The sequence below is a fragment of the Myxocyprinus asiaticus genome, chromosome 23, assembly GCF_019703515.2.
Source record: "Myxocyprinus asiaticus isolate MX2 ecotype Aquarium Trade chromosome 23, UBuf_Myxa_2, whole genome shotgun sequence".
Taxonomy (NCBI): Eukaryota; Metazoa; Chordata; class Actinopteri; order Cypriniformes; family Catostomidae; genus Myxocyprinus; species Myxocyprinus asiaticus.
In genome coordinates this window covers 18,320,080-18,384,206 of record NC_059366.1, presented here as the reverse complement: position 1 = coordinate 18,384,206, position 64,127 = coordinate 18,320,080, and the positions used below count along the sequence as shown (strand labels likewise).

At 38.8% G+C, this 64,127-nt stretch overlaps 3 protein-coding genes and 1 pseudogene across 5 annotated transcripts; 1 reads left to right on the top strand and 3 right to left on the bottom strand.

Moving 5' to 3' along the window:
* Positions 1-5,104: 5,104 nt before the first annotated feature.
* Positions 5,105-6,786, bottom strand: LOC127414278 (ragulator complex protein LAMTOR3-like). Of its 3 annotated transcripts, none has more exons than XM_051652198.1 (7): positions 6,702-6,786; positions 6,447-6,488; positions 6,302-6,336; positions 5,914-5,972; positions 5,692-5,825; positions 5,529-5,592; positions 5,105-5,421 (listed from the first exon to the last, which is right to left on the bottom strand). In XM_051652198.1, exons 2-7 carry the CDS (start codon positions 6,453-6,455, stop codon positions 5,348-5,350), a joined length of 375 nt encoding a protein of 124 aa, XP_051508158.1. In that variant the 5' UTR covers positions 6,456-6,488; positions 6,702-6,786; the 3' UTR covers positions 5,105-5,347. The 3 variants fall into 3 exon arrangements, with proteins under 3 accessions (XP_051508158.1, XP_051508160.1, XP_051508161.1); XM_051652200.1 differs by lacking the exon at positions 6,702-6,786 and adding an exon at positions 6,622-6,700; XM_051652201.1 differs by lacking the exon at positions 6,702-6,786 and adding an exon at positions 6,618-6,665.
* Positions 6,787-16,038: 9,252 nt separating this feature from the next.
* On the top strand, positions 16,039-21,524 carry LOC127414282 (visual pigment-like receptor peropsin). Its single transcript, XM_051652207.1, has 7 exons — positions 16,039-16,168; positions 16,883-17,073; positions 18,774-18,873; positions 18,995-19,148; positions 19,385-19,553; positions 20,806-20,984; positions 21,071-21,524. Exons 1-7 carry the CDS (start codon positions 16,039-16,041, stop codon positions 21,174-21,176), a joined length of 1,029 nt encoding a protein of 342 aa, XP_051508167.1. The 3' UTR covers positions 21,177-21,524.
* Positions 21,525-27,369: 5,845 nt separating this feature from the next.
* On the bottom strand, positions 27,370-38,225 carry LOC127414326 (glutamyl aminopeptidase-like; annotated as a pseudogene).
* An 11,745-nt stretch (positions 38,226-49,970) lies between these two features.
* LOC127414325 (leucine-rich repeat, immunoglobulin-like domain and transmembrane domain-containing protein 3) lies at positions 49,971-55,014 on the bottom strand. The gene is made up of 4 exons (XM_051652260.1): positions 54,896-55,014; positions 53,487-53,950; positions 51,950-52,255; positions 49,971-50,466 (listed from the first exon to the last, which is right to left on the bottom strand). Exons 1-4 carry the CDS (start codon positions 55,012-55,014, stop codon positions 50,168-50,170), a joined length of 1,188 nt encoding a protein of 395 aa, XP_051508220.1. The 3' UTR covers positions 49,971-50,167.
* Between the last annotated feature and the right edge of the window lie 9,113 nt (positions 55,015-64,127).

Below are 64,127 nucleotides of genomic sequence, written 5' to 3'. Positions count from 1 at the left end.
AAACTCTCTTGATTCTGAGATAACCTTGGAGGAGCTTGATGAGGTAATTAAGGCCTTACCTACAGGCAAAGCTCTGGAGCCTGACGGCTTTTCCTCTGAGTTTTTCAAATCTTATGCTACAGAACTGGCGCCACTTTTGTTAGAAGTTTATACTGATTCATTAAAGATAAAGAATTTTATTCCCAGCAAATTTGTCTGATTTAGTCAGAGTTAATTTTGATCCCTTAATAAAAAGGTTTTCGAATGATGTGGACAAGTGGGCTTCATTACACTTATTGATGATTGGGAAGGTTAATGTCATTAAAATGAATTGCATTCCAAAATTTAACTATCTGCTACAATCTCTCCCTGTAGATGTCCCTCTCTCTTATTTTAAGCAATTTGATAGCATAGTGAAGTCCTTCATTTGGAATGGTAAGCATCCCAGGTTAAATTTCAGTAAATTACATAGGCTGATTGACAAAGGTGGGTTAGGCCTACCCAAGATTTTATTTTATTATTATGCATTCAGTCTTAGACATTTGGTTCACTGGTCGCTTCCACCTGAGAGAGCCCCTCCCTGGTTTTGTATTGAAAAGGAAGTTCTTGCCCCTATCTCGCCACTGCAAAGCCTTTCGATCAAACTAGCTGGAGAGGTTAAGTCGCACCCTGTTATTTTGCATTTACACTCGATATGGACAAAAGTGTCCAGAGTGTTTAATTCTGATATTTATTTAAATGTTGCCTTGAGCAGATGGCAGAACCCTTAACTATGCATTAATAAGTCCCCTTTCTGTTGGTCAGATTGGATTGTGAGGGGGGTTAATGCACTTGGTGACCTATATGAGGGTGGAGTATTGAGATCTTTTGAAAATTTGGTTCAACATTTTGGGATCCCAGATCTCAGTTTTATAAGTATTTACAGCTGTGCCACCTGCTTTGCTCTGTTTTTGGGAGTAGCATACACCCCCCTAGAGCGGCAGATACTCTGGAAGTGGTGATTGCTGCTTTTGGGAAGGGTCATGAGGCATCAGTGTATTACTCCTTGTTAAGAGTCTGGGGGACCGAGCTTTAAATTCTCTTAAAAGATTATGGGAGAAAGATTTAAACTTGGTATTGGAGGAGGGAGTGTGGGCAAGGATTCTAAAAACATAAAGTCTGCATCTAGAGATGCAAGGGTTCGCCTTATGCAATTTAAGATTTTACATAGATTTTATTGGACACCATCTAGATTGTATAGGCTTGGTCTTAAGGACACACCCATCTGCTGGCGATGCCATACTGAAGATGGAAACACCATCCATGTTTTTTGGGGGTGCCTTAAGATCCAAGAATTTTGGCTGAAGGTGCAAAGTTTTGTGTGCGATGTGTTGGGCACTCAGGTCTTGTTCTGCCCCAGACTCTGTATTTTGGGTGATAGGGAGGTCATGGATTTGGTAGATAAGCACATGAAGGACTGGGTTTTGACCGGTGTGATGATTGGTAGACAGGTTATTTTGAGGAGTTGAAAGTCGGATGGAGCACCCTCGTTCCCGGAGATGGGGAGGGTGGCTGCCTTCGAGGAGGGGTCGAGTATTAGGATGGGGGTTAGGGAAACTTACAATAAGAAATGGGGCAATTATTTAGCATTTTTGAGGGAATCTCGTGGTGGGGCGGTGGAGGGAGTAATTTAAAGTTTTTATTTTTATTTTTTTTTTTATTTGTATTATTATTATACTTGATTATTGTATGTTATTTTATGTTGTTGTTTTAGTTTTCTGTGTGTGTGTGTCTATATTCTATTGACCACAGGGGTGTTCGTGGGGGGGTCAGGGTGGTTTGAGAGTTTGGTAGGGGGAGGGGATATAGTGGGGGTTTAATGTAAAAAGTTTTTGATTCATTATATAGATGTTGTATTTCTTGTGTTAAATTATGAATCAATAAAAAAATTTTAATAACAAAAAAAAATAATAATAATATCTGATATAGTTACAATTACATATATTGCGATCTTCTTTTGACTTTTCACTGAAATTCTTTGGCATTTAGAAGCTGCTAGTTTAGGACCTGTGAGGAGTCTGTTTCTCAAACTAGAGACTGTGATTTACTTGTCTTTTTGTTGTGCAGTTGGGCCGTCCACTTCCCTCTCTATCCTGGTTGGAGATTCTTTTTTCAAAACCATAATGCATGGAATAACCTTCATCTCTCTAAAAGAATAGACTTTAGGAGAAAATAGAATTTCAGGAGAAATGTGTTTCTTTTTGCTTATTTTTAAAACCAAAATTTGCCTTGCAAGTGTTGAGCAACTTGTAAGAACTCAATACTTCAGCAAATGGGAAAAACCCCAACTATATTGTGATTTCCACATGGTAGCACAACCATTTTCAATTGTTCTAATTATAAGAACATTTTCTTGAGTACCAAATTAGCACTTTAGAATGCTTTTATAAGGAACAAGTGACACAGTATATGTTTGCCATCACGGGTAAAGAAAAAAAGGAATAAATACCACTTAAAACAATTATTTCAAACTGTAATAATAATTTGCAATTAATGATTTTGGCAGTATTTTTGATCAGTTGAATGCATCCTTGGTGAAAGGAAGGATCGGTTTCTTTCAAGAACAAAAATATCTTTATTTTCTAAAAATGGAAGCATATATACAATATATAATATAATTTTCATGAAGTAACTTGTAACATAATTACTTGAGTAGTTTTTTGCAAACTACTTATTTACTCCTACTTGAGTCACAATATTTCTCAGTACTTCTACTTGTACTCAAGTGAATTATTTCTTCAGTAGCAGTACTTTTTCCACCACTGATTAAATATATGCTCAAATATGGTAATAAAAAAGTTTAACATATAACATATAGGGAAGAGCATAGAAGTTTATGAAGACCAAACTCCTCCTGCATTTTATTTGTGGTGTTCACTTGATATGTCTGTTCCAGGGATTAATAAGGCAGCTGCAGTTCAATTATGAGGAAATTCTTCTTTAATTTCACAGATTTCTGTGCACTGGGGGGTGTTAGAAGAAAACAGATCATTGATTGATTGTGTAAGCTGGTGAAACCACTATGTTATTTAATTTTTTATGGGGTTTTTGTGAAAAGGAAGTCTCTACACTGCCAGAATACAGTAAAAATGCTACAATAAAAAATAAATAAATAAATAAATAAAAAGAATGTAAAAGTAATTTTACGGTGAAATATTATAATAGTTTTTTAAAACATGATTTTTACCATAGCATTAACAGTAAAAATATATACTATGTATATTTTGTTTAACTGGAGAATACATGCACTTTTTACTGTAAACTATTTGTAAAAAAATATGGTGAAAAACAATAATCGGGCATTCTCAGAAGTCCCTGTGTGACCCATTACATTTAATTATATTTTATGGGAATAGTTATGTTTCCTCTTATTTTTTATATCAGATTTGTACATTGAGTGTTCTATGTTATATTTATGTAGTTTAGTTAATGTTTATTGCATTATTTTAGTGCCACATGTGTTATCCTGATGGTGTTTTGTGTTTGTGTGAGTGAGCACTGTCTCTACATGTACAATAATTATTGCTCCTGGAAAGTCATCATGTGGCCTTTTGTAGTTATTATGATGATTTAACAATACATTTTAAAGTGAAAAGTAGACTTTTATAGTCAGGTTTACAGGCCTCCTTGCTCACACATGCTTTTTCAGTTCTGCCCACAGATTTTCTATCAGGGCTTTGTGATGGCCACTCCAATACCTTGACTTTGTTGTCCTTAAGCCATTTTGCCACAACTTTGGAGGTATGCTTGGGGTCATTGTCCATTTGGAAAGCCCATTTGCAACCGAGCTTTAACTTCCTGGCTGATGTCTTAAGATGTTGCTTCAATATATCCACATCATTTTCCTTCCTCATGATGCCATCTATTTTGTGAAGTGCACCAGTTCCTCCTGCAGCAAAGCACCCCCACAACATGATGCTGCCACCCCCATGCTTTACAGTTAGGATGGTGTTCTTCGGCTTGCAAGCATCCACCTTTTTCCTCCAAACATAACGATGGTCATTATGGCCAAACAGTTCAATTTTGTTTCATCAGCCCAGAGGACATTTCTCCAAAAAGTAAGATCTTTGTCCCCATGGGCAGTTTTGGAGCAGTGGCTTCTTCCTTGCTGAGCAGCCTTTCAGGTTATGTCGACATAGGACTCGTTTTACTGTGGATATAGATACTTGTCTACCTGTTTCCTCCAGAATCTTCACAAGGTCCTTTGCAGTTGTTCTGGGATTGATTTGCACTTTTCGCACCAAACTACATTCATCTCTAGGAGACAGAATGTGTCTCCTTCCTGAGCGGTATGATGGTTGCGTGGTCCCATGGTGTTTATACTTGTGTACTATTGTTTGTACAGATGAACGTGGCACCTTCAGGCATTTGGAAATTACTCCCAAGGATGAACCAGACTTGTGGAGGTCCACAGTTTTTGGCTGATTTATTTTGATTTTCCCATGATGTCAAGCAAAGAGGCACTGAGTTTGAAGGTAGGCCTTAAAATACATCCACAGGTACACCTCCAGTTCAGTACACCTCCTATCAGAAGCTAATTGGCTAATTGCCCAGAGTCTTGACATCATTTTCTGAAATTTTCCAAGCTGCTTAAAAGGCACAGTTAACTTAGTATATGTAAACTTCTGACCCAGAAGTCAATTAAAAGTGTCTGTATACAATTGTTGGAAAGATTACTCATGTCATGCACAAAGTAGATGTCCTAAACGACTTGCCAAAACTATAGTTTGCTAATATTAAATCTGTGGAGTGGTTAAAAAATTATTTTTAATGACGTCAACCTTAGTGTGTGTAAACTCCTGACTTCAACTGTATGTATTTCTGCTACTATAATAAAGTGAGCCTATAAAATATAATGAAGTTTGTTTTCTGTAAGAGTTTCAGATTCAGTATTCTTTGTTTCCCCCCAGAACATATCACTAAAATAAAAGTTATACAAGTATGAATTCTCAACTTACCAAAAGCAATTTCTAATATGACTGACAATGAATATGCTTGTGATATTCAGGAGTGTGTACACTGTATCTGTCTTCCTAACACAGTTTCCCTTTTGTAAAAATGTACAATGTACAATAAATAAAATATATTTTTGTTAACCAAAGCTTTACACAAATTTATTAATTACAAGGAGACAACAGGCACGGGTTACATTCGTAAGAGACATACAGCATCAAGACAAAACAACAGTCAGCCAACATTATGTATCTACATTTGTATGCGTGTGTGAGCTAGTTCAACAAGGAAAAGTGAGACATCAAAGATGCATGGGTGTGTGTCTCTTTTGTCCTCATTCAAATGTCTAATTTCCCATGTCTGAGTTGACTAGCTGCTAAGCAACTTCAACCACCTGCCTTAGTTCTTCAATCAACGGGACTAGCTCCTTCTCGAGACTGAAGATCAAACCTGAATATGACAAAAGAGCATTTATGGAAGATTAATCACTGTTAATCATTCTATTATCAGATCAATGTAATGTTATTTTTATGCCCAGTACAATCAAAGTGACTCACCTGTGTTGGCATTACTACTTGCGATGAAACTGATCACTAAGGGTAATCTGTTAAACTGCACAATCTGCCAAAGAAATCCATAATAGATCATATTTTAAAACAAGAAATACTTAAAAAGTAGCAAATCAAAAGCGTTTTGAGTTAACTGTTTTATAAAGAGTACCTGGTATGTGTTATAGTAGCAAATGATGCTCTTATTTTTGGATAAGCCCAGTTTGCTACCCTGGTCTGTTGCCAAGGCAAAGGTCGATAGGAAAGCCGGCCGCTGTGCATATTCAGGGGCATTGTCATTGGCAACTAAGAGTGATAGCAGAAATAAAAACACAGACTTAGATGGACATAAGCAGACAACAGATAACTCAATTTACTGTACTGAGGCTGTTACCTTTGATTACAGGGACTCCATCTCTATCTGTTACCACTATTGCATGGAGGCCTTCAACACTGATGTGATGGAGAAAAATAAAACCATATGAAAACAATTTTTGTGCTATACTAGCATAATATTCCACCTTAAAGGAACAGTTCATCCAAAAATAAAAATTCTCTCAACATTTACTCTAAAAAGATACCAAAAATCTTAGTTTGTGTTCTGCAGAAGAAAAAAGTAATACACATCTTAGATGGCATGAGGGTGAGTAAATGATGAGAGAATTTTCATTTTTGGGTGAATAATCCCTTTAATGCTTCATTCATTACATCTTACATGCATAATGATACATTACTCATATAAGAATGAAGGTTTTTGCTTAAACCAAACTAATTCTACTTACCTTGGCAGTTGTTTATACAAATAACTCCTCAGGCTCTGTAATAAGTGAATCTAACACGTTAGACAATCTGAATAATATTCACCATTTCAGCAAATGCATTACACATTTCAGTAACATCACATAAGATGTTACAGTGTATACTCACATCTGCCATATTCAATAGCTAGGCTGTGTAGTTTGCTGCACCCTGAAACAAAAGGTGCAAAGACATGACATTTAATGATTCGAAATTCTGACAATATCTGTCACTATCTCATTGACTTGTCTAGCAGTAATTTCTAAATATCTACTAACGTTAACATTTAACGTATGTTACCTACAGATTTAAGGAATTTAATAACCGTTTAAGGGAGATTACATATTTATAGAACACGTAATGCCTCAAATGTGCTAGTATTACCTTTAACTTCTGATTTTATAGTTTATGCGCGTTCATCACATGACAGAAAAAGCCTTTCCGTATACGTAATATCCGTGAGAGTTCCTGCACATGCCCTCTAGTGGCTTTTTTGTTTATATATCTGTTTATTCTCTTCTTTCTTTCTTCTTTCTTGTTAGTTGTATGCGCATTGTGTTATCAATTATAAAAGCCGTTGTTTACGTTAGAGGGGTGATGTTAGTTGAGGGAACATGAATTGTTTTTTTTTGCCTTTAATTCTTGCAATTATATCCTATTATTTACTTTTCTTTCATTTCTTATTCTTGTGTAAAGCTTTGAATGATCACAACCACTATGACATGTGATATAAAATTAATAGAGCTACCTTTATTTCAAGGTGTCTCTTATCATTTGCTATTTTAAAAATGAGTCTGTGACAGAAAGCTACAAACAACTGGCCTTTAAAAAAAAAATATGATCCATTGGGTCAATTTGCCCCAGGTTGCTCCTGGTCATTGGGTAATGTGAGCCATCTGGGGGTAAGTTGACCAACTGAATTTTTCCAGTGATATAATGAAGAAAATTCCACAAGTACATTTTTTATCTATAATTTCTCATCTAAAATCTATTCATTTATTAAAAAAAAAAAAAAAAAAAAAAATGTATGTCGACTTTTAATTGCAAACATTATAAACAGAACAATTAGTTATTAGAACTATTTTATTTTATTTTATTTTTTCAGTAAAAACCAGTGGCTCAACTTCCCCCAGACTGTTCAGTTCATTTTGCCCTGTAGGTCCATAACGACCATTTAAAAAAAATAAAATAAAATAAAATAAATAAAAAAAAACTAGCTTAGTGCTCCAGGGCTAATATTGTGCTATTCAAATCATGGGTATTTATACACTGGATATGCACCATTATGCATGATATATCATTTTGTACCTGAATAAATTATCTGTGGCACAACAATAAATAAACCTCAAATGTAAAAACATTACTTTGGCCAGCAAAAAAACAAAACATATATATATATATATATATATATATATATATATATATATATATATATATATATATATATAAACATACTTAGGTCTTTTCTCATGTGCTTCTCCTCAGCCTGATTGAAATTATGTGTACTTCCTGCTTACAAGGTTATACACTGGCAGCCAAAAGTTTGGAATAATGTACACGTTTTGCTTTTTCGAAGGAAATTGGTACTTTAATTCACCAAAGTGGCATTCAACTGATCACTGATATATATATATATATATAGTTACTGATGTAAAAAACAGCACCATCACTATTTGAAAAAAGTTATTTTTGATCAAATCTAGACAGGCCCCATTTCCAGCAACTATCACTCCAACACCTTATCCTTGAGTAATCATGCTAAATTGCTAATTTGGTACTAGAAAATCACTTACCATTATATCGAACAGTTGAAAGCTATTTGTTTCGTTAAATGAAGCTTAATGTTGTCTTTGTGTTTGTTTTTGAGTTGCCACAGTTTGCAATAGACTGGCATGTCTTAAGGTCAATATTAGGTCAAAAATGAAAAAAAGAAAGAAAAAAAGAAAAAAAAAAGAAACAGCTTTCTCTAGAAACTCGTCAGTCAATCATTGTTTTGAGGAATGAATTCACAAAAAACTGAAGATTTCATACAAAGGTGTACACTACAGTCTTCAAAGACAAAGGACAACTGGCTCTAACAAGGACAGAAAGAGATGTGGAAGGCCAGATGTACAACTAAACAAGAGGATAAGTACATCAGAGTCTCTAGTTTGAGAAATAGACGCCTCACATGTCCTCGGCTGACAGCTTCATTGAATTCTACCAGTTTCATGTACAACAGTAAAGAGAAGACTCAGGTAGACTGTAAGGTGCGTGAGAAGTGCCCGACAAGTGCTACAGGAAGCGTGGGGTGAAATGTCACCTGAGTATCTGGACAAACTGACAGCTAGAATGCCAAGGATATACAAAGCTGTCATTGCTGCACATGGAGGATATTTTGATGAGAACTCTTTAAAATAGTTTAATTTTTAATTTTTTTTTTCTTTGCAATTCTTCCCATAAGGCCTGCACCCCTGAGTCTTCTCTTTACTGTTGTACATGAAACTGGTAGAATTCAATGAAGCTGTCAGTTGAGGACATGTGAGGTGTCTATTTCTTAATTTTTTTTCAAATTGTAATAGTAATTTTTCACGTTATTAATGTCCTGACTATACATTGTGATCAGTTGAATGCCACTTTGGTGAATAAAAGTACCAATTTCTTTCCATAAGAGCAAAATCTGTACATTATTCCAAACTTTTGGCCGCCAATGTGTATGACAAAAAATATGTACAGCTGCCAAAATACAGGGGGTGGGTCAACTTACCTACAGGCTCATCATACCCCACACTCCCCTACATCTAAAGATTCTGTTTCTGCTAAATGACATATACCCCATATTATGCTGAACTCTCCTCGTACAGCAGCACAGTTCTGTTTTACTTCAGCAAGGTGACATGCTGATCAAACTTTTGTGTTGTATGAATTGCACAGACAGAGTAATACAACACAGTAGATTAAACACAAGGAGATGAAAAGATTAGCTTTGTTAAACCTGCTTCTATTGAAGCATTAAAGATTGTTCTGGTCTAACAATCCTCTCTTCATAGACAACACTATGAAATATATTGATAGAAATACATTTCTTGATTGTCACTTAAATAGAGATCAAGTTATACACCACATCATATTTTTATTTTTTTTAAATACTTTTGTAAAGTTTGTCTAAAAAAAGCCATTTTGGGTAACTAGCTCATATTAAGCTGTTTAATCCAGAATTAAAAATTATTTTAACCCCTTGTAGCTAAATATTTTAACTACTGAACTTAAAATAAAAATTTTAAATAAAAACATGAAAAAATATATACTTTCAAAAAACTACAAGAATGCACATACACATCAAACTAGAAATCAAAACACGAATGTTGCCACCCCGCCCATCTCCCCGCACCACTCCCAAAACGAGGGTGCTCCAGCCGACTTCCACCCCCTGAGGATGATTTGTCTGCCAACCATGACTCCGGCTAGGACCCAACTTTTAAATAACTATCCCCAATATTAATGACTGCCCCATCGCCTAAGATGCAGAGTCTGGGGCAAAATGAAAATTGAGTGTCCAATACTTCACACATAAAGCTCTGAACCCTCAACCAAAATTCTTGAATCTTAACACATCCTCAATAAACATGGGTTGTGTCCCCGTATGGCATCGCCAGCAGGTGGGTGTGTCTTAAAGACCAAGCAATCTAGAGGGGGTCCAACAGAATCGATGCAAAATTTTAAATTCCATCAAACGCACCTTTGCATCTCTAGATGTAGACTTGACCTTTTTTTGAATCCTAACCCACACTCCCTCCTCCAATACCAAGTTTAAGTCCTTCTCCCATAATCTCTTGAGAGAAGTTAAAGCTCCGTCCCCCAGACTCTGAATTAATTGGGAGTAATACACTGATGAGTAATACACTGAATACACCTCATGACCTTTTCCAAAAGCAGTAATCACCACTTCCTGCCACTTTAGGGGGGGCATATGCTACTCCCAAAAATAGTACAGAGCAGGTGGCACAGCTGTAAATACTTAAAAGAACTGAGATCCGGGAATCCTAAAATGTTGAACCATATTTTCAAAAGATCTCATCACGCCACTCTCATATAGGTCACAGAGCGTACTAACCTCCCTCACAATCCACTCTGACCAGCAGAAAAGGGACTTATTAATATGTAATTTTCGGTTCAGCAATATGCTCGAGGCAACATTTAAATAAAAGTTTGAATTAAACACTCTGGACACTTTTGTCCGTACTGCGTGCAAATGCGAGGTAACGGGGCGTGACTTAACTTCTCCAGTTAGTTTAATAGAAAGGCTTTGCAATGGCAAAACAGGGGCAAGAACTTCCTGTCCAATACAAAAACCAGGGAGGGGCTCTCTCAGGTGGAAGCGACCAACGAGTCAAATATCTGAGACCGAATGCATAATAATAAAACAAAATCTTGGGTAGGCCTAGCCCACCTTTGTCAATCAGCCTATGTAACTTATTTAAATGTAATCTGGGATGCTTACCATTCCCAATCAAGGACTTCGCTATGCCATCAAATTGCTTGAAATAAGAGAGGGGGACATCTACAGGGAAAGACTGTAGCAGGTAGTTGAATTTTGGAATACAATTCATTTTAATAACATTAACCTTCCCAATCATAGACAAATGTAATAAAGCACACCTGCCCACATCACTCAAAAACTTTTTTTTTAAGGGGTCAAAATTAACTCTAACTAAATCACACAAATTTGCTGGGAATAAAATGCCCAAACACTTAATGCCCTGTTTGGACCACTGGAAGGCACCTGGCTGAAAAGCCGTTGCTGGGCAGTACGCTTTCAGAGCCAAAGCTTCGGATTTAGACCAATTGACTCTGTATCCTGAGAACTTAGAAAAGGAATTTATAATTCTGTGGAGGCAAGGCACAGATCTAGTGTGGTCGGAGACAAATAATAAAATATTATCTGTGTACAGCAAAAGCTTATGCGCCATACCTCCCGCCACCACCCCTGGAAAATCATCTTCCTTTCTTATCACAGCTGCTAATGGTTCCAGGGCAAGACAGAACAATAATGGGAAAAGAGGGCAACCCTGCCGGGTGCCCCTACCCAGAGTAAAACAATCTTGTGACAACGGAGGTGTGGTCAAGCATCCGTCCGGAGAGAGAGAAAGTGGTAAGGGCGCTTGCACCTGAGCTAGATTATGTTTAACACCTATTTCTATTTCCAGTGAGCATGGAGAGAGCGGCATATTAGCAGCCACGCCACCAGCAGAGGAGAAAGAGAGTCTGGCACAAGGAAGGTCACGGTGCTCCTGAAGCTGATGCGTTTAAGTAACTATGTGCCTGTGAAACTGATGTGTTTGAGTGACTACATGTTTGCGAAGCTGATGAGTTTGTGAAGTTGTAAAGCATTCAGGTGGCCAATTAAAAGTCTTACCTGAACCTGGAAAACCCACTTCCCTGTGTTCTCCTTCCCTTCTGCTGTGAAGCTGTGTTGCAAATCTGAAATTAATCCATTTGTTTGTACCGCCGCTACTGGGTGTCTATAAAGTAACTTAATCCATCCAATAAAAGTACTCCTGAACCTGTACTTTTCCAAAATCTTAAAAAGATAATCCCATTCTACCATATCAAACAGCTTTTAAGCATCAAGTGAGATGGCAGCGACCGGAGTCTGATCATTCGCTACTGACCACATGATATTGATGAAACGCCTAATGTTATCAGAAGAGCTGCGGCCCCGAATAAACCCCACCTGATCTATATGTGTAAGAGGTGTCATAACTTTACTTAATCGGTTAGCCAAAATTTTTGACAATATTTTTACGTCTAGCTGGATCAGGGAAATTGGACCGTAACTCTTACACTCGCTTGGATCTTTGTCCTTTTTAAGAATCAGACTGATCTGGGCTTGTGTCATGGTTGGCAGAAGCTTTCCATTCTTTAAAGATTCCATATAAATGTCTAGCAAAAGTGGAGCCAGTTCTGTAGCATAAGATCTAAAAAATTCAGCGGCACAGCCATCTGGCCCCAGAGCCTTGCCTATACGCAAGGCCTTAATTACCTCGCCAAGCTCCTCCAAGGTTATCTCAGAATCAACAGGATTTTTTTGCTCGGTCGTCAGTTTAGGGAGTTCTAATGGCTCCACAAAGTTTCTAATATCTTCATCAGTAGATGAAGACGTGGAACTATAGAGATCAAGATAGAATTCATTAAAAGCATTATTAATATCAATGGCCGAGGTAAATATTTCACCACCAGCAGATTTCACTAAGGGAATGGTAGAAAAAGACTCTCTCTGCTTTATATATCTAGCCAAAAGCTTCCCTGTTTTGTCCCCTGACTCAAAGTATGACTGCCTTGCCCTGAATAGCCAAAACTCCACCTTCCATGACAAAATAGTATTATATCTGTATTTCAAGCGGGTCAATTCTCTGAGGCCATCAGACGACATTAAGCGCTTCAACTCTGCCTCGGCACTTTTAATATTCCCTTCCAATTCCACGAGTACTCGTGCTTTGGATTTTTTGGTGAATGAGGCATAATGTATGATCCGACCCCTAAGAACTGCCTTAAGTGCCTCCCAAGCCACGCCCACAGAGGATACTGAGGACAAATTGGTCTCCAAATAAACACTGATTTCAGCCTTTAACATTTGATGGAATTCAGGATTTTGCAAAAGGGATACATTAAAGTGGCAACTAAATGATTTATTTTTCTCCGTATGTGGCAACACCTCTAAACACACCAGGGCGTGATCTGAGATTAAGATGTTTCCAATTGAGCAAACAACAACAGATGAAATGAGGGACTTAGATATAAAAAAAAATCTATTCTAGAATAAATCTTATGAACTGATGAAAAGAATATATAGTCCCTACCAGATGGGTTCAAAAGTCTCCAAATATCTGTAAGACCAAGATTTTACACATCCTGTGAAGCGTCAATGTTGTTCTAGGGGGCTTACACACATTTGCTTCACTATGATCAAGGACTGAGTCCATCAATAGATTAAAGTCTCCTCCCAATATTATATCATGAGGGGTGCCAGCGACTTGCAACATCCTTTCAAGATCTACAAAAAAGCCCTGATCATCAGCGTTAGGTGCATAAATATTAGCCAAAATCAGACTTTGCCCCGGAATTTCTGCTAAAACAATAATGACTCTTCCTAATTTATCTTTAATCTGTTTGAGACATTTGAATTGTAGATATTTACTTATCAATATAATGACTCCCCTGCTCTTACTTGAGCCAGCACTAAAGAAAACATGTCCACCCCAATTTTTCAGCTTCCTGTGGGGAAAGATGTGTTTCTTAAAGAAACACTATATCATATTTCTTACATTTAAGAAAAGAAATAACTTTCCTTCTTTTTATGGGGTGCCCCAACCCATTCACATTCCACATGGAGAGAGAGACAATCCACTCATATTAACATTTGACATTTTGACATATTAGAAAAAATAGTTTGTGTGTCAAAAACAAAATTATAAAGACCACATTCCAAAATTAGTGCAACAATAAAACTCCGAACCTCCCCCCGAACCAAACAAACAGAAAAAAGAAAAACGAGCACATTAACCCCGCACACGACAGCGCCAACTGGCGTCCATCCCTCTAAACTCAAACAGTCCATGTACGCCTACGAGATCCCCTGCGACAACTTTGCCATTGGATTGCTCAAGTCCAGTGTTTCTATACAAATTTTGCGAGACAGAATTACATAACAGAAGAAAATCTATTAAACAAACTCCAGCCAATAGGCAGGATAAACACAAAGAACATGTAGATTCATCCACATAACTGTCCCGAAGGTGAGTTCCTCCACAAAACAAGCTTCAGCCGCTAGTGGAACCAGCAAAAAAAAAAAAAAAAAGTTCAGTTTCCTCAGGCAGTCAAACGAATGTTCAGTGAGCCAGTCCACTTGACTGTTACATAAGTGCAACAGATGACCCAATCACTACAATGTCCTGCAAGAAATACTCCACAAAACAAACTCCAACCAGTAGGAGGCATAAGTACAAAGAACGTGCAGATTCATCCACACTGTCCCGAAGGAGTGTTACTACACAAAACAAACTCCAGCCGCTAAGTGGAACCAGCACAAAAAGAAACGAAAAAGGTGCCAAGTTTCCTTGGACGGTCAAGTGAATGTTCAGTGAGTCAGGCCCACTCAGCTGCAACGCGAGAACCACACAATGACCCACTCACTCCATTGACTCCATGAAGGACATCGCCCGTTGGGGACATGTAAATACTTTGTGGCCATCCTTAGCATCTATTCTCAACCTGGCTGGGAACATCAGTGCAAAAGCGACCTTCCGTTGATGTAAGAGTTTCTTGAAGGAGTGTTACTACACAAAACAAACTCCAGCCGCTAGGCGGAACCAGCACAAAAAGAAAAAAAATTCGCTCATCTTCCTTGGATGGTCAAGTGAATGTTCAGTGAGTCAGGCCCACTCGGCTGCAAGTGAGAATCACACAATGTCTTACTCACTCCATTGACTTTATGAAGGACAATTCTTGCTGGGGACATGTAAATACTTTGCGGCCATTCTTAGCATCTATTCTCAATTTGACCGGGAACATCAGTGCAAAAGTGACCTTCTGTTGATGTAAGAGTTTCTTGCATTCCTAGAATCGATCACGTTTCACTTTTGTCGAATTCGCAAAGTCTGGGAACAAGATAATGTTGTGGTTCTTCCAAGAAAGCTTTCCTTTACTCCTCGCCTCTCATAACACAAGATCTTTATCGGATGATCTCAGAAATTTGGCCAGAATTGATTGGGGCCTGTCTCCCTCAGCGGATAGCCGAGCCAGAACTTTGTGAGCTTGCTCGATTTCCAGCTTATGGCCTGTTATGTGGAGCAGACTCAGAAAGACCCGTCCAGAAATTTCACCATATTCTGACCCTCTGCTCGCTCAGGAATTCCAACAATTCGGACATTGTTCCGCTGACTACGATTTTCCATATCCTCCAACTTTTCCCAGATATGCTCCAAGTCTGCTTTGGTCGCTAGCGGATTAGCAGCTAATTCCCTCTCCGATGACTCCAGATAATCAATCCGACATCTGCTACCACCTCAGTGAATTTCATCTCTATGGCAGTGATCGATCGACGTATTGCAGCAAGATCCTCCAAGTCTGCAATGACCTTCGTCAGCATTGTCGACACATTCAGCAATTCACGGCTAATCTCTTTCACCTCTCCGGTCAAATTTACTCCCTGGTCCGAAGCCTCCAGAGGGGCGTCAGCTTGAGCACATAAGTGTCTTTTAATGTCTCCAGAGCCCGAGGATTTTGAATTCTTTGACATGTTGTCTTTCTAGAACAGTTGTGGATCAGGGTGTATCAAATCTCACCGGTTTATATCTTTAAAAGTATCAAAACTAGCAAAATGCGCAGAGCTCGCCGTTCACACGTCCGAACCTCGTATGGTGTCATGTGACCCCCAAGTATTTATTGTTTTTAATGTGAAACATGTCAATGACTTGTACTCACTGTTCCAAGAAAGCTTTTCTAATGATTGGAATGAAAGGCCTTCATGTGTGGATTAGTACTGAAACAATGGTTTCTTTTGTACTGATCAGAGAATTTTAATCCAGCCCATTGTTTTTCCAGCCTTTCATTTATGCACATGCATGCTACTTTCATAAGGTAGGACAGTGGGGGTCTGGACTTAAAATTCCTTTGATTTGCATGATTTTGTTTGAACATATGTGAATGTTAGAGACAGGACTGAAATCTGAGTGGTGTGTAAATGACTATTTGTGACAAAACGATGGCATCTGGATTTCTTAATTCTTCAACTGAGACTGTTCCCTATGGTGAAAAGAGTGCCTTCTCACAAACAGAACACAATGTTGTTGCGACATACCTCATCATAGCAGGTAAAGAGCTTTTTATTTATTTATTTATTTATTTGAATCTAGCAGTTAAGCAGCAAGCGAGCAGAAAATTTTAACAGTTTTAAGTTCTTGAGATTTCCCAAATTGGCAATGGACCTGTATTTCCTCATTAGGTAAGAGTTTTCCAGACAACACATCTCTGAGATGTCTGTTTAAGAGCATTTCATCAGGAAAGCATCACATACTAATTAACATCTGCTAAACATTTTAAAAACATCATATTTACAAACATTCTAAACCATAAACGTCTCAAAGACATCTGCTGAATGTCTTATTGACATCTGAGAGGAAACGTCTAGAGGTTTTGCAGATGAGCAAACATCCCAAAAAATGCGTCTTCCAGACGTAAACACACTAAAATTATAGCCTACATCTGTGATGATGTACGTGTGCTATCAGGGTTAGTAAGCTAAAAGCCAAGCCAGATTTGCCCTTACAGCGATTCTCTTAGTTTTGTAGCCTAAAGGGTCAGATTCTACAACAACTTTTTCAAGCATTCCTTGAAACTGACATTTACAGATTCAGCCAAGCGTGGCAGGTAACCAGAATGGGGAGCACGTAAAATGGGAAACTGCAAATTAAATGTTTTCAGTGGACACTGTCTATGTGTGTCCTCAGATGTATTAACCTCCCTCTCCCCGTCTGTCTCTCTCCCTGTCTGTCTCTCTCCTTGTCTGTCTGTCTGTCTTGTGGCAGGAGTGGTCAGTCTGTCCAGTAATATTGTGGTGCTGCTGATGTTTGTGAAGTTCAGAGAGTTGCGTAATGCCACAAATGCTGTCATTATTAATCTGGCCTTTACTGACATTGGTGTGGCCGGTATAGGTTACCCCATGTCAGCAGCCTCTGACCTGCATGGGAGCTGGAAATTCGGCTACACAGGCTGCCAGGTGTGAACTTCCTATTCCATTTTCAGACACAAATATACTGTAAATGGGTGAATATCCATAGATGTACAAACGTAGATGCCTCATTTGGCTGGTTCGGATATGTCAACCACAGTGTCATCGTGGAATGATCAACAAGGAGAGCTGTTTAAATGCAAGTGAGGAAGCCTCAGACCATTTTATAAACTGCTTTTGTGTGGAAACAGTTCATCATGTAATAAAATGGCAGACTAGGTGCTAATTTCCAGTGTGTTTGCCATGCTATATTCATTTGAAGAGGACTTTATTTGCAGTTTGCTACGAGAAAAAAAAAAAAAACCTGTTTTAGAAGTGAAGTCGGGAATTGTTATAGGCTATCATCTAAAATATTGCCTAATGTTTATGGAAAATCAGATAATCTGAAGCTGGTTGGAAAAGACTCCAGACTGTTACAGACCATATCTGTCAATTTACTTTCATGTATTGATAGACAGCTCTTGATTGTTCCAATATGGCAGAAGCGCCGACGTATCACGGCCCATAGGAACAGCTGCTAATGAGGTATCTACGTATAGATATTTATGTGAATATCACTAAAAAAATGCTGGTCACATTTTGCCCCAGCATAAAAAATAAATAAATGAAATTTCCCCTAGCATAAAAAAAAAACAAAAAACAAAAAAAAAACAACAACAACAATTAAGAAGTTATATTTTACATAAAAAAAATGAAGCATATTTCCAGGACCATTAACATTCCTTTGATTGTGATGTGACAATTTCATCAGCACCCTCCAAATTCTACTGTAATGTTTCAGGATGTTTAAAGGTGCACTCAGTAACTTTTTGTTTGTGTCATCTTGGACTTACAGTGACACTTTTGTGGCATGGATACAGCATCATACAAAATCAATAGTTTTCAGTTACAGATGCCATTGTAGAAATTCACTATTCACAGTCAGCCATGATTAACTTAATCCAAGAGTGAAAATGTCCAATAACAAGACTGAGATTAAGCGTGTAGTATTCAACTGGTCATGTGATTATTCTAAAATGGCAGCCCCCATGAGGGCGTTCCTGTCCCATGTAGAATAAAACAGCTCATCTCATGTGTGGTCATGATTTTATACATATGTTTTAAAATTACAATTAATTTCTTTAGAAGTAAAACTTTTTTAATGGGGAAAAATTACTGAGTGCATCTTTAACAGTACAACAGTGATTTTTAAATCTGAAATTTGCATAAATTAAAGGTAGTACAACAAATACTACTGATATGTATAAATACTTTACAATCTAAATAATACATATATAAAATTTGCTAATTGTCCTAAAAATAATGTTAAAATTTAAAAAATAATAATAAAAAAAAAAAATTCTAAATGTGTCAGGCCTAATTTTCATTACATAATTGTCTTTTATTTTATTTTATTTTTTTATTTTATTTTATATGACCCGGACATATTCTTGACAATTAAGTTTCTAAAGGTTTACCCAAATATGCTTAGAAACATTCATTTGAATTTAATAATGGAGGCTTTAAATACTCTTAGATGAAAATGTTAAAACATTTTTCCATTTCTAATTCTGATTTTTGCAGACCTATTTAGATTATGGTTGAAAATTCATAAGAATGATACAGCATGTATGTTTAGTGTAGATGTGATTTAGTGCAGACTGGCATGTTAAACTATTTTGACTCATAGCCAAATGCCTCTTTTCTAGATTTATGCTGCTCTGAATATATTCTTTGGAATGGCAAGTATTGGATTGCTCACCGTGGTTGCCATTGACAGATACCTTACCATATGTCGACCTGACATAGGTATGAATATACTACAACTCTCTGGATGAAATATAAACTAATGAGGTCTGTCGTGGTCTCAGTAAATAGGTTATGGTGGTACAGTATACTCTTACTCTTTTTCCATGTGCATTTGTTACAGGGCAGAAGCTGACAAAATTGTCATACACACTTCTAATTGTGGCTGCTTGGCTGAATGCAGTGTTTTGGTCATCCATGCCAATCGCTGGTTGGGCAGGATATGCCCCTGACCCCACAGGGGCCACATGTACCATTAACTGGAGGAACAATGACATGTGAGTGAAGATACTGCTTATGTAAAATGACAATTCAGGTAATACAGACCAGTTTTATTGGTGTACCACTCTGTTTTATGAGTTTACTACTCTGTGAAGGTTTCCTTCACATCCCTCAATGTATGAGGTGTCACCTTGTATCATAATGTACCCTAATGCTAGTAATATAGTGAGGATGAGGTTTTGCCTTTTTGAAATGGGTATACAAAAGAAGGACTAAACATGTTTCATTTTAGATCTTTTGTGTCCTACACTATGGCCGTGATTACTGTCAACTTCATCATTCCCCTGTCGGTCATGTTCTATTGTTACTACAATGTCTCAGTTACTGTGAAGAGGTACAAAGCCAGTAACTGCCTAGAGAGCATCAACATGGACTGGTCAGATCAGATGGATGTTACCAAGGCAAGCAGCACTTTTTGATATTTTAATCAAATGAGAACATGTCCAGGTCACCTTTCACCCCAAAATCGAAAGAAAAGAAAAATATTTTTTCATTGTGACATTACTTTAAAGTGATAGTTCACCCAAAAATGAAAATGATCTCATAATTTACTTACCCTTATGCCATCCCAGTATGACTTTCTTTCTTCAGCAGAACACAAATTAATATTTTTAGAAACATATTTCAGCTCTGTAGGTCCATACCATGCAAGTGAATGGATGGCAAAATTTTGAAGCTCCAAAATTCACATAAGTCTGCATGAAAGTAATCCACATGACTTCAGAGGGTAAATTCATGTCTTCAGAAGTGACATGATAGGTGTAGGTGAGAAACTGATCAATATTTAAGTACTTTTTTATTATAAATTCTCCTTCCTGTTCAGTCAATTTCCACTTTAACTTACACATTCTTCCTCTTGTTTTTGGTGATTCACATTGTTCATGCATGTCACCCTCTACTGGGCAGGGGGAAGAATTTCTAGCAAAAATGGACTTAAATATTTATCTGTTTCTCACCCACACTTTTCAAATCACTTCTGAAGATATGGATTTAATCACTGGAGTCATATTGATTACTTTTATGCTGCCTTTATATGTTTTTTTTGGAGCATTCACTTGTATTGTATGGACCAACAGAGCTGAGATATTCTTCTAAAAATCTTGAATTGAGTTCTGCAGAAGAGAGAAAGTCATACACATCTGGGATGGCATGAGGGTGAGTAAATGATGAGAGAATTTTCATTTTTGGGTGAACTATCCCTTTAATGAATGTTGTAATTTCTTTTACTTTTTACTTTTGAGTTTTTTTTGTATCTAACATTATTCTCAATGGTGATTATTATTATTACACAGTAAGTTTTTTTTTTTTTTTAATTAGCATAGAGGCAGTACAACAAATGAGCAGTATTAAATATGATGATAAATAATTGTAATTTAAATAATATATAATTTTTAAATATATATATTTTTCATTTAATTAAAGAGAATTACCTTTTTTCCATTACATTAATGAGAATTCATGAGAACCAATATGATGCAAAAAATGTTACTAGTACAAAGTAGGTTTCATTTCCTTTAAGAAAAATATAATTTCACATTTCTTTGATTTTAATATGACCCAGCCATAAGAGCTTGTCAGGTTTCATGAGAAACACCCATCTGGTTTACAAGCACTAGTTGATTTGAATGCCCTTTTCTTTGCACCTTTTTTTAGATGTCCGTTATAATGATAGTGATGTTCCTGGTTGCCTGGTCTCCATATTCAATTGTGTGTTTGTGGGCATCATTTGGTGACCCCAAAATGATTCCAGCTCCAATGGCCACAATCGCTCCACTCTTTGCCAAGTCCTCCACTTTTTACAATCCTTGCATCTATGTCATCACCAACAAAAGGTATGTGCACCATGTATTGCATCTCTGTAGCAATATAGAACCTCTTTCTCACCTTACTAATACTTTGTATTTGTTGATTGCTGCAGGTTCAGAAGAGCTATCATTGGGATGTTACGATGTCAGACACGACAGCGCATCACTATTAGCAACCAGGTTCCAATGACAGCCTCTTCTTTACCTCTCAACCCCTAAATGAGGAGTGAGTTGGATATTCATCAAACATGGCCACCACCCAGCGCTGGACGCTAACTTTCTACACTATTATAACACCACTAGGGAATGGTTACTTTGGAGTCTCAGTCAGTTGCAAAGTTTTCTTATACTTTACCATGATTAAATGTGAATGTCCATCTTGCAAACTGCCACTGACTTCATCTGACAGCATACTATTATATTTTGTTGTTTATTTTCATGGTATTCCCTGCAAATCCTATGTAATTCCACATTTTTACATGGAGTTTACAGTGTAAATTCTTATGTTATTGACTCGGCATTACTGTCAGCATTGTTCTTGTGTGTACTTTACATGTTTTAATTTGAATAAAAACTGTTCCACCATGATTTATCTGCAAGATTTCTACAAATAATGAGTCTTTTAATCTCCAAAGAACAATTTTTTTTTTTTTTTGCTGATTAACAATTTTTATTGATTCACATAAATGTACCTCATAGAACAAAACATATATAGATAGAATCAAACTTAACCCCAACTATTACTCCTCCCCCTCCCAATCCCATCCTAACCCCAGCAACATAACAGTGGTCTTAAATGACATAGACACACATGCACACACACACACAAAAATAAAAAATACATAAAAAAGAAATAAACAAATAAAAAATAAAAAACACAACAACAATAATCACACATCCACAAATGACAAATACCCGCCCCATTTCTCCAGGAACACTTTATACCTCCCCGTTCCTCTGAATGTAACTTCCACAAAGGCCGCAACCCTTACCATCTCCGAGCACCACTCCTGAAAAGAGGGTGCTCCAGCCAACCTCCAGCCCCTCAAAATGATCTGCCTGTCGATCATGACACTGGTTAAGACCCAATTCTTTATGTGTCTACTTACAATGTCAATGACCGCCCCATCACCCAAGATACGGAGTCTGGGGCAGAATAATACCTGAATACCTAACACCTCGCATACCAGACTCTGCATCTTTAACCAAAACTTTTGAATTTCAACACACCCCCAAAAGACATGGGTTAAATCTCCATAATCTGATTGACATCTCCAGCAGGTGGGTGTGTCTTTAAGACCAAGCCTATACAATTTAGAGTCCAATAGAACCAATGTAAAATCTTGAATTGTATAAGGCGCACCCTTGCATCTCTAGATGCAGTTTTTATGTTTTTTAAAATCCTAGCCCATTCTCCCTCCTCCAATTCCAGGTCTAAATCCCTCTCCCATAATCTTTTGAGAGTGGTTGAGACTCCGTCCCCCAGACTCTGAATTAATAAGGAGTAATACACTGATGCCACATGGCCTTTTCCAAAAGTAGAAATCACCTCTCCCAGAGTATCTGCTATCTGGTGTATGCTATTCCCCAAAATAGTACAGAGCAAGTGTCAGCTGAAGATACCTAAAAAACTGAGATCTGGGGATCCCAAAATATTGAACCAAATTTTCAAAGGATCTTATCACACCACTCTCATAAAGATCACCGAGTGTATTAACCCCCCTCGCAATCCACTCTGACCAACAAAAAGGGGACTTATTAATGCATAGTTTGGGGTTTAGCCATAGGCTTGAGGCAACATTTAGATAAATATCTGAATTAAACACTCTGGACACTTTTGTACATACTGAGTGCAAATGTGAAATAACAGGATGTGATTTAACTTCTCTGGTTAGTTTGATGGAAAGGCTTTGCAATGGCAAAATAGGGGCAAGAAGTTCTTGTTTAATGCAAAACCAGGGAGGGGCTCTTTCAAGTGGAAGCGACCAATGAGCTAAATGTCTGAGAACGAATGCATAATAATAAAACAGAATCTTGGGTAGGCCTAGCCCACCTTTGTCCATCGGCCTATGTAACTTATTAAAATTTAACCTGGCACGCTTACCATTCCAAATGAAGAACTTCGCTATGCTATCAAATTGCCTGAAATAAGAGAGGGGGACATCTATAGGGAGAGATTGTAACAGGTAGTTGAATTTTGGAATACAATTCATTTTAATTACATTAACCTTCCCAATCATCGATAAGTGTAATGTAGCCCACCTGTCCACATCAATCGAAAACCTTTTTATTAAGGGATCAAAATTAACTCTGACTAAATCAGACAAATTTGCTGGGAATAAAATTCCCAAATATTTAATGCCCTGTTTGGGCCACTGGAAGGCGCCTGGCTGGAAGGCCGTTACTGTACTGTACCGACAGTACGCTGTCAAAGCCAAAGCTTCGGATTTAGACCAATTGACTTTGTATCCTGCAAACTTCTAAAAGGAATGAATAATTTGTGGAGGCAAGGCATAGATCTAGTGGGGTCGGAGACGAATAATAAAATATAATCTGCGTAAAGCAGAAGCTTATGCGCCACACCTCCCGCCGTCACCCCTAGAAAATCACCATCCTTTCTTATCGCGGCTGCTAATGGTTCCAGGGCAGGACAGAACAATAATGGGGAAAGAGGGCATCCCTGCCGGGTGCCCCTATCCAGAGTAAAATAATCTGAAATTAGTCCATTTGTTAGTATCGCTGCTACAGGGTGTCTATAAAGTAACTTAATCCAACCAATAAAAGTATTCCCAAACCCATACATTTCCAAAATCTTAAAAAGATAATCCCATTCTACCATATCAAACGCCTTTTCGGCGTCAAGTGAGATGGCAGCGACCGGAGATTGATCATTCGCTACTGACCACATGATATTGATGAACCGCCTAATGTTATCAGAAGAGTTACAGCCCCGAATAAACCCCACCTGATCTATATGTATAAGAGATGTCATAACTTTACTTAATTGGTTAGCCAGAATTTTTAACAAAATTTCTACATCTAACTGGATCAGGGAAATTGGACGGTAACTTTTACACTCGCTTGGATCTTTGTCCTTTTTAAGAATCAGACTGATCCAGGCTTGTGTCATGGTTGGCGGGAGCTTTCCATTCTTTAATGATTCCGTATAAACTTCTAACAAAATTGGAGCCAGTTCTGTAGCATAAGATTTGAAAAACTCAGCGGCAAAGTTGTCAGGCCCTGGAGCCTTGCCTGTAGGCAGGGCCTTAATTACCTCATCAAGCTCCTCCAAGGTTATCTCAGAATCAAGATAATTTTTTTGCTCAGTCATCAATTTAGGGAGTTCTAATGGTTCCACAAAGTTTCTAATATCTTCATCAGTAGACGAAGATGTGGAACTATAGAGATCAAGGTAGAATTCTTTAAAAGCATTATTAATATCAGTGGCCGAGGTAAATATTTCACCACCAGCATATTTCACTGAGGGAATGGTAGAAAAAGACTCTCTCTGCTTTATATATCTAGCCAAACGTTTTCCTGCTTTGTCCCTCGACTCAAAGTATGACTGTCTTGCCCTGAATAACCAAAACTCCACTTTCTGTGACAAAATAGTATTATATCTATAATTCAATCGGGTTAATTCTTTGAGGCCATCAGACAACAAACGGCGCTGCAGTTCTGCCTCTGCACTTTTAATATTTCCTTCCAACTCCAAGAATTCTCGAGCTTTGGATTTTTTGGTGAATGAGGCATACTGTATGATCCGACCCCTAAGAACCGCCTCAAGTGCCTCCCAAGCCACGCCCACAGAGGATACTGAGGACCAGTTAGTTGGTCTCCATATAAACATTGATTTCAGTCTTTAACATTTGTTGGAAATCAGGATTTTGCAAAAGGGATACATTAAAGCGCCAACTATATGATTTATTTTTCTCTATATGTGGCAACACCTCTAAACTCACCAGGGCATGATCCGAGACTAAAATGTTTCCAATTACGCAATCAACAACAGATGAAATGAGGGATTTAGATATATATATATATATATAAAACAATCTATTCTAGAATAAATCTTATGGACTGATGAAAAAAATGTATAGTCCCTACCAGATGGGTTCAAAAGTCTCCAAATATCTGTAAGACCAAGATTTTACACATCCTGTGAAGCGTCATTGTTGCTCTAGGGGGTTTACACACTTTTGCTTCACTATGATCAAGGACTGAGTCCATCAAAAGATTAAAGTCTCCTCCCAATATTATATCATGAGGGGTGCCAGCGGCTTGCAACATCCCTTCAAGATCTAAAAAAAGCCCTGATCATCAGCGTTAGGTGCGTAAATATTAGCCAAAATAAACCTTTGCTCCTGAATTTCAGCTAAAACAATAATTACGCTCCCTAATTTATCTTTAATCTGTTTGAGACATTTGAATTTTAGATGCTTATTTACCAATATAATGACTCCCTTGCTCTTACTTGAGCCAGCACTAAAAAAAATGTCCACCCCATATCTTCCCGAATTTTTCAGCTTCCTGCGGGAAGAGATGTGTTTCTTGAAGAAACACTATATCATATTTCTTACGTTTAAGAAAAGTAATAACCTCCCTTCTTTTTATAGGGTGCCCCAACCCATTCACATTCCATGTGGAGAGAGACAATCCACTCATTTTAACAATTGACATTTTGATATAGTAGAAAAATAAATTGTGTCAAAAATAAAATAATACAGACCACATTAATCAAACTCCGAACTTCCCCCCGAACAAAACAAACAGAAAAAAGAAAAACGTGCGCATAAACCCAGCGCATGACAGCGCCAACCGGAAACGATCCCTCTAAACTCAAAAGGTCCATGAACACCCACAAGCCCCCACGACAACTTTGCCATCGGAATGTACAATTTTGCCTCACATTTGTGAGGCAAAATTACATAACAGAAAATACTTTGTAAAATAAACCCCAGCCAATAGGCAGAATGAACACAAAGAACATGTAGATTCATTCACAGAACTGTCTCAAAGGTGTGATCCTCCACAAAACAAATTCCAGCCGATATAAAACCGTTCAGATTCCTCAGACAGACAAACGAATGATCAGTGAGCCAGCTGTTATGAGTTCAGCAGATGACGTAATCATTCCAGTGTCCCGTAAAAATGCTCAACAAAACAAACTCCAGCCAGCAGGAGGCATAAGCACAAAGAACGAAAGATTAATCCCCAGCTGTTCCAAAAGAGTGTTATTCAACAGAACATACTCCAGCCGCTAGGCGGAACCAACACAAAAAGAAACAAATCCGGCATCCCGGTTCCCCGCATAAAAGTATATACCATGACTTACTCAATCCGTCAACTTTATAAAAGACATCCTTTGTGTAAGCAGTATGTAGATATTTTGCGGTCATCCGTAGTGTCCACTCTCAAACTGGCCGGAAACTTCAATGTAAAAGTGATCTTCCGTCAATGCAAAAGTTTCTTTAAGGAAAAGTGTTATTCACAAAACAAACTCCAGCCACTAGGCAGAGCCAACACAGAAGGAAACCAAAATGACGCCCAGATTCCTCAAAAGCCAAAGTAAGTACAGCGAGTCGACCCACTCACATGAGAAACATCTGATGGTTTACTCACCCATTGATTCTATAAAAGACATTGCCTGATTGGGACATGTAAATACTTTGCGACCATCCTTCGCTTCTATTCTCAGCTTGGCCGGAAACATCAATGCAAAAGTGATCTTACGTTGATGCAAGAGTTTCTTGCATTCCCTGAACCGATCGGGTTTTTCTCTTGTCGAACTCGCAAAGTCCGGGAAAAAGAAAATATTATGATTCCTCTAAGAAAGCTTTCCTTTGCTCCTCGCCTGGCGCAACACAAGATCTTTATCGGATGATCTCTAGAAATCTGGCCAGAATTGATCGGGGCCTGTCTCCCTCAGCAGATCTGCGAGCAGGGACTCTGTGAGCTCGCTCGATTTCCAGCTTGTGGCCTGTTGTGTCGAGCAGACTCGGGAAGAGCTCGGGATTTCACCATATCTCTGCCCTCCTCATCCATATAAATGTGAATATCACCACCTACTCTGCAGGGCTGAGAATTTAAAAGAAAAAGGATATAAATATTGATCTGTTTCTCACACACATCTATCATATTGCTTCTTAAGACATGGATTTAGCCATTAGAGTCGTATAGATTTATTTTATGCTGCCTTTATGAGCTTAATGGAACTTCAACATTTTGGTACCCATTCACTTGCATTGTGAGGGCCAACAGAGCTGAGATATTCTACTAAAAATCTTTGTTTGTGTTCAGCAGAAGAAAGTCATACACATCTGAGATGTCAAGAGTGTGAGTAAATGATGAGAGAATTTTCATTTTTGGGTGAACTATTCCATTAATATAACTTTTTTTGAGAAGAGAGAAATTACCTATAAAGGAGAGTGATGTCCTCTACAGATGCCAGACCATAGAGCAGCTTATCTTTCTCCTGCGCAAGAGTAGCAGAGATATACCTCTGGAACATAATTTCCCAGCTGTGTGGTGATCCCGAGTTCTTCATTCCGTAACGGTACACCAGCAACCGCAAGTTGACAGCTACACTGCTGCTCCCCCAATCAGACAAATAGCCTCTTTTCATACATAAACTCTTGAATGGACTTCTAATGAGTTCTTGTATAAATGTGCTTACCTTATTGTTTCATCAATCCATTTATTGAAAATGTCAGAGGTTTGGCTGAGAGCCTCCTCATCACCCATCTGACATACAATGCCCAAAACAGTCTCTCTCAGCAGACTGTGCAAAAAACCACAGAATTCAGTTTGTCTGTTTGAATGCACATAGATTGCATACACATGCATACAGGCCTGAGTACATACAGTGCATGATAATAACCATGCAAACTATTCAGCATACAGTATGTATAAAGAACATATCCAGCATATTAACTCTGAGGTACGTATCTAGTTTAAAGGAATAGTTGCAACCCAGTCTCATGACAAGTTGTAATAATTAGTATGAGATGGCAAAACTGCAAGAAATCATACACATTGGCTCATGCAAAAACTTACTTTTACACCCATAGAGAAGTTTAATTCCTAACCCAACCCAACCCTAAAACTTTGGGAGTTTGATAAATCCTTTACGTGTGATGTAGGACATTTTTTTTAGTTCTGCAAAAAATCACTCACCGTTCTGTTTGGTTTCCCACGTCAACCCACCCAAGCTGTCTGTAAATCTTCCACACATGGTACTGGAAAAGTGTCTAAACACAGATTATGAAGAGGAACAGAAGATATGAAAATGAACTTCTTGCAAACATTCATATGAGTAAAATAAGCTTTAAATCTTACAGTGAGAAGAAGGTTACATTTCAACATTTTACAGTATAATACAATGACAGTTATGTCTTTCATAAAAATGACCTTTTAAACAATGCTCTCAAAAATATTAACCCAGGCGTAGGGAATCTACCTGGAATTTGGGGTACAGCACTGGATCATCAGCCAGCATTTCTCTCACATAGGAGATAGAAGTGAATACCCAATTGCACACAATATAATCTGTTTCATTGACCAAATATCTTGTCAAATTGAAGGCATTTCCATAATCAACAATATCTGCCCTGTTAAAATGCCCAACAAAAGTCATGGCATCAGTATTTCCATCATTATCTCTGCTTTAGACTTCCATTTCATCTCTCATCATGACCATTTGTAGTTGTGCTATGATAAATATATTTTAATATGGGTAACACTTTACAATAAGGTTCCTTTTGTTAACATTTGTTAACAACATTAGTTTACACGAAATACCAATGAACAATACTTTCAAAGAGTTTATTCATCTTAGTTAATATTAATTTCAACATATACTAATACATTTTTTTAAATCAAAAGTTGTATTTGTTAACATTAGTAAATGCACAATGAACTAACATGAACTAACAATGAAAGATTGTATTTGTATTAACTAACATTAACAAAGATTAATAAATGCTGAACAAAATATATTGTTAATTGTTTGTTCATGATCCCTAATGCATTAACTAATGTTAACAAATGGAACCTTATTGTAAAGTGTTATCCATATTATGTAATTTACTTTTAATTGTCATCCAGCTCATATTGAAATAAAAAGCTTTTTTGCAGTAGGAAAATGTTTGTACCAACTCATCGTCCAAATGCAAAAACATCATCAATGTAACTGCTTCGGTCAGTTGCAACATACACCTAAACAAAGATAAGCATTCTGTAGGTTATTATATTAAGTACTAACAGTATTTCTATTATTTACAGTTCTTTTAGTGAAAGGAACATGAATGACAATACCAGATAATCTGTGAGAAGCTGCTCGCCGATAGCGATCCACACACTTTCATGGTGATTTACTCTGTAAAAGCCCATGTGGTCTTTGTTGACTTTGATGAGCCCATTGGTGGCAGGGGAATAGCCAGTAATATCTATCTCTGATTAAACAGAACAATGAGAGAAATTACACAGTGGAACATCTAAGTTAAGAACTTGAAAGGATGGGTCATTATAATTTTTTTTAATTCTGTCATTTACACACCCTCATGTTGTTCTAAAACTCTATGACTTTGTTTCTTGCACAGAACACAAAAGCAGATGTTAGGCAGTACAGTATAGTGTCAGTCACCATTCACATTCATCACATCTTTTTGAGAATGAAGCTGTCATTCAGATTAAAATCTCCTTTTGTGTTCCACAGAAGAAAAAGTCATAAGGATTTGAAATGACACAAGGGTGAGTACATGATGACAGAATTTTCATTTTTAGGTAAACCGTGCCCGGGCCGAGAGAATTCACGCACGTCGCTGAGTTGCCCAAGCGCATCCAGCGGGAGAGAGATAAAAGGAGCTGGGGATGCCAGAGAGAGAGAGAGAGAGACACGCACGCAGCAGTGTTTTGTGTGTGCACTTTTGTTATGTTTCAGTTCAGTGTTTTATGCTGAATTAAATTCTTTTTGATTGTTAATCCGGTTCCTGCTTCCTCCTTTCCTGCTTAACGAGAGGCTTGTCTGCCACACTGGTGCCAAAACCCAGGAAGGAGGAAGGATGCTCTGTCGTGGCGTCCTCACCGCTGTCGTCCGTCAGGAGAAGGAGGAACCGCTGCTGTCCGCCAGGAAGCAGAGGAGCTGTTGCAGTCCGCCAGGGGACAGAGGACTCACTACCATCCACCGGGAGGCGGAGGAACCGCTGCCGTCCGCCAGGGGGTGGAGGAGTGGCAGAGAACCAGTCGACAGTGTATCCGGGGACCGGCGAGCCACTTTTTTTGTCTCTCTCTCTTCTCTCCCTCTCGTTCTGTCTCTCCTGCTCGCTCTTTCTCTCTTCCCTCTCCCTCCCCTCGTCTCTCTCAGTTTCCCAGGAGGCGGGGAAGGCCTGCTGGAGGAAGGACGGACAAAAGGGCAACACCTCCCTCTACAGGAAGGGAGGGGGGTGGGGGAGTAATTCAGGCCGGAGGTCTCCCTGACCTGAATATGGTGGTGGAGGAGTGTGATGGGGAGGGGGGCGTGGCCAAGCCGTGATGACGCACACCTGGTGCTGAGTTGACTAATCAGTGGGAGAGAGTTGGGGGGGGGGGGGGGCCGGAGACGCCAGTGAGAGAGAGAGAGAGAGAGAGAGAGAGAGAGAGAGAGAGAGAGAGAGAGAGAGAGAGAGAGAGATGCACGAAGCTGCGTGTGTGCGTCTGTTTGTTTTGCAGTTTGTTATGTTTGAGTTCAGTTTGTTATTAAGGTTTTACGTTGACTGTTCAGCTGGTTCCCGCCTACACCTTGCCCATCTAAAGAACCCCATTACACTATCCCTTTATCAAATTCCTTAATGAGTATGTTTACATGCACAGTCCTACACAGATTATCTTCGTAATGCGACAACATGTAAATTCACGTACAGTAAACGTCTAGCAGAGAGCATGTTCTTTTACTTGGGGAAAGATTATAAACCACTGATAATTAAAATCCCACATAAATGGTTTTCGGTGTCAGGTTTTTAAAATGAGCACATTTTTGATACACATTTTGATTTTATTAGTTACTGCTGTGCATGTACTGTATACACATTGAGTGTCAAAAGGTTTGAGCGTATGATTTTTACCTGTAGAATTAGTGTGTGCTGGCTGCTAAAGTCAAGCAGTAAATCTCAGAAAGTTTTTCCACTGATACATTAAAATAACCCAAAGAATATGTCAAATTTAGTCCAGAATTTATTTAGGCAACCATGACAGGTCACGCAGAGCTCAGGGAGAAAACCTAGGATCTTAGAACGTCTTTACAATCAGACCAGATCACCTAGAGTTTAGGGCAACAATTTGTTGTAAAAGAGTGACAACAGTCCAGATAAAAAGTTTACCATGTAGTCTAGTATCATTATTTTTATTATCAGTCTGCAAGATACCCTGAATATGAAATGTTCGAGGAATCGAAACGCTGGTGCCGTAACAGCCTTATCTGGAACCCTGGATTTCTATTGTCTGATACAGACTGGTTGCTGTTGTAATAATAATATAAAAATGTTTTTACCTGTTTGTCCTTTATCAAATAAGATGGAATCATTTTTAGAGTTCAGTGAGCTCCATTTCACAGGAATTATCCATTTGTAGCTGTGGGAACCAAATGAAAGAAGCAGAATCAAACACTGGGGTCAGCTCAATAGCTCTGATTTGAGAAGAAAAGTTTTTTAAGAAATTATTATTAGTGATTATTTTGAAGATTTTGCCAGGCCTACAGAAGGGTATTATACTGTATGTAATATCTAAAGAATATTATAGAGGATCTACAGAGGGATGGTTGTGATTGGGTCATAATCAGGCAGATATTGGGAGTGCAGGACTCTCAGGCTCACCCCAGGGGAGTTGTGGGCTGACTGGGGTCCACCATGGGGTCCAGTAGAAACCTGGTCTGGAAGAGTTTAGCATGAGCGCCTGTAGTAGTCAGACTCAGCATCGGATAACCCACTTGTTTGGTCCATGTGTCCATAATTTCTGCCACTGGTAAGCCACTCTCCTTAAGAATGTCCCAAGAGGAATTAGAGCTTAAATTCTTAACACTGACTTATGAACATTTAGAAAACTTGACAATAATAGACAAAAACCTCAAAATACTAGTGGCAATGTATGACTAACCTTTTTTATTTACATCAGCCAAGGCTTTCCAGAAGTCTGCTGTCTTCGCATTCTGGAAGGGGAAGGCTTTCAGATATCTCTATGGTGCAAAAAAAAAAAAAAAAAAAGAATCTTATTTAAGATGTTAATGTCTAGTTATAGGAAAATACATGCAAAATAAGAAATGTGGTGTCTTACTATACATCCATCCCTAAACGTGATGCTCCCTATAACATTGAGTGAGATAACAACATCGTAGAACAAACACCAAAACATAATGTTTGAGGAATATCAATACACTATTGCAATTATACATGCATTCTGAAGAGACTTGATAGAGATGTAGTCACTAGAAGCAGCATCACTGACATTACCTTACATTGCTGTATGAGATGGCATCGAACACAGATGTGATCTCAGCAGGGGTGGACACATCCACAATAATAGGATGGGAGGAGAGAAGTGCATCATCAGCCATGACAGGAAATACATCATCGATAAGCATGATGTCACGCTGAGAACAGAGAGAAGGGCACATACAGCACGATATATAAGATCCAAATGACATTCAAAAATTATCAGCTTCAATGTAATATCACTGGAAATTTTGCCAAAAGAGAGGGAGAGTGACTGCCCACTTTTCCCAGTATGTTTGGCTCTAGAAGTAATTTTCCCATTCATTTTCTCCATATGACTTTCAAAAAATTCTTCAATAGAGTTCTGAACCAAACCAACTAACTCTAAGAAGAATCACACATACATAAACTTTTATTTGAAAAAAAAAAAACGAATGTTGCGTTTTATTTTGCAACATATTGGAAGAACTTGCAGACTGACTGTGCTTACCATTCCCCAGTCAGGCTCTGCCTCTTCCACTCCCACATATTCAAAGAAACTAGCAAAGCCCTCATTGAGCCACAGGTCATCCCACCAGTCCATGGTCACAATATTTCCAAACCACTGCAGGTAAAAGACAAAACACAACTCTTTAAACTGTAGACCCCAATATACATCATGTATATTTACTGATGTTGCAAAAGAGGTTTTTGTTCTTTGGTCTGATATATTGTTGTATTTATATTCTGTGAAATAGAGAAAGCCAAAAGATGTGTTTATGAGTTATAGCTAAAGGTGGTGAGTGTAATTTCTGTGCCACTAACGTCATCAAACAGAACAGCAAAAAAAATTTAAAATAATAATAATAATAATAATGACTGTCTACCATTGTTTAGATAGTCCCACCCCAAACTTTCCATTCGTTTTGCCAATGCTGCTGTGTTGGGCTGGTAGGGATGCTCAAACAAACAGAGCAACGTTTGAAAGCCCCACAATCTCACAGTGTTTACACTTTTCTGGGAAATCCACCTACAATTATAGTGTCTCTGCACATTAAGCTGGGAATGGAGAAAGTATTGTAACATCCAAAAAAAAATGACATCACCTTTAACACGTCACATACAGAATATGAATGGAGCAAGACTTCTTTAACTACAGCTATTAGCACTCAAACACAACACTCAATCAGGCTGTTAACTCTTGGTTTATAAAGTTTAAGCTCCCCATTGAAACCCTTCAATAAACTGTTTTGGAGACTGAGGGAGCAGGGGAATGTACCTCAATAGGCATGTTGGACAGCGCTTCATATGCACTGTCATGGGTGATGGAGATTGTGTAGGTGGCCTTTTTGTTTGGCTCATCAAAACAAGCGAAAGATTTACGAGCGTCCGTGGGTTCATGGTCTGTTGCAGTGATTTTCCTGTAAAAGATCAGAGAGGGATTCATAAAACTCAACCAGTGGTTTACATTGACTTCAGTAACCATATGTGGGGAAAGCCCAACTGCAGCTACATTTACATTAATATCTTAACAAGTCTAATTAAGACTAAATGAAATCCATTGCCTGTTCTATGTGTGTACAACAAAACTGATTTTGGAGGCTTCTGAGACATTGCCCAAGTGCTTTGAAACAAAAATAATGTCAATCACTGATCATTTATAAACCTACTGTATTCCTGATGGTATGAATATGATTATACAACAGTTAATTATGGTCCTCTAATTTATTGCCCAAGTGGCATTCCAAGAGTGCTGATATTTAGTATAACAGCACAGGGGTGTTGCACTGCTTGTATTAGTCTGCTTATATGTGTTTATGGCATTCCAGACCAGAGTATGTGAGTGGTGTGGAGCTTAGTTGTGTGAATGTGCACGAATGTGCGCACAGCACCATATAAAGCAGCTTTTTCTCCAAACTAATATGACTAGTCTTCATCTCCAGAGATTGTGCATCATTTTAAACAGATTTTAAAAAAATACAATTCTACAATTACTATTTCTTTCTTTTTAAAAGTTTAGCTATTAGCACAAAAAACTGCACATCAGTGAGCAACACCAGTAAATAGAAGTAATTGTTAATCTGATATTCTGATAAAATACACAAGGATATTAACAGAACTGGAATTGCCATTGTAAGTTGAACTATTGGTGTCTCTCAGATCTCAGACTGGAAAAGAATTGCAAAGGATAATAGAGTTAAATGCTGTATACTTCATGGTTCAATAAGCTTTAGTTGATTGTAAAGCCTGAGTTGATGTGTTCTTACTATCTGGCACCTCTCCACTTTTGTTCTAAGAAATGAGGGTCCATGTCAGTTTAGTGCTTTCTCACTATTCCCAAATCATATAATACTGTACAGAATTGTGAACACATTCCCACATCAATAACAACCCTTCATGCTGGCGTGCTGAGACATTAGGAGCAGTGTGCATTTGAGTATGTTCCATTTGGATAAGTTGAATTGATCAGTTACCAAAAGAAATAAAAGGCAACAGCTTGGCAATAAATAAATAATGAAAATAATTGCACAATGATTTACAATTAAGCGTATCATTGTAATCTCAGCAGGATTTTTCACCATTTTTGATATGTCCCTTAGAGACTTTGATTCATATTTCTGTGGAGCAAAGGTCTCAGACTGCTCCTCGCCTAAATAAGTTTTAGCAGAGAATGATTTGTATCCATCTTTGGGACATGCTTTCATATGGTAAAAGGTTGTGTTGAATTAGTGTGTGCTGGCTGCTAAAGTCAAGCAGTAAATCTCAGTAAGTTTTTCCACTGATACATTAAAATAACCCAAAGAATATGTCAAATTTTGTCCAGAATTGATTTAGGCAACCATGACGGGTCACGCAGAGCTCAGGGAGAAAACCTAGGATCTTAGAACATCTTTACAATCAGACCAGATCACCTAGAGTTTAGGGCAACAATTTGTTGTAAAAGAGTGACAACAGTCCAGATAAAAATTTACCATGCAGTCTAGTATCATTATTTTTATTATCAGTCTGTAAGATACCCTGAATATGAAATGTTCAAGGAATCGAAACACTGGTGCCGTAACAGCCTTATCTGGAACCCTGGATTTCTATTGTCTGATACAGACTGGTTGCTGTTGTAATAATAATATTAAAATTTAATAATTCCTTGCTATTTATTAATCAGTTTGGATGCTGACTAATTACACCACACAAAGTTCTACAACAGGGGTCTTAAACCTTTTATAGCCTTAATAGACAAAGAGATGGAGCTGCACCCCTTGTTGCATGCCATATATTGAATAAAACTGAGAGTTGCATTTTGAGCTTGGAGTATCATAACATGCATATAGTATTAAAATAATCACTACTGAGGTGCAGAATCACATATTTGTACATCACATTTAAATTCCATTTAACACTTTACTTTTAGCTTAACTTTAGCTTTGGTTGAAGTTAACCTAATACTGTACTGTATTTTTGTGTAACATATAAAAAGAGAGAGATAGGGCTAGTTGTCACACTGAGATGTTGTCACAAGGGCTATATCTCAGTAACAATAAGATTTAGAGTCAAAAGTCCAATTACAAATGTGTTTTCTACAGTGGTGATTTTGTATGTTGGTGTTAAACACCTATTTCAAAACCTTCTTAAATTAGAAAAATTAAATACATTTTCATATTCATCATTTATTCATCATATTTCATCAAATTTATGTTAAAGCTCTTGGGTAAACAAATGAACACAATCACACCACATTGGCATACATTCAGACAAGGGTCAGATTATAGTATGGTAGTGTTACAGTGTAATAAAGGCAGATTTTCTCTGAAAGGTTTAAATGTCTTCTAAAGACAAAGGCATTTTTTATGAAAGTCTGGTTGGTGCTTGTTGTCACATTTTTATCACATGTGTTTTAAAAGGATAGTTCACCCAAAAATGAAAATTCTCTCATCATTTACCCACTCTCATGCCACGCCAGATGTGCATGCCTTTCTTTCTTCTGCAGAACACAAATTATGATTTTTAGAAGAATATTTCAGCTCTGTAGGTCCATACAAGTGAATGGGTGCCAAAATTTTGACAATCCAAAAAGCACATAAAGGCATCATAAAAGCAATCCATAAGACTCCAGTGTTTTAATGCATTTCTTCAGAAGTGGTATGATAGGTGTGGTTGAGAAACAGATCATTATTGCTAGAAATTATTTTCCCTGCCCAGTAGGGGGTGATATGCATGAAGAATGTGAATCACCAAAAACACAAGAAGAAGAATGTGAAAGTTAGAGTTAAAGTGACTGAGCAGGGGGGAGAATTTGTTGTAAAAAGTACTTAACTATTGATATGTTTCTCACCCACACTTATATCACTTCAGAAGACATTGAATTAACCACTGGAGTCATATAGATTACTTTTATGCTGACTTATGTAATTTTTGGAGCTTCAAAATTTTGGCACCCATTCACTTGCATTGTATGAACCCAAAGAGCTGAGAAATTGTTCTAAAAATCTTCATCTGGGATGGCATGATGGTGAGTAAACGATGAGAGAATTTTCATTTTAGGGTGAACTATTCCTTTAAATGTCATACATTTATTCAATTTATTGGTTACAATATTTGTTGGCCAAAACATTTTTTTATATTTTGATATTTTTACATGTAACCTTTTCCAGTTTTATTGTTTCATATATAATTTTGCACCTCACGACTATTTCAGTTTTTTAAATTTGCTGAAAAATCTATAATAGGCTGTTTAATGCAGGCATAAATTTAAAGACAGGCATAGATTTTGTTTTGGTGGTTGTAATGCTGGGGTAATGGAGGACCCCACAATGTCCACATGAAACCTATGTCACTGGTTTAGTGAAAGGTCCAATTGTCACAACTTATATACCCATATAGTGTGACATGCCCTTCTATTGGAGTATGTTGGCACAAAAGGTTAATGTGTGTTCAGTGAACTGTATCTTTTTTTCCTGGGCAATTATGGTAAAAATTTTCAATATCTTTTTTGTAGCCAAGACTTTAAGGTATGTGGCTAGGCAGAAATTGACTTTCAAAAATGAACCTTCCATGAAGTAAAAAGTGACAACCAGCCCCGGTCTCCCCCATATATATGTATGTTTTTTTTCAGACAAAAATTAGTTTGAGATCAAACAATAATTGACGGACCCCCTGTTTAAGTGCCTTTGTTCTGCAATATAGATACTGCATGTGACACTTACTTGGTAACTCCATTCTCCTGATAAGTAGTCCTGTAGAAACCAACAAGAGAGCCATTGAGCCAGCCCTGGAAGTGAAGAGTGAGGATGTAGTGTTCGCCTGTGCCAGGTAGTGGCTCGGCTGCCTCCACCACCACGTACTCCTGTGGTTTGTAATCAAAGCATTTCTTCACCCCATCAGAGGTTAGGCCAGATGAGTCATTGCACTGTAAATTGGGCACTGCAGTGACAAAAGTCTCTTGGATGTGGAGCCACAGGTGTGAGCTGGACTGCCTCAGGTACAGATGGATGGACACACTCCCGGTGTAGATGTCTGTGTTGAGATCTGGCTCCAGATGCAGCTCATAATGGAATGGTTCTATATAGTCAGGCAAGCAGAAATTGCTCCAGCCACCATTTGTGTTGTTGGAGGGTTTGCAGGGACCCCGGTCAGCTGATGGTGGAGGTGTTGGGGGTGATGGTGATGGTGTTGGTTTGGTTTCCTCTTCTGATGAGGAGGTCTTCTGGCTCAAACCCACCCCGAGCCCCACAGCAACACCTGTCACTATGACGACTACGCAGATGACAACAGCGTGTGTCTTGCGGATACAGTAATGTTTTTCTTTCTTTTCAAATTCCAGGCTTTCCATGGCAAGCAGTCACACGCGGACACAAAGTTAGAATGTGTACAAACACTCAAAGTTCACAGAATGTCACAACACTTTGAACTCTCTCCTGTGCAACACAAACACACACACGCATTCAATCCTTACACTTCCTTTCGCCTCTAAAGACAGAAAACATTTGCATGTGTATCCCCAAATTTGTGGACATATGCAGTCCCACACACACTCAGACAGGGCAGCCTGTGGGAGGGAGGCACAGAGGTTAAAACAGGAGTTAAGTTTCAACAGTCAAAAATGGCTTAGATGCCATGCGGTTGTCCACACCAGGAGGTGATCCCAAGTTATAGTGTGGCACTAAATCTCAGGCAGATAGCAGGGATAGATATGGGACAGAGGCTGATTTTGTACCATCCTTCAGTTAAACATAAATCAAAATATGTTAATCACCAGTCAGAGAGGAATGATCACAAATAAGCATCAGAGCGAAAGAGGGAGAGATGTGGGGGGAGGGAGGCACAGGAAAGAACAGTAAAAATGGAATGGGTGATTAAGAGGAGAGGACAGGAGTGGGACTTCTGGGAAGAAATAGGGAATGTTATGAGGGTGTTTCAGTTGTAAGTGATTACATTTCGTCCACTTTGTCCATGTGTTACCAAAATCCAGGATTCAAAATGTAAATTACAGTGTGACTAATTTTGTCAGACACTAAACTCCACAGCAACCATAAATGGTTCTTTTAAAACACAACAATTTACATTCGAATGGACACATGTTGTAATCAGAGAACTTGAATGTGGGATATCTACTGTAAACACAATCGCTCCTTGTTGCTGGCATGGTTTTAGACAAGAAACACATATGCAAACTTAAAGGGCTAGTTCACCAAAAAATGGAAATTCTGTTATCATTTAGTCACCCTTACGTCGTTCAAAAACAGTGACTATTTTTCTGTGGAAAGGAGATGTTAGGCAGGATGGCAGCCTCAGTCAGTGGCGCCTGTAGTTGTACGAACGTATGCACTGTGTATATACCATGAGCTCTCAGAATAATTCAGCAATAATGACAAGTGTCACGTCTTTCTGTTGGCTGTTTAAAAGAACTAGCAATGACTGATTCATGAATGTCTAATTCTTTTGAGTTGGTTCTTTTCAGTGAATTGGCCAAATGAGCTTGCAAAACAGTCTGAATCGACTCATGATTGAGTCCAGTTCATTTGGACCGCTCTTACGGAATCATTTGGAGAGGTTGGTTTCTCCCACAGTAAAACAGTAGGCTATCGGATATTTGTGAACACAGAGAACAAACAGCGCTGGATGAAGTGGACATCTACCTACAATAAAATAAAAAAAAAAAAAGGCTGTCTTTTTGAGAGGTAACTTTGAGAACAAGGGGCTGTTCACACTGAATGTGTTTTTGTAATGTAAACATTCGCTAGATGAATGTCTTTTGGCAGTAGCGTCACATTTCACTGTGTTTTTAGCATCTCTCACAGGTGTGTTGCATTTTTAGACACCGTTTCAAGTTAAAAAAAAAGAAGTCAACTGTTAAAAACGTCAAGACACCTGCATTCTGCTCTATACGTTGCGCTGCGTCTTGCTTTTTTAGCACGAGAACTTGTTTGTTCTGACCGGTTACTGTCTTTTAGAAATGCTTTAGCCAATAGTTAAATGAATACTACACATCTCCCCAAAAAATAAAAAAATGCTTCTCTCAAAATCATCAAAATTGAACAGTTTGGTGTTGTTTTTGCAACAAAAAAAATATCAACAGGGGAACATGCCCCCGGGCCCCCCTAGATATAAAGGCATATATTTGCCAGATTTCTGTGCGTACCTTCAGATGAAATGCTGCTGGCACCCATGGCCTCAGTCGCCATTCACTGCCATTGTATGGGGGTGGGGGGGGGCATTCTGTCTATGTCTTTTCCACTGAAGAAAGTGGGGTTTGACATAGATATAGATGTGGAGCTATAAAGTTCAAAACAGAATTATTTAAATGCTTTATTAATATCTGTGGCAGAAGTAAATATATTGCCTCCAGAAGACTGATGGAAAAAAAAAAACTCTCTCTGTTTTATGTATCTGGTAAGTGGTTTCCCTGCCTTGTCCTCCAACTCAAAGTATGTCTGTCTACTTCCTGTGACAAAATAGTATTGTACCTATACTTAAGCTGAGTCAATGCTCTAAGACCACTGGATGACATTCTGCGCTTCAGCTCTGTTTCAGCACTTTTAATATTATTTACAGTTCTGTGAATTCCTGTGCTTTGATCTTTTTAATGAACCAGGCATGTTGTATGATCCGCCCCCTAAGAACTGCCTTAAGTGCCTCCCATGTCACACCCACAGAGGACACTGAGGACCAGTTGGCTTCTACATAAAAACTGACTTCTGTCTTTAACATTTGTTGAAATGCTGGGTCCTGTAGAGGGGATGTATTCAGTAGCGGTTCTAGCTTGTATGACGCCCTGGGCGAAACCCGCTTCAACACGCCCCCAAAGTTGTTGACGGGAGGGGGGGGTCTGTGTGGGTGCCTTGTACCCCCGAAATCTCATTGGCCACCCTGTGGCCACCCCAGAACTGATTGGTAGTTCATCATGTTCATCAGCACAAGAACGAAGAACCAAGAGAAACACCTGTCAGTCAAAGATGACATCTCAGGTCATTTGTTGATTTAGAGTCACACTGACCCATGGTCAGTTTTATATTTCTGACCATGATAGTAGTGGTGGGACTGAATCTGTGTGAGCTGATCTTTGATCAGTGGGGGGAGGGGCAGGCCGCAGGCGGCCAGGCAGGTGCCGCAGGTCGCGGGAAGCGGGTGCCAGGTCTGGAGTATAACGGTCGTTCAGAAGCACGAAGCTGACACGAGCTAGCGTCCACCTCCATCTTCCAAGGAGTTGACGACGACGATTTGTGGTCAAAAAGAAAGCTGTTACTTGAGAGATACGTTCATCTAATCTAACGTTTAATTTATCCCGAATTTCCATCTGAATGTGAAAACATTCATGTAGCATGTTAACAGTAGCTAGGTTAAAGAGTAAGCTAGACCCTACACCACATTCAGCATGTTATCTTGATATTGACATGAAATATAAAATGCCATGTTTTCTGATTTAATGACAGAGGTGTGTAAAGCGTTTTACAGATGTATATGTTCAGTAGCTAAAGTTATATATATATGGCTAACCTGTGTGTGAAATGGAAGGGTTTGTGCTGTGACTGTACTTTAAGTCTTTACATGAGTTATTTATGAGCTCTTTATGTGTATTATTGGTCAGTCAGACCAATAAAATCTTCAAAGTTTTTATACCTTATTTGACATTTTAAATATGCAGAGGCAGGGCAAATTGCACTTAAATGCCGCAGATGATTTGACTAACTATTGTATTTGGTAATATTCAAAGTAACTGAAGATATCAGAACATGTGTAAAATAAACCTGTGTAGACACTGTAAATAGAGTTTTGTTTTTTACTGTATTCAGAGCTCAATCTGCAATTTTGGGGTTTCCAGACAGACACCTATAAGCCCTCGTAGCCAATTTCACACACTGATTTGTACCCAATTTAACAATATTTCTGCTGGACAGTGCAATTATAGCTAATAAATGAATGAATAATTGATTGAATGATTGATTGAATTGCATTTCCCCCAGGATAACAGCTATGAAGAGAACCAAAGATATTCAAATCTTTTTCTTCAAAAAAAGAAAAGAGTCAGAACCAGCCGCAGCTACTTCCAGCAGCAGTGGAAAAGCCCACTCACTGACTGGATACAGCAGTGATCAGTCAGCTCCCCCTGCACAGCACGGTAAGTCATGTTTAGATATTCCCTGTGACTTCTGGATGAACATATATGAATTTGCCATGTACTCTTACATTCAAGTTGTCACTCAGGTACAATCATATGATCAAATATTGCTGCAGCAGAAGATTAGTTAAAAATAGTTTTAATATAAATCATCACACACACACAAAAACACACACACACACACAAATATCATCCTAGCTCCACCGGCAATGCAGAGAGAGTGAGAGAGTGTACAAAGCAAAAGACAGAGAAAAGCCTCCAACCTGATGTCTCTTTGTATTCAGACACTGCAGCTTCAACTTCAGTTGACTGGCCACATTCACAACAGAAAGTTGTGGGAGATGAGTGTGATCCAGGAGTGTCTGGAGCACCACCTGCCTCACCTCACAATAGTATGTCAAATTCAGTTGCTTCCTTTTCTGAGTTCCATGAATAGTTACTTGTTTTTTGTGCTCATATTTGATTTAATTTAAAAAGGGTTATCCACTTTTGCTCAGTGTATGATATTCATTTGCTAATACAGAGCAAACCCACACTTTAGCATACACAATATTATTAATATCTCAATACAGAACATAAAAAGATACAGGAAGAAAAGTCACATCAATGTGTCCATGAGCAAACTATGAATGTGATGGTTATTATTTTTATCAGTTCAGGTTCTTCATCTAGTGGGGAAAGTGATTCTAATGACATTACAAGAGGTGATGTTGACACCATTGATGAAGAGGCTCTTCAGGCTATAAAAGCACATGCTGCTCCACCAAGACCTCACGGTATGTTTTGACATTATGAGTGCCTTCTATGTAATTATCACGGAACAAGTTGTAATACTGACTGTTACTTAACTTTGTAACTAATCCTTTTGAATGTAATTTGAATGTTACATTCTTGCTCATATGACATGCCTTATAAAATGATGTAACAATGCATTTATACATGTAACGTTGTTGGCTGCTGACAATGATGGCAATGACGAAGACGTGAAGATGAAGAACCCAAGTGCAATTTATTTATAAACGTGATAACCAGTAACCCTAACTACAAACGTGATTTAACAAAAACATGAACTTGACATAAACTAGACTTGACTATGGCTTGGCTTGACTTGACAACAAAACAACATTCACATCCAATACTTGACCACTAGACAATGAAAACATGAGGGCTTAAATACAAGACATGGGAGAACAAACAGAACACATAACAAGCTAATTAAACAATAAACCAATGAAAACATGACACATGTACATGGAGGGAAAACAGAAATCACATGACAAGGGAAACAGGAACACATGACATGAAACAGGAACTAGAATTTCAAAATAAAAGACATGAATCAACAAAATACACCTGACATATCCCCCCCACTAAGGGGTGGCTCCTGACACCCCAACACAAACAAAACACGTAAAACATGACATAAATTCAAAGTTCTGTAGGGAGCTGGGGGGGGGGGTGTCTTGAGGTGTGGGGCGTGGCATGGCAAGAAAGGGCGAGGGGCATGGGACCAAGGCAAAGTCCATGGGGGGTGGAGCCATGAGAGGCTCAAGGGGCAGAACCATGGAAGGCGGAGCCGTGAGAGGCTCGAGGGGCGGAACCATGGAACATGGTGCCCGGAGAGTAGCCAAAGACTCAAAGGACCAGGGTGGAGCCAATGGCAGGGAGGACCAAGGCGGTGCTGGAGGCTCGGAGGAGCAAGGCGGAGCTGAGGGATCGCAAGACTGAGGTGGAGCTGGTGGGACTGAGGACCAAGGTGGAGCCGTAGGGAAGGAGGTCCCCGGTGAAGCTGACAGATCGGAGGGACGAGGCGCAGCCAGAGGATCGGAGAGCCAAAGCGGAGCCAGGTGACCGACAGACCAAGGAGGAGCTGGAGGGACGAGGGACCCCGGCACAGCCGACAGGCTGAAGGACCATAGTGGAGCCGAGGGAATGCTGAGCTGAGGCAATGTCGAGGGACCGACAGACCAAGGCGAAGTCCAGGGCTTGGAGGGTCCAGGCGGGATCGGAGGGCCGAAAGTTCCCCTTGCCTGCTCAGGAGAACTAAGGGTGGGTATAAGGGTGGGAACCATCTCCAGGTCCCACTGCTCAGGTGTGGTTATGACATGGCATGGAGCAGGCTGAGGCGTTGCTGTGATGTGGCATGGAGCAAGCTGAGGCGTTGATGTGACGTGGCATGGAGCAGGCTGAGGCGTTGATGTGACGTGGCATGGAGCAGGCTGAGGCGTTGATGTGACGTGGCATGGAGCAGGCTGAGGCATTGCTGTGACGTGGACCTCTGGCTCGGCGGCGGCAGTGACGTGGACCTCTGGCTCGGCGGCGGCCGTGACGTGGACCTCTGGCTCGGCGGCGGCCGTGACGTGGTCCTCTGGCTCGGCGGCGGCCGTGACGTGGACCTCTGGCTCGGCGGCGGCCGTGACGTGGAACTCTGGCTCGGCGGCGGCCGTGACGTGGAACTCTGGCTCGGCATCCGCCTCCCCCACAGTGAATGTGGAACCAATGATCCGTAGGGCGAGGTCGATATATTGAATCAGGCTGAGGGAACTGCGACCGCCAGGCATCAAAAAAGAAATGGACTCATTCAATCCAAATCTGAAACAGTCTTTGAGGGCAACCTCATTAAAGTCCAACTGGCAGGCTAGACCGCAGAAGTCCTCGACATAGTCCTCCAGGGGACGATTGCCCTGACAAAGGCGCAGAAGTAAAACTGCTGGGTTCATGGGTGGTCAAGTATTCTGTAACGTTGTTGGCTGCTGACAATGATGGCAATGACGAAGACGTGAAGATGAAGAACCCAAGTGCAGTTTATTTATAAACGTGATAACCAGTAACCCTAACTACAAACGTGATTTAACAAAAACATGACTTGACTATGTCTTGACTATGACTTGACTATGTCTTGACTATGTCTTGACTATGTCTTGACTATGTCTTGACTACAAAACAACATTCACATCCAATACTTGACCACTAGACAATGAAAACATGAGGGCTTAAATACAAGACATGGGAGAACATAAACCAATGAACAAACAGAACGCATAACAAGCTAATTAAACAATAAACCAATGAAAACATGACACATGAACATGGAGGGAAAACAGAAATCACATGACAAAGGAAACAGGAACACATGACATGAAACAGGAACTAGAATTTCAAAATAAAAGACATGAATCAACAAAATACACCTGACAATACATTGCACCAGTTAGCCTCACAGTGATGGACTGATTTTGATTATTATTTGCAGATGTTTCACAGTCCAGAGCAGCAGGTCCAACACAGCCTCATCTGAAAGTATTTCCTCGGACACTGCAAGGTAACAGGAAGAGGTGCTTCCAGAGTGTCTGGTATCAAATGGTATCCATGGCTTGAATATTCTCAAAGCCAAGACTCTGCCTACTGTTATGCATGTAGGCATTTCTCTCTGCCAAATACCCCAGCATCTGTGTTCACATCACAGCAAGGCTTCAATCGTTGGAAAAAAGCAATGTACAGAGATGCTGGGTTCAAAGCACATGATAAGTCAGAGGGTCATGTCAATGCTATGTTTGCATTGGGGTGAGCACAAGAAGGCAGTACTCACTAACTTCTCCATACGTGATGCCATTAATGAGGCATACAAGAAGGCGCCTCAATCAGTTATCACCTGCAATTTTGACATGTATCTTTTTATGATTTTACAGTATACCTAATGTTATACGCAGATTAATTCTCTACAATGAGAATAGCTCTTAAAAATGTGTAACTGACTTTTCCTAAACAATTACTGATTTAAAAATGGATGTTATGTTAAAATAACAAGAGATTCCCAGAAACTGTAATAGGTTGAAATAGAACAGGAATAGAAAACTGACAAATATCAAAACAACAGTCTGATATTGAATACAAACAGTTCAGTGAATGCTAACATGAGTTTTAGAATTCATTTATTATACATGTGTAGATGTTGAAGCAAAGCAATGCGATATTTACAAATTTTGATCATGTGCCATTCATAAAGATTCTCCCGGTATCGCCACCACACATTAGGTCTGTGCCCCATCTTGGCCACCCCAGTAAAAATGTCCTGGATATGCCACTGCCATGTCGCCCATGCCTAAATCCACCACTGGATGTATTAAAGCGCCAACTATATGATTTCCTTTTCTCTATAGGTGACATCACTAAACACACCAAAGCATGATCTGAAACTAAAATATTCCCAATTGAGCAGTCATTGGCAGATGGAATAAGTGACTTCTATTCTATTTTTAGAGTAAATCTTAAGAACTGATGGGGGGAAAAAAGGTGTAGTCCCTCCCAGATGTATTCAGAAGTCTCCAAATGTCTGTAAGACCAAGATTTTTACACATCCTCTCTAGTGTCAGCGTTGCTCTAAAGGGTCTACACACCTTTGCATCACTGTGACCAAGGACTGCATCCATTAAAAGACTGAAGTCTCCACCCAAAACCATATCATGAAGGATCCCAGTGGCTTGTAACTTTCGTGGCGCGTTTTTAACAGTTAAATAACTTTTTAACGGCGTCTAAATACTTGGCGCAACAACGCGAGACGCTGAAAAACGAGGCGCGGCGAAACGGTCAAAGACGTCCGCCTTGCGCGTGTTTACAAAGGAAAAGCACATTGAAAAACACCGCGGACGGACGCAACAACGCGTTCGGTTTGAACGGCCCCAAATTAATAAATTGTGTAATGTTTACAAAATTAATTTCATAACACTTAGTTTTATGCTCCGCAAAAAAACACTTGGCATGTTGTTCTGGGTACACACGCGAATATGCTGTTGTCAGCGCTCTCAGAGCGGTTCACGTTAGAGCTCCGCCGGGTTCGGGTCAGTTTTTCCAAGGAGGAGTTCGGGTTTGTAATATATGGAAAAATATACAGGCCTTCCGAACTTGTTTCGCCCACACGCTCTCGCTCACAGATACGTGCGAATGGATGAGTTAGGGGCCGTTCACACCGAACATGTTTTGTGTGCGTCTGCTCTGTTTTTCAATGGATTTCCTGTGTAAACACCTGCTGGACGTACAGTACGTCCTTGACTGCTGCACCACGTCTCGCTGTTCCTTCAGTGTCTCACACAGGACCGGCACATTTTTAGACTCTGTGTCAAGTTAAAAACGTATGTCGAGACACCTGCGTTCTGTTTCATTCGTTGCGCTGCGTCTAGATTGATTTTAGTGCAGGTGTCACTCAGATTTAACGTACTGAACAAGTTCAGACTGCAAAGAGGTGACTGTTACCATGTTTATCATTATTCCAGATTATTCAGCCGCCGTGCCTTGTATGTTTACTGTTATAAATGTTGCCTACAATGCTTACATAAAATACAGCCTTTTGCAACATGAACAGTGCACTTCATATCACAATATGAGCTCCAGGTGAAAGTATAGAGTAAATAAGACTAAATACTGTTAAATTAAATATCATTAAATACAAGTAAATATATTACCATTGTATACAACAAATCCTTAAAGTAATAATATAATACTGTATCATATTATAATGACAAACTGGACAATAATAAAAGATTGTTGAGTTAAAATACTATTAAAGAACAACTGAAATGCAAAATGTTAGTGAGTGAAGTAGTAGGTTTTGCACACGCTGTTCATTTAAAAAAGTGTTTTGTAAAAAGATATGTGCGTAAACATTGAATTTTTTTTATCACTGTATTGTGGAAAAACTGGAAGACATGCCCTTATCATTTTAACTAGATTTCTAATTCATTAAACATTTTATATGTACTTGGCTACAACGGCTGATAGGATGAATTTAAAATTATAATTTAAAATACATTTTATTAAATTTTTTACGCAAAATATTTCAAAATGGGGCCCCGGGTTGGTCGGTTGCTTTGGGCCTCAGAAATCCTAAACCCAGCCTCTGGTCTTTACTGAAACTGCTTCCATTCAACATTCAAAAAGTGAACATGTAGGATAATTATGCCTTGGTAATTTGAGTCAGTTGTTACAATCAATAAGATGACCATCAGGTGTGAGTTTGAGGAACATTTATTAAGCAAATCACAAAATATGACCACTGCAACCATCAAGTTAGTGCTTTGAGGCTGCTTAGGGCAATTCATAAAACATTTCCATTATAATAAACATACATACTCATTTAAACATAAGCCTATGGTGTAATATTTTCACAGGACTGTGTACTGAAATCGGTTCTTGAATCTTTATGGCAGGGCCATGATAGAGACAGGAAAGAGTCTGTTAAATATGTTATCTCTGACATATTAGTTATCATAATAATAAATCATTTGTTGTCATCAGTCTTGAAAACCTGTCGGTAAATATGAAATGGTAAAGGAAATGTTGTGCTGTAACATCTGGGCGCCTGAGTATTTATGATCTGATACAGACTGGAAGCTGTTGCAGCCATATAAAAAAAATAATTTTCATTACTTTATTATTTGTCTTACTATAAGCTTCATTTTAGAATAAATTAAGTTAGCAAAAGTGTCATCATGGCCTCTTAGGCATTGTTGAACAGTGGATACTGGCTAATTACAGTATACAATGAGTAGCGCTCATTGAATTAACACTGAATGCCTACAAAATTCAGTTAAACCTATATTTAAAAATATTTTTGGCCTATTTTTAAGATTTACGCATTTCAATTTCATAGCAAAATTCCATAAAATTTAATTGTACAATCTTTAACTAAAAAATTAAATCAAAACATAAATCTTATAAATGGGCTAATTCTTTTTTTTATTTTTTTATTTTTTTTTAGTGTATCAGATCATGATGAGCAACACAATACATGATGTTTTTCCTTTATTTAGCCAACACTATCTATAATACATAATTAAAATGAGGTATATGGACACTGAATATGGATGACAGTTGTTAGTTCAATACAGTTCACCAGAGATGAATTCTTCAGGAGAACAGCTTGATCCAGCTACATGTTCAGTTCTTGTAATGAATCATCTTTATCTAAAAGCTGCCATCTGGTGGTCATCATCGCTGAATTACATGATAGACCAAATGCTAGAAACTTTGTGGAAAAAAAAAAAAAAAATCCGGTTAAACTGTTATGTGGTTGTGTTAGGTGTGAATGGACATGGCGACCTGAGGTGTTTGTCTTTTGTGGAGTGAATGATCAGAATTGTCAGGTGGTTCTGTCCCGTTTGGTCTTGTCTCTGTTGGTTTTGGGGATCTTCCTGATTCTCTTAGGAGGACAGAGCAGGGCTGGGTTTCCCAAAGCACTAAGTAGGACGTTAGTGGCACTTAAGTAGTAGCCTACTTACAGTATAATGTTATATTAGCCTTCATTGAGAAGCATAATTGTAATGGCAATAGAAAGACGATATGCTATTATTAAACAGATTATTTAAGAAGACATTCTGAATGTGAGTAATTAGGCCATGCAGTTTAAAAATTAAATAAATATGCGTTATATATAATTAAAATATGGTTAAAAGAGGAGATTAGAGTGAGAGTGTGCAATGAGAGATTCCCTCTCTCTCTCTTCATCCTCCTCCTCTTCTTTCTTCCCCCAATGGCTGGTTCAAATCGGCTTGCGTATAGGCAGTAACAAATTGCATGATGCATAATGGCAGTAAATCTACAAGTACACAGTGTCTTGAACTCTAACCAGATGATCTATTAATATTTAGACAGGTCTATGAGTATAGTTCAATACTGATGCCCGTCATTTTAATCCTGTTCTGTGGGCATGTGTTCAGTTTCCAGCCAAAAAACTTTAAGCTACGTGACAGCCCCTTATGATTCACATAGCCATTCACGTTACATGCATTTATTGCATCACATTCATTAATCTCTATGACTGAGCATCAATACATCTGAAACTCCGTCTTTCTAAAGCCATGTTTATTTCTTTAATTAAATTCTGTAATAGTAAGGTAATACATTTTGGCTCCTCTGCAAGGTTACAAACAACGTCCATGTTTCTTAGTATTTTCACATTATTTTCATTTTGAGAAGACAAACACCTGGACATATTTGCCAAAGTAATCAGCACCTTTGGACTGGACAGCTCCCGTAACGAAGCACTTAAGTTCTACTTTATAACGAGCGATCTACGTGCTGGTTTGGGAAACAGGCATTACTCCATTGTAAAATAACAAACGACGTAAGTTAAGATGATCGTTAAAGCTTAAGTTGCAACGTTATTGGGAAATCCATCCCAGTCCAGTTATGTTTAGAGGGAACAAGGAAGGTGTCACTGTAGATTTCTGGTTGGGTTTCCTCTGTGAATGGTCTGATTTTGCAACTCTTTGCTGTAGGTCTGATTTTTCAGAGTCTGCATATTCAGCCATCACTCCAACCACATTCAGACTGACAATAGCCTCTGATATCCCTGCCATGTTTTGCGCTCTGCACCGGTACTCTCCTGCATCTTTATAGGATATTCCATTAAGACTGACTGCAGACCAACGAATTCCTACTCGAGGAGACTCTTGTGCATCTGCAGGCAGTGGGTATAAAAGTGAATTGAACACATAAGCAGGCATGAAAACAAATGCATGAAGACAACACAGCCTTACAGTTTACTAGGTTATAGGTTCATCCTGGATAGCACAATGCTCTGCAATGTTTGCACCAATGTGCTTTGTAAGGTAGTATTTAGACATGAAGTTACTCTATAACTAAAGTTAATTATTTTGAGGGTGGCAAAGTTCTCATGGTAACTTACAGCTGGAAAGTTTTCTGGGCAGCCTTTGATTTTCCATGCTGTTCTGTGTCTGCTTACAGCAAGCTTAAAATAAAAGACAATGTATTTTATATGTAGCACAAATGGTCAGTCCTTATTAAACACGTAGAAGACAATCTATAGAGTTTTATGTACACCAGTCAAATTAAAAGGACAAACATAATGGCCTCAAAAAGCATTTGGACACTCAACACAGTATTTGGACAAAATGTATAAATTTCATTGCATAGATAGCAACAGACTCAGAGTGATTTGCATAATTCAGCCACAATGCAGAACACACACAGACAGAAATGAAGGTTTGAGACTAAAGCACACCCAAAATGCAGAACACATGCGCTCACACACACACACACACACACACACAGAGAGAGAGGACTGAATGGGTGAGACTATAATACAGAGCATTTTAATTTGTCATATAAAATCAATAATTCAGCCACAATGCACAACAAGGACGCACACATGCACGCACGCACGCACGCACGCACACACACACACACACACACAAACACATTAATCATGTGACAACCAGGAATGAATTAATGGAAATCTGCAGCCATCTTTTGGTTATATTTGTCATGATATGATTTTTAAGTAATGTAACTGTTCTTTTTTTGCACCAGATAGCAGAAATCTGCCCCCAATACTTGAAACATTCTCATATTTTCTTCATGTTTAAACTTATAGAAGTGTAGGTTTTTACTGTTGTGAAATTAACATGAATTTGCTTACTTGAATATGCATACCAGTGGTGCAGTTTAGAAATTTTAATGTAAATAGGATCTAAATAGCATAAAATCCCCCCCAAAACGCACAACTTTAGTGTTTTTATACTTTATTGAAGTTAGGGTTATTACACTTCTTTCATAATAAAAAAAAAAATAAAAAAATATACAGGTTTACTGATTTTGGTCAAATTTGACCACAAACAATAAAAGTGTGAGTCTAAAACAAAGAGTGCATGAGGGTTAAAACAACAATTATTAACTTTTTTGGAGATATTTTGCTTTCATAGTGTGCTTTTTTATTTTGTATTTTGTATTTTTTAAATAAATTCCACCTGGTTTTAAATGCACATATATAATATTTTGTATCTAATGCAATGACATTACATAATAATTCATTTTGAACCGTGTCTTAAGTGAGGCTCTGTGTGTAATAGATTCTAGAAAAAAAAAAAAGGCAAACTAACTGTGTCTATGAAAATATGCTAAATGAGTTTATAAAAAGATACCTGTGTTATAAAGGCTGGCTCTGGCAGATTTGATCCACATAAGTGTGGGAGTGGGGTATCCTGTAGCATCACAGCGAAGTAAGACATTGCTACCCAGCAGAGCTGTGATCTTTGTGGCAGAGGTCACTACATAGGGCCTGTGGCAGTGAGAGAGCTCCACACTCTGAAAGGGAACTCCAGCGAGGTTTGGCGGTCCACTACAGGTCAGGAACCGATCCAACAGGACCAGGGAGGACTCTGGTGTCTTACTAATGTCAAGTAAGGAAGAAAGCCTACAGTCACACACCCACGGGTTATCCTGTAGACCTATGAAAAATTGGGCGAGGAATGAAGTGGGTAAGAGAGGGAGGCTGACCCATTCAGATGCTAATGCTAGTTTTGTACATTAAGTCTTCAAACGTGTGGACTTAGTTACAGAATCTATGCTTTTCTGCATGGTTGGGCTAAATAGAGTATGGAGCATTGGTTTCCACTGGAGACTTAAACGCAGTGAGCCATCTAAAGACTGTAGACTCTCAGATCGCACTTAGATATCATGTGTGGGTCTGTGTGAACCAGTCAGGCTGGATAAATATTTAATTATTATAAGACATTAATGACTTAATTAAGTTTCACTTTGGCAGTGTCTATGTGTGTGTGCATAGAACAATGTGTCTATCTGGATGTGTGAGGGCCGGTCAAGGTGTATTATTACATTATTACTGTATGTGCTAAGAACATTGTCCTATTTATTTTGGGTCACTAAATGCAAAAAATGGTCTACTGCTCTCATACCAGTCAAACATCTGGACACACCTAGTCATTCTTTATTATTACCAAAGGGATAGTTCACCAAAAATGAAAATATTGTCATTATTTTCTCAACTTTAGTTGTTTATAGCAGAATGTCCTTGCTGCTCTTGTCTATACAATTAAAGTGAATGGGACAAGGGGTCAAGCTCCAAAAAAAAAAAAAAAAAAAAAAAAAAAAATAAAAAATCACCATAAAAGCATCATAAAAGTTGTCAATGTGCACCATTCACTAATTTTGTGTGAGGAACGGACTGAAACAGCTCCGAAATTGTTTTCAAAACAGCCCTGGTTGCCACACACTTTCATTGTATGGAATTCACATACCAGTCAAAGATTTCATTTCTAATGATCTTGAAAACCCTTAAAAACCCTAATTACATCACATGCCAATTAATTATTTGAATTCTGTGGCTGCACTGATTGTGAGGTTCATTGAGGTGTGCTGACTGCCCCTCACTGACACAATTAACATATAAGTTACATGTACTGCAAGCTTAAATTGCTCTGATGTTAGAAAAATAAATATTTTTTATTACAGAATTAACGTACGGGTTAGTGAGCATGATTAATTGTGATAATGTTTTAACAAGTTATTTAAAAAAAAAATTATTGACTGCACTAAACTACAGTGTATTTATATCAATAGTCAAAAGCTGTAAATGAACTAGTTCTCAATTAAATCTGCTTTACATAATGGTCCTATAGTATAGCCTATTATGTTTGTGGTCTCCTCTGTATGTTTCACCTAGAACCACTGAGCGCTGGGTTTGAGAGCTATCACTGAGCGTATTGAATGGCCAGAGAGCAGCCAGATCATTAGGCAGGGAGCTCAGCCTGTTGCTCGACAGGTCCAGGTAAGTGATGTTGCCTAGGTAACGCACAGCAAGGGGTGGGATGCGTGCCAGGCGGTTATTGTGCAGTCCAAGCGTTCGGAGGCGGGGCACATCCCTGAGTCCCTCCCAGGGGAAGGTGGACAGAAGGTTCCCATCCAGTCGTAACTCATGAAGGGAAGACAGGTTTGTAAAACTCCTTGGATGTAGAACGGTGATGGAGTTATATGTAAGCCACAGATAAAGGAGTTCGGGCATTGTGGAGAAAGCACCTCTAAAAATCCTTGAGACAGAGGTGCGTTCCAGACGAAACTTTACGATGTCACTTGGAAGATCTGTTGGAATGGCAGTCAAGGCTGGGTTCTTACAGAGCACAGTTCTAAGAAAGACAGTATAGTAAAATTAATAGAAAAGTCAATTAAAGGAATAGTTTGCCCAAAATTAAAATTCTGTCATCATTTTTTCAACCTAATGATGTTCCAAACCCCTTTGACTTTGTTTCTGAAGTGGAAAACAAAAGGAGTTATTTAGTAAAATGTCCAAGCTGCTTTTTCCCCCCATACAATGAAAGTTTATGGTGACCATGGCTGACAAGCAAGATTTTCTAGTCAAGATTTTCAGTGAATACTAGCTTTTCAGTCTGTTCCTCACACAAATCTATCGTATGACTTCAGAAGACTTGGGATATAGTGCACAAGCACATTTTTTTTTGTTGTTGTCTTTTTTGGAACTTAAACCCTGGTGCCCATCGGCTTTCATTGTCTGGAAAAGAGCAGCAAGGACATTCTGCAATAAATAACTCCTTTTTGCGTTCCATGGAAGAAATAAAGTCAAACCGCAGGTTTTAAAAGACACGAGGCACGATGACCTTTTTTTTTCCCCTTTTAAAAAGTATCTCTTTCTTTTCTTAAATCAGCGATTTACCTCAGTAAAATAAATGCTGCATTACATTGCACAGATGGTTGTCTACATGCAGCTTGCTCACACTCAGCCTCCAACCATTAAAACTGCATAAATTACAAATAGCACTATTGTTGTGAGCAGATGGCCAGAGCCATAAGCATGAACAAATCAATTGTGATATACATTCCAATATGATAAACTGGCCCTTATACTACACACATTCTTTCTACAACAATGAAAACACCTGTCTGCCTTAGACAAGACTACAATGGTGACCTCTCTGCAAGAATATATTAACAAGAGCACAAGACAGGAGTTAGAGGAGCAGAGAAAGTGTGTGGATGGAAGCACACTGGAGCAAAGGCTTGACCGGGGTAAGAGCAGGGCAAAACAGATTACAGAAAAACCCATTTGACTGTACCTGAGTCCCTTGCCATTGCTGCGACTGTGGAACACACAGGTGCACAGAGACGGGCATGCAGGACTCTGTGCACAGACAACCAAAGCCAAGCACAACGTGAGGTGAGCATATAGAAGCATTTTATCATTCTAAGTGTCACATGAAGTATCTCAGACACTATTGTTCCAGAAAAGATGAACAGTCCTACTCCCTATCTGAGCTAGAGTGTGACATTCCCAAACACTACCGTAGATTAAGACAAACACTAAACGGATTAGTTCAGATTACTCTGGCGAAGAGCAGATCAACACCTTTACTTATTGTATGGTAAAGAGAAACATGCCCTTATACAGATGCATTACAATAATACTATAAATAAAATAAATAATGGTCTCAATAAAGATGGTCAAATTGACATGATTACAATAACTTTGTTTATTGTGAGCAGTGAACCATTCACTGGCCAATGTCGATATCTTGTTGTCTACACATGTCTAGTTATATTGTATTCAGTGGAGGCTATTAATCAATATAATGTTGATTTATTTATACAGATATAATTCAGTTGAATGAGAGCAAAAGGGATGTCCACAAATATTCATATTTTACACAATGAACAATATTTAGGTGTTTAAGATTCACTCATATATTAGAAATTATATCAGATTGAATAATAACAGGTTTTAGTAGATTCTGAAACTGACAAAAGGGAGAAATAACACTTCTGTGCTAGCAGCCATATCACCCTGCAGTTAAAGACTGGTTGCCCACTGAAGCTAAGCAGGGTTGAGCCTGGTCAGTACCTGGATGGAAAACCTCCTGGGGAAAACTAAGGTTGCTGCTGGAAGAGGTGTTAGTTAGGCCAGCAGGCTGCTCACCCCACAGTCTGTGTGGGTCCTAATACCCCAGTATATTGATGGGGACACAATACAGAAAAAAGGCACCGTCCTTATGGTGAGAAGTTAAACTGAGGTCCTGACTCTCTGTGGTCATTAAAAATCCCAGGGTACTTCTCGTAAAGGGTAGGGGTGTAACCCTGGTGTTCTGGCTAAATTTCCCCATTGGGCCCCTTCTCAATTATTGGCCTCCTAATATCATTAGTTGGCTTTTTCACTCTGCTATCTCCTCTCTACCTGCAGCTGGTGTGTAGTGAGTGTATTGGCACACTATGGCTGCCATCGCATCATTCAGGTGGATGCTGCACACTGGTAGTGGTTGAGGAGAGTCCTCTGTTCATGTAAAGCTCTTTGAGAGTAGTGTCAGAAAAGCGTTATGTAAATGTAACCTTCATGCTCATTCTGTCAATTGGCATTGGTAGTGCAGATGACAATAATCTCAAAAGAGGAAAATACTGGTCGATTTATCAGCCTGGCCAATATATCAGGATACAGCAAAAGACTGCACTTTTACTGCACTTTGATCAATATCTGTTTCAATGAGAATTTAACTCAAGCAATGTACAATCTTACAAAAAAAAAAAAAAAAAAAAAGGGCTCAAAACTTAGTATTATCATGATACCATGTCTAAAAATGACCAGTTTTAGACATTACAGAGTCCAGTTGTTACTCCCCACCAAAAATCCTATGAAATCCGATAAATAAATATTTAATATAGTATGTGTATATATATTTTATTTTATTTAATGGTTGATTTCACAGGGATAATACAGAATAACTGTACTATATACTGTAAGTTTAAGCAGCAGATGCTCTCTACACAGGCTTCTGGATAATAGCTAATTTGCTGCACCTGTCCCTGACTAAGCTTTTATTAAAAAATAAAATAAACAAAAATAAATAAAAAGAAAAACAAATAAAAAAGCTGCATATACAGTATACTGTATATAATATGTATAGACAATGTAGAGACAGTATACATCAGTGTTCACAAACCTTGATTTTGCTTAAGCTAGTTTTTTTTACTGTTCTATTGAACACTTTCAACTCTGTTTGTCTTTTGATTTCTATTGGTAAATTATTCTATACATGTATACCTTTAACTGAGAATGATGACTGACCAAATGTTGTTTTACAAATTGCTACTCTACAATTTACACCTCACAGTAATTCCCCTATCCTCTTGTTTTGTTATTAGTTGACCAGTGATTTCTGGAGCAAAATTATTTATACATTTAAAAATCAATTTCATAAAAAAAACATTTATTAAATTATCAAAACTGAGTACACTGCATTTTTTGTTAATAATTTTACAGTGATGCAATTTTATTGCCTTCTGATCCATTATTTTCCAAGCTTGTTTATATAAAGACATAATGGGTTTGATAACTGATTGAGGAGCCTGATTCCAGACAGCCACACAGTTGGATAAATGTGATAAAATAATTGCATGATGAATATATAACTTGGCTGCTTTAACACATAGCCTATGTAAGGTGTAATCATGTGGAAACAGTTTAGATTAGTTCTGATGGTTTTACACAGCCTCTTTGTCTGTAGATCAAACTGTAATGGGAATACAGAATTACATCTAAATATGTAAAACCACAAACATTCTCTATTTCCTTTTAAATAATCTTAATTATAAAATCATCAGTTACTTTCCTTCTAATTGAAAAATCAGAATGAGCTTTATTGCCAAGTATGCTTTCACATACAAGGAATTTGTCTTGGTGACACAAGCTTCCAGTTCACAAACAATACAACAAGACAGAGATAGTAAAAGAAAAAAGAGTAAAAATAAAAAGCGAATAGAAAATATAAGTATATATAGAAATACACAATAAGACAAAAAAAAAAATATATAGATATATACGTATGTACAAATACAAATCTGTTATATACAGACAGTGCAAGGGAATGTAATGGCAGAAGAGGTAGGATATGTTGGATAAATATAAATAAACCAGGCTGTGTTGTGCACATAATTATTGCTCAATGTGGCAGTTTTAACTGTTCATGAGATGGATAGCCTGAGGGAAAAAAACTGTTCTTGTGCTTGACGGTTCTGGTGCTCAGTGCTCTGTAGCACTGGCCAGAAGGTAGTGGGCCGGGTGATTGCGGTCCAGAGTGATTTTTCCAGCCCTTTTCCTCACTATGGAAGTGTACAGTCTTGAAGGGTGGGCAGGGGTAACCAATAATCTGCTCAGAGATCCGAACTGTCCTATGTAGTCTTCTGATGTCAGATTTCATAGCTGAACCAAACCAGACAGTTATTGAAGTGCAGAGGACAGACTCAATGACTGCTGAGTAAACAGGGTTGGGGTGTAACGAAATACATGTAACGGGAATACGTATTTAAAATACAAAATATAAGTAACTGTATTCCACTACAGTTACAGTTTAAATCATTGGTATTTAGAATACAGTTACATTCAAAAAGTATTTTGATTACTGAAGAGATTACTTTGCATTTTATTGCCATTTGTTTTATTTAATATTTAATCCTTTCAGATGGAAAACATTTATACATATAAATGATGCGATCCAAAGTGCATTTGAACAGCGGTGAAACACTTTCTTATGATGTGTTACATTCATACGAGCAGACAGAGAAGTAAGTTTGATGTAAGTTTGGAGCAGAAGAAATAGAAATAAACCTGTGTAAATTATCAGCTTTACACTAAGCTAAAATGCTATTTCTAGCCATTTTACATGCACGTTACCAGGCACGATTATATTTTTTAATCAAGAAAATTCACGTTGGTTCATAATTTCTTTTTTCAAATAAGACCTTTGATATTAGGGCAAAAATCGTATTCTTGATAATAATTTTTTTATTGTTTTCCTGTAAAAATATCTAAAAATCCTTAAAACAAGATCAATTTGATTTATCTTGTTTTAGAAACAACACTGCACAAGATATTTAGGTTTTTCAGATAATGTATTTTTAACATGTGTATATTGTCTTATTGTACTGGCAGAGTTTTTATAGTCAAAACAAGTGAAATTAATCTATCAGTGCTGAAGAAGTAATCCAAAGTATTTAGAATACGTTACTGACCTTGAGTAATTTAACAGAATACATTACAAATGACATTTTACAGCATGTATTCTGTAATCTGTTGTGGAATACATTTCAAAAGTAACCCTCCCAACCCTGTGAGTAGAACTGTATCAGCAGCACCTGTGGCAGGTTGAACTTCTTCAGCTGGAAAAGGAAGTACAACCTCTGCTGGGCCTTTTACGCAATGAGTCAATGTGGGTTTTCCACTTCAGATCCTGTGAGATGGTAGAGCCCAGGAACCTGAATGACTCCACTGCTGCCACAGTGCTGTTCAGAATGGTGAACAGGGTCAATGTTGGGGTGTTCATTTCATTTCCACTGTTTTGAGCATGTTCAGCTCCAGGTTGTTTTGACTGCACCAGACAGCCAGCTGTTCAACCTCCCTTCTGTATGCAGACTCATCATCATCCTGGATGAGGCCTATGACAGTAGTGTCATCTGCAAACTTCAGGAGATTGACAGATGGGTCGTTGGTGGTGCAGTAATCTTTGTACAGGGAGAAGAGTAGTGGGGAGAGCACACATCCCTGGGGGGCACCAGTGCATACAGGTGCTGGAAGTGAATTTCCCCAGTCTCACTAGCTGCTGCCTATCTTTCAGAAAGCTGGTGATCCACTGACAGATAGAGGTGGGAACAGAGAGCTGGGTTAATTTAGTCCAGAGAATAGCTGGGATGATAGTGTTGAAAGCCACAAAATGGATCCTTGCATATGTCCCTGGTCTGTCCAGATGTTGCAGGATATGATGCAATCCCATGTTGACTGCATCATCCACAGACCTGTTTGCTCAATAAGCAAATTGAAAGGGGTCCAGAAAGGGTCCAGTGATGTTCTTCAGGTGGGCCAACACCAGTCTCTCAAATGACTTCATGACCAGAGACGTCAGTGCGACAGGTCTGTAGTCATTAAGTCCTGTGATTTTGGGTTTCTTTGGGACAGGGATGATGATGGAGCATTTGAAGCAGCAGGGAACTTCACACTGCTCCAGTGATCTGTTTAAGATCTGTGTGAAGATGGGGGCCAGCTGGTCAGCACAGGATTTTAGACAAGTGGGCGAAACAATGTCTGGGCCCTGAGCTTTCCTTGTCTTTTGTTTCTGGAATACCCGGCACACATCCTCTTCACAGACTTTAAGTGTAGGTTGAGTAGCAGGAGGGGGAGGAGGATGGTTGCAGGTGTTGATGATTGTGTGAGGTGAAGGTCAGTCAGGGGAGGGGTGTGAGACTGGGCTTTTCAAATCTACAGTAAAACTTGTTGATTCCCTACAGTGTTGGGAGATATTGTCTAGTAGTTAGCAATGTCTTTCAGGCCTCTCCACACTGATGCAGGGTCGTTAGCTGAAAACTTGTTTTTCAGCTTCTCAGAGTAGCTTCTTTAAGCCACTCTAATCTCTTTTGTCAGTGTGTTTCTGGCCTGATTGTACAAGATTTTATCCCCACTTCTGTAAGCATCCTCTTTGGCTTGACGAAGCTGTAGTAGAGTTTTGCTGTAAACCATGGTTTGTCATTGTTGAATGTTAAATAAGTCCTAGTAGGAATGCACATATCCTCACAGAAACTGATATATGATGTCACAGTATCTGTGAGCTCGTCCAGATTGGTGTCAGCAGCTTCAAAAACATTCCAATCAGTGCAGTCAAAGCAGGCTTGTAGTTTCAGCTCTGCTTCATTGGTCTATATTTTTACAGTCTTTACTACAGATTTAGCTGATTTTTTTGTTATTAAGAATTTTGATTGATTCCATGCAGCAATTCAAATAGACACAACAGAAAATGCGGAATCAAACCACATGAAATCACAACTTTTCCCTCCGCTTTAGAGGGGTGTATGCTACTCCCAAAAATAGTACAAAGCAGGTGGCGCAGTTGTAAATACCTAAAGAATTGAGACCCAGGGATCCCAAAATGTTGAACCATCAAAGGATCTCAACACTCCACTCTCATATTATAATTAATTATAATTTTCTTTATTTATCACACATTATACATTTTGCACATATACAGTGAAATCCTTCTTTTTCACATATCCCAGCTAGGCTGGGGTCAGAGTGCAGGGTCAGCCATGATACAGTGCCCCTGGAGCAGATAGGGTCAAGGGCCTTGCTCAGGGGCCCAACAGTGGCATCTTGGTGGTGCTGGGGCTTAAACCCCTGATCTTCTGATCAGTAACCCAGAGCGTTAACCGCTGAGCTACCACTGCCCCTTTAAATAGGTCACCGAGCGTATTAACCTCCCTCACAATCCACTCTTGTCCAGCAGAAAGGGGACTTATTAATACATAACTTTGGGTTCAGACATATACTCGAAGCAACATTTAAATAAATGTCTGAATTAAACACTCTGGACACTCTTGTCCATACCACGTGCAAATGCGAGATAACTTAACTTCTCCGGTTACTTTGATAGAAAGGCTTTGCAATGGCAAAATAGGGGCAAGAACTTCCTATTCAATACAAAACCAGGGAGGGGCTCTTTCAGGTGGAAGTGATCAATGAGCCAAATGTCTGAGACCGAATGCATAATAATAAAACAAAATCTTGGGTAGGCCTAGCCCACCTTTGTCAATTGGCCTATGCAACTTACTGAAATGTAATCTGGGACATTTACCATTCCAAATGAAGAACTTTGCTATGCTATCAAATTGCTTGAAATAAGCGAGGGGGACATCTACAGTGAGATTGTAGCAGGTAATTGAATTTTGATAATGTTCACCTTCCCAATCAAAGATAATTGTAATGAAGCCCACCTGCCCACATCGCTCAAAAACCTTTTTATTAAGGGTCAAAATTAACTCTAAACAGATCACACAAATTTGCTGGGAATAAAATCCCAAATACTTAATGCCCTGTTTGGGACACTGGAAGGCGCCCTGCTGAAAAGCCATTACCGGGCAGTACGCTGTCAGTGCCAGGATTTAGACCAATTAACTCTATATCCTGAGAATTTAGAAAAGGAATTAATAATTCTGTGGAGGCAAGGCATAGATCTAGTAGGGTTAGAGACGTATAATAAAATATCATCTGCGTAAAGCAAAAGCTTATGCACCACACCTTCCGCCATCACCCCTGGAAAATTATCCTCCTTTCTTATTGCGGCTACTAATGGTTCCAGGGCAAGACAGAACAATAATGGGGAAAGAGGGCAACCACGCCGAGTGCCCCTATCCAGAGTAAAATAATCTGAAATGAATCCATTTGTTTGTACTGTCATTACCGGGTGTCTATAAAGTAACTTAATCCATCCAATAAAAGAATTCCCGAACCTGTACATTTCCAAAATCGTAAAAAGATAATCCCAATCGGATCACGTGACGCCATGAGAGAAGCAGTTGTGTGAATCATGAGCTCTGTGCACTTTGCTGTTTTTTTTTTTTTTATTATTTTCATGTTATAATCCGGTGAGATTCGATACACCCAGTACATATTTGTTCTTTGAGGTAAACATGGCAAAGAAGTCAAAATCCTCGGGCTCTGGAGACATTAAAAGACACTTATGTGCTCAAGCTGAAACCTTTGACGGGCCTGCAGACCAGGGACTCGATTTGGGGGGCACATCGGGAGATGAAATCCAGCGTCAACTGTCCAACATCTCGGTGATGTTGACGAAGGTTATTGCTGACTTGGAGAATCTCGCTGTAATACGTCGATCGATTATGGCGATGGGAAAAAAAAATCTGAGTTGGTCACAAGAGTGACAGAAGTTGAGAAACGAATCGATTATCTGGAGTCTTCGGAAAGGGAATTATCCGCTAATTTGCCCACGTCCAAAATAGTTGTGGAAACTTTTTGGAAAATAGGAGCCGAAGGAAGAACATATGAATTGTTGGAATTCCTGAGCATGAAGAAGGCAGAGATATGGTGAAATTCCTGGACGAGCTCTTCCCGAGTCTGTTCAACATAATAGGTCATAAACTGGAAATTGAGCGAGCTCACAGAGTCCCGGCTCACAGATCTGCTGAGGGAGACAGGCCCCGATCAATCCTGGCCAAATTTCTGAGATCATCCGATAAAGATCTTGTGTTGCACGAGGCGAGGAGCAAAGGAAAGCTTTCTTGGGAGAATCATAATATTTTCTTGTTCCCGGACTTTGCGAATGCGACAAGAGAGAAACGCGATCGATTCAAGGAATGTAAGAAACTCTTACATCAACGGAAGATTGCATTTGCATTGATGTTTCCGGCCAAACTGAGAATAGAAAGGAAGGATGGTCGCAGGGTATTTACGTGTCCAAAGCAAGCACTGTCTTTTATTAAAACAAAGGGGTGAGTAAGCCATTTGGGGTTTTTCATGTAGCTCCAGAGTGGATTAACTCACTGTACCTACTCTGGCTGTCCGAGGAAGCTGGGCGCCATTTTTGTTTCTTTTTGTGTTGGCTCCGTCTAGCAGCTGAAGTTCGTTTTGTGGAATGACTCCTTCAAGAAACTTTTGCATGGACGGATGATCGCTTTTACACTGAAGTTCCCGGCCAGATTGAGAATGGACACTAAGAATGACTGCAAAATATCTTCATGCCTACACAAAGGATGTCTTTTATAAAGTTGACGGACTGAGTAAGTCATGGTGTATTATTATTATTATTTTTTTATGCAGCCTCCGAGTGAATTTGACTCGCTCAATACACACTTGACCATTCGAAAATCGGGGCGTCTGTTTTGTTTTTTGTGTTTTTTTGTTTTTTTTTTGTGTTGGTTCCGTCTGGCGGCTAGAGCTTGTTTTGTGGAATAACACTCTTTCGGGACAGTTATGGATGAATCTGTTCGTCCTTTGTGCTTATGCCTCCTGTTGGCTGGAGTTTTTTTTTTTTTTTGTGGAGTATTTTTAAGGGACATTAGAATGATTACATCATCTGCTGCACTCATAACAGCTGGCTCACTGAACAATTGTTTATCTGTCCAAGGAAAATGAACAGCTTTATATCAGCTGGAATTTGTTTTGTGGAGGAACACACCTTTGAGACAGTTCTGTGAATGAATCTACATGTTCTTTGTGTTTATTCTGCCTATTGGCTGAGGTCTGTTTTTACAAAGTATTTTCTGTTATGTAATTTTGCCTCACAAAATTTGTGCAGAAGCACCGGACTTGAGCAATCTGACGGCAAAGTTGTTGTGGGGGTTCTCGTAGGCGTACATGGCCTCTTTGAGTTTAGAGGGATTGACGCCGGTTGGCACTCTCATGCGTGGGGTTAATGCGCACGTTTTTCTTTTTTCTGTTTGTTTTGTTCAGGGTTTGATTGTTGTAATAATGTTGGAATGTGGTCTGTATAATCCTGTTTTTGACACATGATTTATTTTTTC

Coding starts and splice junctions, on each gene's coding strand:
- LOC127414325 (XM_051652260.1), bottom strand. CDS start 55,014: ATGCTTCTATATGCTCACCTCACGTTGTGCTTGGCTTTGGTTGTCTGT. Junction 53,951..54,895: donor AGCAATGGCAAGGGACTCAG/GTACAGTCAAAT, acceptor TGTCTTTCTTAG/AACTGTGCTCTGTAAGAACC. Junction 50,467..51,949: donor AGCCAGCCTTTATAACACAG/GTATCTTTTTAT, acceptor CACTGCCTGCAG/ATGCACAAGAGTCTCCTCGA.
- LOC127414282 (XM_051652207.1), top strand. CDS start 16,039: ATGACTATTTGTGACAAAACGATGGCATCTGGATTTCTTAATTCTTCA. Junction 16,169..16,882: donor GACATACCTCATCATAGCAG/GTAAAGAGCTTT, acceptor GTCTTGTGGCAG/GAGTGGTCAGTCTGTCCAGT. Junction 19,149..19,384: donor AACTGGAGGAACAATGACAT/GTGAGTGAAGAT, acceptor GTTTCATTTTAG/ATCTTTTGTGTCCTACACTA.
- LOC127414278 (XM_051652198.1), bottom strand. Junction 5,973..6,301: donor TTGTATAAACAACTGCCAAG/GTAAGTAGAATT, acceptor CCATCACATCAG/TGTTGAAGGCCTCCATGCAA. Junction 5,593..5,691: donor GCTACTATAACACATACCAG/GTACTCTTTATA, acceptor TTTCTTTGGCAG/ATTGTGCAGTTTAACAGATT.